Source organism: Procambarus clarkii, chromosome 18, assembly GCF_040958095.1.
Source record: "Procambarus clarkii isolate CNS0578487 chromosome 18, FALCON_Pclarkii_2.0, whole genome shotgun sequence".
NCBI lineage: Eukaryota > Metazoa > Arthropoda > Malacostraca > Decapoda > Cambaridae > Procambarus > Procambarus clarkii.
Genome location: NC_091167.1, coordinates 18,000,902 through 18,072,990, shown reverse-complemented (window position 1 = coordinate 18,072,990; position 72,089 = coordinate 18,000,902). Strand labels below are relative to the sequence as shown.

Genomic DNA, 72,089 nt, shown 5'->3' with positions numbered 1-72,089 from the left:
CCACCTACCACGTCTGCAGTTACCACCAACACCTTGCTACCGGTACTTCTACACCTCGGCGACAAATTGGAGGGCAAAGACGTCAACCTATACGTCCACACCATCAACTGGCTGCTCACCGCAAATGGGCTACCGATGGTGACGGTACCAGGCGACCTTCTCCCAGCTCCTCCAGCTGCTGCCGGGCCAGCGTCCAACCCCACAACCAGTCCGGTAACTGGGACGCCACCCACCCCGGCTGCCCGTGCCATCGAAGACATGACATACGACGACGGACCTCCCGAAACCCCCACAACCAACACCAGGAGGCTCTCCAGAGCCACCACCGACGACGAAGACAAAAGTACTTGCCATGTGCTCTTCATTCCGCCCAGCGAGTTAAATGGCAACGCTCACACCAGACGACAACTGTCCCTCAAATGTAACAATATAATCAGCCAGAACACATACCCGCACCCCGTGTATGTCCACGCCAACACCATGAACTCCTACACTGACCTCACAATACTGAAGAAGAAATACCGCGACCCAGAATTCCACCGCAAATTCCAAGACGGACAAATGGATTTCCTCGAAAAAGACGACGATCCTGATGGTACCAAACGACCGACGTGGCTCTGTTTAGATATAAAGCGTCGCCTTGTACATTATGCTGCAACCTGGCGAGCAAACCTCCTGCGGGCCTTGAACTGTGAACGGCCATGAAGACCTCATCCATCCACAGAGATCCAGTATCAGCTATTAGTACTTTTAGTGAACAAATCCACAATGACCCTCATGGGTGTTCGAACAATTGACGGCCCTTGTTCATTTGTTCATTTGATGTATCGCGCTATTGTGATTTCTGTGTGTACTTGTAATGGCTCCAAAAAGCTCTTACGGGCTGTTCATGCCCGTGCCTCCTCTTGAGTGGCTTAATCTTTATCAATCAATCAATCAGACTCATTGACTGGGTAATTACTCACCTCATCCTGAATGATACTGTCAAACTTGCTAAGTATTAATTTTCTTCCTATACCTATAAAGATGCTGACGAGAGCTTCAACGAAGCACATTCATTAGCGACATACGCGTCGGATCAAGTAAAATTGTAAAATAAACGTTGCAGAGTTAATAGTTCAACTTCCTCCCAAGTGAAGAACATAAAGGAAAAAATAGTTTCTGAATAATTGATCAAAGTCACTGGTTTCCAAATTGTGGCCATGGCCCCATGAGGGACCTTTTTGGAATAAGAAGCGGGCCACAGGTTGAGGCAGTGTACAGTATGATACCAGAGGGTAGAGGTTTGGGGGGGGGGGTAACCATCTCACAGGTTGGTAATAAAAGTTAATACTTAGTGTAGGGGACATTAATAAAGACGCTATATGAAAAAAGGTTAATGACTGTAAAGAGTTTGGGAACTACTGATCTAAGTACTGTATTGTGGTCATGTCTACAAAAAAAATTGCTTCCAAAGTAAGCTTCTACATATGTATACATAATTCTGTGAATCTCTGGACAAATTTTAAAATAGAATTATTAACGTGTATCAGGGCTCAAATGCTGAATGCCAAGAGGGAAGATGGCTTACTTTAAGAAATTTAAGACTCACTGGAACGTCAGCTGGGTAGTGAAGTTGGTGAGGGAGAGAGCGACGTTGATGGAGTAGGCCTTCCGGTGCTTGTAGAGGAGGTCGTGGTAGGTCTCCAGCGGCTCGATCAGCAGTCCAGACCAGCCCAGCTCTCTCTCCAGGAACAGTGTGTTGCTTAAGTACTCTCCGTTGACAGCGCCAACCTCCACGAAGAACCCTCCGGTCTGTGGTGCAGCGGCACTGATTACAGAGGCACGGGACATTCTGATTGATGGGATTTCAGCAAAATTTGTCAACGTAAAGAGTGTATACAACCTGTAAAACAGCAACTTATGCTAGAAGTTTGCAAGGCAGGACGGCCCTTCTATGGACTCGTGTTGTCTTTTGGTTATGTATTTAATGGTTTATAGGTGTTTCACTGGTCTCATTATTCTCGCTATAACCTTGCATGGTATATATATATATATGGCAGTGACTCTTGTCTGAAGTTTGGCGTCTCTTGTCTATCGTCTGTCCTATAAATTGGTACTACACTTGCTGTTTTCCACCTATTTGGCAGCTCTCCGATCTCAACTGATGCATTATTTTATCCCCGTGTATTTTGGTTGCGATGTATTTGTCCTCGCTTCTGTGGACTTCAGGATTACAAGCTCTGTGCTGACGTGTTCCTTAATTCATTCTTCCACTGTATTTCCCCATAAAAATAATACAAGTATCTATAACGCACATATCCAGTGCCCCTTCCTGTATGCAAGTCTCCAGACACCATAATTGTGTTGTTCTCTGTTATTGATCACTATTGTGTAGTCAAGCGCCCACACACAGCAGCCGCTGGTTCCAAGAGGTATCTCATTTCTTATGCTCTTGATGACTGCCGCCTTGTGAAGATAAGGTCTAGCCAGCAGGTAGGTCTTCTCCCTTAAATCTCGATACTTCTTTCTCGCGTTGTGTCAGAAAATTCCTATCTGCTGTTTCCACTAGTTTTGCTCCCTATGACTTGATTCCTCCACAGTGGACACCTCAATTTATCTCCCCATGATTAGGAGCTTTCTTATCATCTAGTAAACCATTTCTGCAGCTTCTAGCATAATTTCCAAGTAGGTCCTGTTATTGTCACGATACTTTTCCCCTAGGCCTTCAGAGGACCTGCCTAGGGGAGTTGCAGACAGCTACCATCACTATTCTTGTTCCTCCTGCTGTAACTTTTCCTGTGAGGAAATTTTCGAATTCATTAACTCCTGCAGTATCACTACCCACAAAGAGTCATTAATTTATGTGATTAATATGTCCACTCACTCCATCTAACTTTTCCCTGATGATAGTATATTCTGGTAGCCGCTGAGGAACGCTATATCAGAGATTATTTCTGCAAAGATTTGTTTCCATAACTGTTATATCAGAGTCTGCTTCATTTGTCTTTCCATTCATTTCACTCCCTTTGTTAGATATTCTATCTGCATTTGTGTATCATATCTCGAAGTTTTCGTCCAAAAGCCTTTATTCCTGTTTTCTTTGTTACTAATGTAGAATGAGGGTGTGCAAATTTCTATAACTTCATGGTATAATTAGTTTATATTAGTTCTCTTTCAAAGTGTCTTCACATAATCCCAATATTATGCTAAATATTACTCTATGCCAAAAAGTAAGTTTGATTTAGACTGCTGCACACCTGTTTAATCCAGTCAGCATTGTAATGTTTGTATAGTTGCTACGGATTATGTTTCTAGTTTTAATTCCTTTGCATTGTTGGTGGCAGGGAGATGATAGTCAAAAGAGGTGTGTGTAATTACTTAAGTGTAGTTACAGGATGAGAGCTACGCTCGTAGTGTCCCGTCTTCCCAGTACTTTTTGTCATATAACGCTTTGAAACTACTGACGGTCTTGGCCTCCACCACCTTCTCACTTAACTTGTTCCAACCGTCTACCACTCTGTTAAGGAAAACTTTCTAATATTTTCTCAGCACCTTTGTTTCCTTAGCTTGAATCTTTGTCGTCTTCTTTGTGAAGTTGCAGGAATTCCTCTTTGTCAATTTGGTCGATTCCTGTTAGTATTTTGTAAGTGATCATACCACCTCTTTTTCTTTTATCTTCTAGTTTGGTATGTTTAACGCCTCTTGTCTCTTCTTGTAACTCGTTTTTAAGTTTCAGAAGCCATTTTGTAGCATGCCTTTGCGCCTTTTTCAGTTTCTATATGTGTTTCTTGAGATTTGGGCACCATACAACTGCTACATATTTCAATTTTGGTCTCACAAAAGTCATAAACAGTTTTAGTATTTCACCAGCCATATAATTCAAAGCAAGTCTGAAGTTGGAAAGCGACGCAGACGCTCCTCTCACAATGTTCTTTATGCGAACCTCTGGCAACAGTTTACTATACAAAACCACCCCCAGGTCTCCTTTTTTATTAGAGTTCTGTAATTCCTTTCTACATAATTTGTAAGTTGTGTGTGGTCTATTTTCTCCGATTCCACATTCCATAACATGGCATTTATTCACATTGACTTTCATTTGCCACTTGATGCTCCAAAGCACTTCATGCTTTGGAGTTCCAGATAGATTTGAAGGGCATTACAATCGCCTGCGTCTCCTGTCTTCCCCAGTATCCTAGCATCATTTGCAAACATGTTCATATAATTCTGTATTCCTTCTGGTAGGTCGTTTATGTAGACGATGAACATTACTGGTGCAAGAACTGAACCCTGTGGTACTCCGCTGGTAACACTAACGGATACATGTCAGGTACACTGTCTCTGGTTACCGCCCTCATTTGTCTGTCTGTCGGTTAAAAAAAAATCATCCATGTCAGAAGTCTTCCTGTCACTCCTCCAGCATATTTTAGTTTCCAGAACAGCCTCTTGTATAGGACTCTGTCAAAAGCCTTTTTTTAGGTCCAGATAGACACAGTTAATCCAACCATCTCTTTCCAGTATTATCTCTGTGGCTCTATCATAAAAACTAAGAAGAGTTGTTACACAGGATCTTCCTGTTCGAAAACCTTACTGTCTGTCCGTTATTATGTCATTACTCTCTAGGTGTTCAACCCATTTGGCTTTATTTGTTGCTAGTGTTTTGACTACCACGCTTGTTAATGATACAGGCCTATAATTTAGAGGTTCCTCTCGACTTCCATTTTTATAGATTGGTGCTATGATTGCCCTTTTCCATATATCTGCTAAGATTCCTGTGCACAAGGATGTCTGGAATATTAATTGGGATGCAATGCTCAGCTCAGTTGCACATTCTCGCAGCACCCAAGGTGAAACTCCATCAAGTCCAACTGTTTTATTTATCTGTTTTGCATTTGCTATACCTTTTCCAAAGTTCCATGCTGCCTCTCTCCTCAATGCTGCGTAATTGGGTCTTGCTTGTTTGTAGTGCTTGTGTGTTTGTGGGTTAGACCTCTTCCTATATTGTACCCATTTTCTTGTATTTTCCTCTCTGGCCCTCTCACAATTTCTGTTGAACCAATCCTGTTTTCTAGTCCTGCATCTCTGTTTTGGTATTAATGTTTGAGTCTTCATCGTATATTTCGCCCAAATTTGGCGTACATTTCATTTACTTCCTTGCCTAGCAACAATGCCGAATTAAATTAATTAAAGAATTTTCTAAGTTCCCCCATAGTGTCCTCTCTTGAAGTCGAATTTATTAACAGTTACAATGTCCCCATTCTCTTCTAGATTATATCGCAAGGCATAATTAACTTCCAACAGGATATGATCACTCTTTCCCAAGGGAGGAAGATACTGGACGTCAAATATCTCTCCTTCTTTCCTGGTGTGTGTGTGTGTGTGTGTGTGTGTGTGTGTGTGTGTGTGTGTGTGTGTGTGTGTGTGTGTGTGTGTGTGTGTGTGTCCGTGAGCGAGTGCACGCACATGCACACGCACACCAGGAAAGAAGAAGGGATATTTGACGTTTGATATCTGCAGAATCTCCCACCCAACCACTTTGGCTGGAGGGTAGAGCGAAGGTCTCGCTTCATGCAAGTCAGGGTTTAATCCTCCGTCCGTCCAAGTGGTTGGGCTCCATTCCTCCCTCCCCCCCCCCCGCCCCATCCCAAATCCTGGTCCCGATCCCTTCCCAGTGCTATGTAGTCTAATGGCCTGGCGCTTTCCCCTGATAATTCCCTTCCCTACACACACACACACACACACACACACACACACACACACACACACACACACACACACACACACACACACACACACACACACACACACACTCACACTCTCTCTCTCTCTCCCATATTAATGTTAATGTCCTATATTATTTATCACATTTATCTCCACATTTTCTATCCCTGAATTGGACATGGAATTAACGTTTCCTCAGTTAAGGGAGGAACGCCCAGGAACAACTCTCATATGAAGGCGGTCTAGACCAAGTTGACTCATATCATAACAGTACCTAATTCCCTCTAAGTGTGACCCAGTCTTAATTAACCTGATTACTCTTTCAAGTCTTTACAGGAGATGCTTGTCAGTGATACTGGTCTAGCTAAATGCCTCTTCCCTATCTCCTTTCTTGAAAATTAGCAGCACATTTGCTTTCTTCTAGCACCTGTGTGTGTACTCACCTAGTTGTGTTTGTAGGGGTTGAGCTCTGGCTCTTTGATCCCGCCTCTCAACTGTCAAGGGGCCTGTGTGTGCGTGTGCGCGTACACACACACGCACATTTAAGTTTAAGTGCTTAGAAAATCAAATGAGAAAAGCCTGAAGTGAGTGTTGCTTCACTGCCAACACACTCACCATGTTACGAAGGATGACGTTGTTAGCGTACTGGCTCTGGCCGTACTGAGAGAAGTGTGTGACCTGTGGACGGGAGAGGTTGTAGGGCAAGGTGGAGGGCGCCACTAAGAGGTGCTGCCGGATGTAAGTCACCAGTGCCGGGTCATCCTGGTGAGCCCCAAGGAACGTCTCTTCCGTCAACACTCCGTTTCCAACCTTTCTGTCCTCTAATACTGCAGGGGAAGAGAACACTAATAAGATAAGATTAGATGATATTGTAATTAAATCATGCCAAAGGCGGTAAGAATATCGGGGATGTAGTTATTATGAGTCTCAGACAGTGGCGTGCTCATCATAACTACCGGTAAGTGCGCAGTCAACCGAGTTAAAAGGTGTAATTGTAACTCAAATTCGGAGGCACAACGGGCTCACCATAGCCCGTGCTACTTGGAACTCTGTTCCAGGTAGCGAATCTTTTAACAACAACAACTCAAATTTTAACAACAACAACTCAAATTCGGGGAGAGAGAAGCTGTTATGGATATCAAGGTCCTCGCAGCTATCTTCTGATCTTTCATATAATTCACAACACTCGTTTAACTTCAAGTTACATATTTACTGTTAGGTTTGAGGCCTGGTCGAGGACCGGGCCGCGGGGACGTTCAGCCCGAAACCGTCGCAAGGTAAGGAAGGTGAACAGAGGCATTAGGTGGAGTGCCAGTGTCGTATACTCGTGTCCAGTGTTGCCAATGTTGTATACTTGTGTCCAGTGTTGCCAATGTTGAATACTCTTGTCCAGTGTTGCCAATGTTGAATACTCTTGTCCAGTGTTGCCAATGTTGAATACTCGTGTCCAGTGTTGCCAATGTTGAATATGCTCGTGTCCAGTGTTGCCAATGTTGTATACTTGTGTCCAGTGTTGCCAATGTTGAATACTCTTGTCCAGTGTTGCCAATGTTGAATATACTCATGTCCAGTGTTGCCAATGTTGAATACTCTTGTCCAGTGTTGCCAATGTTGAATATGCTCGTGTCCAGTGTTGCCAATGTTGAATACTCGTGTCCAGTGTTGCCAATGTTGAATACTCGTGTCCAGTGTTGCCAATGTTGAATATACTCATGTCCAGTGTTGCCAATGTTGAATACTCGTGTCCAGTGTTGCCAATGTTGAATACTCATGTCCAGTGTTGCCAATGTTGAATACTCTTGTCCAGTGTTTCCAATGTTGAATACGCGTGTCCAGTGTTGCCAATGTTGAATACTCTTGTTCAGTGTTGCCAATGTTGAATACTCTTGTCCAGTGTTGCCAATGTTGAATACTCTTGTCCAGTGTTGCCAATGTTGAACACTCGTCCAGTGTTGCCAATGTTGAATACTCTCGTCCAGTGTTGCCAATGTTGTGTACTCGTGTCCAGTGTTGCCAATGTTGAATACTCGTGTCCAGTGTTGCCAATGTTGAACACTCGTCCAGTGTTGCCAATGTTGAATACTCTCGTCCAGTGTTGCCAATGTTGTGTACTCGTGTCCAGTGTTGCCAATGTTGTGTACTCGTGTCCAGTGTTGCCAATGTCGTATACTCGTGTCCAGTGTTGCCAATGTTGTAAACTCGTGTCCAGTGTTGCCAATTTTGTGTATTCGTGTCCAGTGTTGCCAATGTCGTATACTCGTGTCCAGTGTTGCCAAAGTATCATTATCTCACCGGGGTTGATGATGACGGTGATGATGACGTGGGAAGTGACACAGACGAAGGTGAAGGCAGCGAGCATCATGGGACACGTCACCTTGGCACTCCTCCTCCGCCGCTCCAGACTGTTGCTGCTCATCCTGAGGAGAACAATTCCGGCTTTATTGTTCACTTTCCTATGTTTTCCCTCCTCTAATCCCATTATATCCTCGGAGGAGGATTCCATCCCGTCAGTGCTGGTAACACATGGGTTCAAATGGAGATCTGACAGTCCAAATAGTTCCTCAAGATTGAAATCTGAGAGGCGGAAGGTAATTATATTAAATACAAGTTGTGAAAAAGAGGGAGACGACCCAAAATGAACTCTGGCAAGTGCACACAAGGTAGCCTGGAGTGGCAGTGCTCTACAAGACGCACACGAAGGTGTACACAGTCGTTCACGACACCACAGTTATCTCACATCCTGAGAACAGTGCCAGAGTCTGTTTCTGTATTGTATCTACTGAGCTGGCCTGTCAAGATTGTCTTTACTATACACAGAGACACACGGGTATTGAACCATACTCAGACATGCGTGCAAAATGACCTGCATTTACCTTATAAAGCTACGCAGAGCCGTACATGTGTGTGTGTGTGTGTGTGTGTGTGTGTGTGTGTGTGTGTGTACTCACCTAGTCACCTAATTGTGCTTGCGAGGGTTCAGCTCTGGCTCTTTAGTCCCGCCTCTCAACCGTCAATCAACTGGTGTACAGGTTCCTGAGCCTACTGGGCTCTATCACATCTACACTTGAAACTGTGTATGGAGTCATCCTCCACCACATCACTTCCTAAGGCATTCCATTTGTCAACCACTCTGACACTTAAAAAGTTCTTTCTAATATCTCTGTGGCTCATTTGGGCACTCAGTTTCCACCTGTGTCCTCTTGTGCGTGTGCCCCTTGTGTTAAATAGCCTGTCTTTATCTACTTTTATCGATTCCCTTGAGAATCTTGAATGCGGTGATCATGTCCCTCCTAACTCTTCTGTCTTCCAACGAAGTGAGGTTTAATTCCCATAGTCTCTCCTCGTAGCTCATACCTCTCAGTTCGGGTACTAGTCTGGTGGCAAACCTTTGAACCTTTTCCAGTTTTGTCTTATGCTTGATTAGATATGGACTCCATGCTGGAGCCGCATACTCCAGGATTGTTCTGACATATGTGGTATATAATGTTCTGAAAGATTCCTTACACAAGTTTCTAAAGGCCGTTCTTATGTTAGCCAACCTGGCATTTGCTGCTGCTGTTATCCTCTTGATATGAGCTTCAGGGGACAGGTCTGGCGTGATATCAACCCCCAGGTTTTTTTCTCTCTCTGACTCTTGAAGTATCTCATCTCCCAAATGATACCTTGTATCTGGTCTCCTGCTTCCTACCCCTATCTTCATTACATTACATTTGCTTGGGTTAAACTCTAACAACCATTTGTTCGACCATTCCTGCAGCTTGTCCAGGTCTTCTTCTTTTGTGTGTATGTGTGTGTGTGTGCGCGCGCGCCCGCCACGTGTGTACACACCAGACTCCCAACCTGCCACTTGCTACCTGTTGAACATGGTATATATCGATGATAAATCTAAACTATTCTTCCGAAAATGAAGCTGAAGAGACAAATAATATAACAGAAATATGTTGTTGTTAAAGATTCGCTACCTGGAACAAAAAGTTCCATGTAACACAGGCTATGGTGAGCCCATAGAAATAAGATGTATTGCGTCTTCAGCCAGGTTACTGCGGCATTACCGGCTTCATTTATCAATGAGCTCCTCCTTCAAGGTGCCCTTATGGTTCACCTCCGCCAGAAGGAGCTGCTGGCTGCCTTGGAGGAGTATCGTCCCTTAGACAAGTACTTTCTCATAAGGTGATTATCTGATAAAATGCTATTTTGTTTTATCATTAGTATAGTGTTTCTAGCTCCTCCAGGGGATGTCAACACCCAGCTCTGCCCTTCTGACATGAACATATTTGAGTGCATACCGGTCCTCGCGGCTGAGAGCTCAGAGTTTATAGAGTCGAAGTCAAATGTACCCGGGTTCAGTTCCCAGTCTGTGACAAAAGCAAATTGAGTTTCGTTCGCCTGATGCCTCTGTTCACCTAGCAGGAGCTAGGTACCTGGAGGTTAGACAGCTGTCGGGGGCTGCATCTTGGGGATGTGTGTGTGTGCGAACGGGAGTGAGAAATATATAGTAGACATGTTATAGAAAAAAGGTTGGAAGTCAGTACATTAGACAATCAACGGTTAGATAGGCGGAGTCCGAGAGCTAATACCTCGGTCCTGCAGGCACAAATCTGTGAATATACACACACATTATAAAACAACTCTCTACTCTCTGCCTCCCTCTCTCTCTCTCTCTGTCTCTCTATGTATGTGTTTCTCTCTCCCTCTCTCTGTCTCTATGTCTGTCTCTTTATCTCTCTATCTCTGTATGTCTGTCTTTCTCTGTCTCAATCGGTCTGTCTGTCTGCCTGTCTCTCTCTTTCTCTCTGCGGAAGTAATCCAATATTAAAACCTACCATGCAGTCGCTGCTCACCCAACATCAACACACACACGTGCGTGCATCTGAGTGCTGTTCGTCTCAAGATGGTCACTCAGAGCACCATAACTACCCGTCCCTCAGACCACCAACGCTGACCAGGTCGTTCTTGAGCAGTCTCCCCCTCACTAGGACACGCCAAGACCCTATGCTTACACCTTGAGCAGAATATCCCATACACAGACAAGAATTCATAATGAACTGTATTTCTCCATACCAGAACACGCATTTGAAGTGAGCCGAATTGACCATGCGTAGACACGCATAAGAAATGGTCGGTATTTACCTTGTAGATCTTCTCCAAGAGCAGAGCTTCACCCACAAGTACGCAGTAGACTCAGAGAATTCTGAATATGATGACTATGGGCGGAAATTTTGGCATCATATCATTTTGGGATATTTTTCCTCCTTCTTATTACACACGTATACAGAGGGACCTCGAGGCTGTATGTACTTCGCTCTGGGGTCGTGTATCCTAATAGTCCGGGTCTGATGGAAACAAATGGACCAAGTTTTTTTTAACGATGATGGCCTGTTCACCTAGTAGTTAATAGGTACCTGGGAGTTAAACTGCTGCTACGGGCTGCTTCTTGGTGTGTGTGTGTGTATACTCGCTTAGTTGTGCTTGCGGGGGTTGAGCTCTGGCTCTTTGGTCCCGCCTCTCAACTGTCAATCAACTGGTGTACAGGTTCTTGAGCCTACTGGGCTCTATCATATCTACACTTGAAACTGTGTATGGAGTCAGCCTCCACCACATCACTGCCAAATGCATTCCACCTGTTAACTACTCTGACATTGAACAAATTCTTTCTAACGTCTCTGTGTCCCTTTGTGCGTGTGCCACCCGTGTTAAATAATCCATCCTTGTCTACCCAATCAATTCCCCTGATAATTTTGCATATGGTGATCATGTCTCCCCGAGCTTTTCTGTCTTCAGCGACGTAAGGTGCATTTCCCGCAGCCTTTCCTCATAACTCATGCCTCTTAGTTCTGGGACTAGCCTAGTGGTATACCTCTGAACTTTTTCCAGCTTCGTCTTGTGCTTGACAAGGTACGGGCTCCATGCTGGGGCCGCATACTCCAGGATTGGCCTTACATATGTGGTATACAAGGTTCTAATGGATTCCTTACACAGGCTTCTGAAAGCAGTTCTGATGTTAGCCAGCCTCGCATAGGCCGCTGATGTTATTCTTTTGATGTGGGCTTCAGGAGACTGGTTTGGTGTGATATCAACTCCTAGATCTTTCTCTCTGTTCGTTTCGTGAAGGACTTCATCTCCCATTCGGTATCCAGTGTCTGGCCTCCGGTGTGTGTGTGTGTGTGTGTGTGTGTGTGTGTGTGTGTGTGTGTGTGTATAATTACCTAAGTAATTACCTAAGTGTATCCAGTGTCTGGCCTCCGGTGTGTGTGTGTGTGTGTGTGTGTGTGTGTGTGTGTGTGTGTGTGTGTATAATTACCTAAGTGTAATTACAGGATGAGAGCTACGCTCGTGGTGTCCCGTCTTCCCAGCACTCTTTGTCATATAACGCTTTGAAACTACTGACGGTCTTGGCCTCCACCAACTTCTCACTTAACTTGTTCCAACCGTCTACCACTCTGTTTACGAAAGTGAATTTTCTTATATTTCTTCGGCATCTGTGTTTAGTTAGTTTAAATCAATGACCTCTTGTTCTTGAAGTTCCAGGTCTCAGGAAATCTTCCCTATCAATTTTATCAATTTCTGTTACTATTTTGTACGTAGTGATCATATCACCTTTTTTTCTTCTGTCTTCTAGTTTTGGCATATTTAATGCCTCTAACCTCTCCTCGTAGCTCTTGCCCTTCAGTTCTGGGAGCCACTTAGTAGCATGTCTTTGCACCTTTTCCAGTTTCTTTAGTATATCTAAATAGAATCTAGTATATCTAAAACAACAATTTCTTTAGTATATCGCCATCCATGTATTTAAAAGCAGTTCTGAAGTTAGAAAGCGTGGCATAGGCTCCTCGCACAATATTCTTTATGTGGTCCTCAGGTGACAGTTTTCTGTCTAGAACCACCCCTAGATCTCTTTCTTTATCAGAATTCTTTAAAGATTTCTCACATAATATGTAGGTTGTGTGGTGTCTATGTTCTCCTATTTCACATTCCATAACATGGCATTTATTAACATTAAATTCCATTTGCCAAGTGGTGCTCCATATACTTATTTTGTCCAGATTGTCATGCCCTTGAAGGGCATGACAATCATCTAAGTTTCTTATCTTCCCTATTATCTTAGCATCATCAGCAAACATGTTCATATAATTCTGTATTCCATTTGGCAGATCATTTATATAGACAATGAACATCAAGGGTGCAAGAACTGAACCCTGTGGTACTCCACTGTGTGTGTGTTAGAGATCAATATTATGTAGTAGGTATAATAGAGGAAAAATAGATCGGTTAGAAAGGCGGGGTTCAAGAGCTAAAAGCTCGACTCTTTACTCCCAAATAGTAAATACATTCAGCTGGGCCTCTCACCCAAACCTAACCTTCCACTGTATTTCCATGTTATTGTTATTTTATATCTAGAACTTTTTTAATTGCTCCAAATTATCATTATTCTATTCTATTTATTATTATTCTATTCTAAGGAACTTATTTTTTATTTTTCATTTTTTTACTCTTTACATTGCATCATAAATTGTACCTTTGCCATTTTTACCATCAAATAGCCTTCTTATGCAACCTTGTACAGACCCAGAACTAAACCTCTTATCAAATATCGATGGCAATCATCACTTTAAAGATCAAAATGCAGGTATTTTGCAGCAAATGATGTAAACAATATATTACCTCACAATCATAATGTTTCTGTAATTAACCTCAATGTAAGATCTCAATGTTTGATGATGTCAGTGTCCTAATTCAAATAATTGACAACAAATTCACCTTTATTATACTTAGTAAAACGTGGTTGAAAGACGATTCACCACAACTCTTTAACATACCAAACTATTTGACAATTCACAACTGCAGTAGGAAATGTATATGTTTATCTCTCAGAATGTTTAGTAACATGGTGTTTGTTTGTGATGTGTGTCTATGTATGTACTAACACGTTGTACTGAACGGGGTGAGAATAGCTTGAGCTACCTCATCCCTTTGTGTGTATTTTACCTCAATAAACTTATTTCAATTTCAACTGTCGACCAATTCAGAGAGGTGGTGGTACTGCTCTATACTTCCACCAAGAACTGACATGCTTAAAAGTAATTGGAATTAGAGACTCCTGTATTAATTGGCTGTTGATTGCTGGATTGATTGCCAGCAATCAGCAGCCAATTAATACACAACTATATTCTACCCACTTCAAGATCCCGAACCAATATGGAAGCAGCAAGAGGAAGTATGGGCCAATAGGCCTTCTGCAGTTACTTCCATTCTTATGTTCTCATAACCAAGCAATACCCATTGTTTCGTATTCTGTCTTGTGTTTGTCATAAGTTTGTTCACCTAACCCAAAATTTTTGTACCATATCACCTCACCCAAAATGTGCATAAGTTCGATGAATTTGAGTGTTAATTAAATCTTTGAAAATGCAATAAGCCATTACGAAATGCGTTCAGGCGTCAGACCATTAATTAAAAATGAATTTTGGAGAATTGATATTTTTATTACCACCGACAGTGAAGAAAAACATAAGAAATATTGAGAAAATTCGTGTTAGAATTATTAATCTTACCTTTTCGGTCATATATATATATATATATATATATATATATATATATATATATATATATATACATATATATATATATATATATATATATATATATATATATATATATATATATATAATATATATATATATATATATATATATATATATATAATATATATATATATATATATATATATATATATATATATTATATATATATATATATATATATATATATATATATATATATATATATATATATATATATAATATTGTCCACATTTGGAATCTCGTACTATTTTCTTGCAGTTTTCCTCGTGCTATTATGTTCGTTCGTCGACTATTCTGTTCTTCACTCTCCAGTGACGGGACAGTATTGGACATATTCTGCCCGAAACGCTGCGCGTACTAGTGGCTTTACAAGAATGTAAACACAATGTTATGTACTCTCACAAACCCAATGTACCTTCTTGTATATAAATAAATAAATATTGGGTTTATACCATTAAGGGCGTCAGGAACTTAATACAAATAGGTGAGGAGTACGGCGTAAAGGGTTGAAGAATAGGGCATAAATGGGGAACGAATGGGGGACATAAATGGTGACGAATAAAGGGGTGAAAGTGAGGAATTATATAGATTAATCAGGTGTAGTGGGCGAGGCGTGTTGAGCAGTGTGGTCTATGTTGGCATCTTCATGTTCCAGTCTTGCTCTTACTCTCATGGTGGGTAGAGTGTTCTTACTCTCATGGTGGGTAGAGTGTTCTTACTCTCATGGTGGGTAGAGTGTTCTTACTCTCATGGTGGGTAGAGTGTTCTTACTCTCATGGTGGGTAGAGTGTTCTTACTCTCATGGTGGGTAGAGTGTTCTTACTCTCATGGTGGGTAGAGTGTTCTTACTCTCATGGTGGGTAGAGTGTTCTTACTCTCATGGTGGGTAGTGTTCTTACTCTCATGGTGGGTAGAGTGTTCTTACTCTCATGGTGGGTAGAGTGTTCTTACTCTCATGGTGGGTAGAGTGTTCTTACTCTCATGGTGGGTAGAGTGTTCTTACTCTCATGGTGGGTAGAGTGTTCTCACTCTCATGGTGGGTAGAGTGTTCTCACTCTCATGGTGGGTAGAGTGTTCTCACTCTCATGGTGGGTAGAGTGTTCTCACTCTCATGGTGGGTAGAGTGAATAGTTCCGTTATTTGGGTATGCAAAAGTTTACATGTGAGAGCTCACTTCCTCGGGCAGGTCGTTCACATAAACTAGGAACAGCAGTGGTGCCAGGACGGAGCCTTGTGGGACCCCACTTGCTACACTCCTCCAGCCTGATGCCTCCTCTCTCACTGTGACTCTTTGCTTCCTGTCCTTCAGGGACTCCCTGACCCAGTCCAGTGTTGTCCCAGCCTGCTTCTTCATTATGTCTTTTATGGGGAATATCGTCAAACTTTTTTTGACAGTTTAGACAAATACAGTCTGTCCAGCCTTCCATTTCCTGTCTTATTTTGGTAACCTTGTCATAAAACTCAATCACGTTTGATTGACTGCCTGAAACGCTTTGCGTAATAGTGGCTTTAGGCATTGTATGCCTCTATCTATAAAGTTCTATATCTATAAAGTTCTCATCTATAAAGACTAGTTCTATCTATAAATCCATTCTATAAAATGTTTGTATCACACCTTATATGTATGTACTTTACCTGAATAAACACTTGAATTTGCATTTGAATTTTGAATTTGTTTGTGAGGCACGACTTTCCATTTCTAAATTCCTGCTGATACTTTGTCACAGTCAATCCTCTCAAGGTGCTCCACTCTCGCTGCCTCACTGTGCTGCTGTGTAGGGAGCGTCTGCGTTAGTCTCCTCGGAGACCGAAAAAGAATCGTATATATATCATGTAGACCTGACCAAATGTAAACTGTGTCAACAAAATTATTCGCACACCCTCCGTCACTATGTGATGGAGAGCGAAAAGATACGTGAATGCAGAGACAATTCTATAACCAATGTTCCAGCGATGTGTCAATATTTCATTCAAAATGATCTGCTACCAGAAATTTTAGCCAAATATCCCCACTTTGCAAACTGTAGGTAGTAACTGAGTGATTGTAACCTATCCACCGCTGCCCACTGGATGGGGGGCGGTGTGCAGGACAAACATATCAATTGTGACACTAGCTCTCCACATACAATACAATACAATACAATTTTATTTAGGTAAGGTACATACATACAATAAATATTTACAAGGATTGGTTGACTTATAGGTAGAGCTAGTACATACAATGCCTAAAGCCACTATTACGCAAAGCGTTTCGGGCATAAACTGACATATGTCAGTTGCTTAATTTAGAACCTGTACTTAAGGTCGATCTCGAACCCATTGTTGATGTGATGACTTATATTGAATTTTGTAACTAGCTCATCAAGATTGTAACTTGCTTAGCTAAATGAATTGTGGGGTTCAGTCCCTGAGCCCATTATGTGCCTCTGTAACCCTTTCCACTACCGCCCACAAGATGGGTATGGGGTGCATAATAAATGAACTAAACTAAACTAACTAACGTTTATATATTCATTAGGCTTATATCAAGGTCGCCTTAAGGTCAAACTGTACTGACCTTCCGCAGGATGCAGCCCCACAACACTTGACTAACTCCTAGGTACCTATTTACTGCTAGGTGAACAGAGGCATTAGGTGAAATGAACCGTGGGAGTCCCGACTGTGAGTTAAGAACGAACTGAACAGAAGTCCTTTGCAAGTAAATTTTTGTCTTTAACATTGATGTTAATAATTCTATCAGGAAGCAAGTATCTTTCACTATATCCTCGTGTTATTTGAGGGGAAATTTCGTATAGGGGGATGCATTCCTAGTGTGAGAGGAATGTCTAGATGAAGATGCTGATGAAGATGGTGTAGATTTCCGAGAAAGACGTAAATCCTTCTTGCTACGTGGGTGTTCCTCTTGTGTGATGGAGGAGTGGTCCCGTCAGGTGGTAACTTGTGTTTGGAGTGAAGAGTAGAGGCCGGTGGTGGGGGCTAAAAACTACCTGTTAAACTACCATTCAAGCTGTCATTGCAATCATTCTGAGCTACCTATGTGCTTTAATATACCTACAATTTTTCTCTCATCTTTTATTTTTTCCATGCTATGTAACTATACAGTCTATACAGTCTCCGTGGTGTAGTGGTAAGACACTCGCCTGGAGTTCCGCGAGCGCTATGTCATGGGTTCGTATCCTGGCCGGGGAGGATTTACTGGGCGCAATTCCTTAACTGTAGCCTCTGTTTAACGCAACAGTAAAATGTGTACTTGGATGAAAAAACGATTCTTCGCGGCAGGGGATCGTATTCCAGGGACCATAGGATTAAGGACTTGCCCGAAACGCTACTCGTACTAGTGGCTGTACAAGAATGTAACAACTCTTGTATATATCTCAAAAAAAAAAAAAAAACTTATAATTTTTATAAATTTTGTAAAGTATTTACCTACTTATAAGTTTCTTAGATTAAGGACCTGCCCGAAACACCGCGCGTACTAGTGGCTTTACAAGATTGTAATTACTATACTATGTATCCTCACAATCCCAATGAGCCTTCTAGTATATATATAAATAAATAAATAAAAGCACGTGGAGTTTGTTATAGTTTAGGGTTAGTTGTGAGTGTCTTGCGCGTTTTCTGTGGTGGCTGGCGAGGCTCTGGCCGCTGTTGTGGGGGAGACTATGAAGGATGGATTGGAACGCGAGAATTGATGGAGAAATATCACATACGGGATAAGTTGTGATTTGTCCTGAGAGTGATAGTGCGATGGTGAAGGTTGGAAGTGCATTGTGAGAAGGGATCATTTAGACTTTAGAGCATTCCTGCTAAAACAGGTTTGTTACATCGTGTCATAGTTGTGGCTACATGGACACAGGTTGTGACTTTGAGAAAAATAATATCCTAGTTTAGGTTGTGAGCTGATTGTTGAGAGGTTGGTGCTTGAGGGTGAACATGACAGGTAGGGAGGGGTTGTTATCTGGACAGTGGTGAGTGTTGTGTAGGCCAGCAGGGGCCAGATTCACGAAAGCACTTACGCAAGCATTGACGAACTTTTACATCTTTCCTCAATCTTTGACGGCTTTGGTTACATTTATTAAACAGTTTACAAGCATGAAAACTTCCCATTGAACTGTTGTTATTGTTATAAACAGCCTCCTGGTGCTTCGGAGCTCATTAACTGTTTAATAATTGTAAACAAAGCCGCCAAAGATTAAGAAAAAATGGACAGGTTCGTGAGTGCTTGCGTAACTGCTTCGTGAATCTGGCCCCAGGTCTTGACCCGCTTCCTTCACGAGGTAAACACCTCGGCCCTCGAGGCTACAACCCAACACTGTGGTTGTCTCACACCATCACAGCTGTCACAGCAGATCGGCGTGTAATTAGAGGATATAAATTGTTAGAAAGACGAGACAAAGAGTACATCTTGAGCCATGGCGCATCCACAAAAGGTTCTCTGCCAGCTTCGCACCTGAAGCCATTCTGCCTCTTTAAGTGTAGCTGATCACCTAGTGCAGTTCCTTTCAGTGTATATAGTGCCTTCTTGAAAAGGGTACCTTCACTTGCTGTGTTTTACAGCCGCCGACCTGTAGGTGGTCCTGTAGGTCACTGGTCCACAGTAGCCGTTTTGGTTCGAGCAATGGTCCTTCTTACAGCTTGGGGAAGAGTAATATGGTGCGAAATAGCCTTCCCGGCTTGGTGCATTCGTTTGATAATTACTTGAGAAGAGTAAGCCTGTGACTAATTAACGACAAAAGCTTAACGTGTATGAATACACTCTGGCTGCCTGTCCCCCCGACACAGTGAATTATAATTATTATTAATTAAAAAAAATATGATGAACTCGCAGACAATCTGGCGGAGGGCTATTATGGCCTGTCGACCTCTGGAGGATTATTAAGGCCTGTCGACCTCTGGGGGCAGAGGAGGCCTAGTCGACGACCGGGCCGCGGGGACGCTAAGCCCCGGAAGCACCTCAAGGTAACCTCAAGGTAACCTCAAGGTATTAAGACCTGTCGATCTCTGGAGGCTTATTAAGGTCTGTCTTAAGGCCTGTCGATCTCTGGACATCTTACTGACCTCAGAAGACCTTAATGAACAAACAGCAAGTATACTTCAGTTGTAAACAGAGTTCATGACGAAAGTAAACTTCCAATTATCCTGGGAATATGATAATCTTGGGTATACCTAACTGTTGTGGGTCGCATCCTGGGGTGACGCCTCCTAATTAGTAACAAGTATCTCTGGCAGGTCTGCTGGGCTTCAAGTATCTCTGGCAGGTCTGCTGGGGCTACCAGTATCTCTGGCAGGTCTGCTGGGGCTACAAGTATCTCAGGCAGGTCTGCTGGGGCTACAAGTATCTCTGGCAGGTCTGCTGGGGCTACCAGTATCTCTGGCAGGTCTGCTGGGGCTACAAGTATCTCTTGCAGGTCTGCTGGGGCTACAAGTATCTCTTGCAGGTCTGCTGGGGCTACAAGTATCTCTGGCAGGTCTGCTGGGGCTACAAGTATCTCTGGCAGGTCTGCTGGGGCTACCAGTATCTCTGGCAGGTCTGCTGGGGCTACAAGTATCACTGGCAGGTCTGCTGGGGCTACAAGTATCTCTGGCAGGTCTGCTGGGGCTACCAGTATCTCTGGCAGGTCTGCTGGGGCTACCAGTATCTCTGGCAGGTCTGCTGGGGCTACCAGTATCTCTGGCAGGTCTGCTGGGGCTACAAGTATCTCTGGCAGGTCTGCTGGGGCTACAAGTATCAATGGCAGGTCTGCTGGGGCTACAAGTATCACTGGCAGGTCTGCTGGGGCTACAAGTATCTCTGGCAGGTCTGCTGGGGCTACCAGTATCTCTGGCAGGTCTGCTGGGGCTACAAGTATCTCTGGCAGGTCTGCTGGGGCTACAAGTATCTCTGGCAGGTCTGCTGGGGCTACCAGTATCTCTGGCAGGTCTGCTGGGGCTACCAGTATCTCTGGCAGGTCTGCTGGGGCTACAAGTATCTCTGGCAGGTCTGCTGGGGCTACAAGTATCACTGGCAGGTCTGCTGGGGCTACAAGTATCACTGGCAGGTCTGCTGGGGCTACCAGTATCTCTGGCAGGTCTGCTGGGGCTACAAGTATCACTGGCAGGTCTGCTGGGGCTACAAGTATCACTGGCAGGTCTGCTGGGGCTACCAGTATCTCTGGCAGGTCTGCTGGGGCTACAAGTATCACTGGCAGGTCTGCTGGGGCTACAAGTATCTCTGGCAGGTCTGCTGGGGCTACCAGTATCTCTGGCAGGTCTGCTGGGGCTACCAGTATCTCTGGCAGGTCTGCTGGGGCTACAAGTATCTCTGGCAGGTCTGCTGGGGCTACAAGTATCACTGGCAGGTCTGCTGGGGCTACAAGTATCACTGGCAGGTCTGCTGGGGCTACCAGTATCTCTGGCAGGTCTGCTGGGGCTACCAGTATCTCTGGCAGGTCTGCTGGGGCTACCAGTATCTCTGGCAGGTCTGCTGGGGCTACAAGTATCTCTGGCAGGTCTGCTGGGGCTACAAGTATCTCTGGCAGGTCTGCTGGGGCTACCAGTATCTCTGGCAGGTCTGCTGGGGCTACCAGTATCTCTGGCAGGTCTGCTGGGGCTACAAGTATCTCTGGCAGGTCTGCTGGGGCTACAAGTATCACTGGCAGGTCTGCTGGGGCTACAAGTATCACTGGCAGGTCTGCTGGGGCTACAAGTATCTCTGGCAGGTCTGCTGGGGCTACCAGTATCTCTGGCAGGTCTGCTGGGGCTACAAGTATCTCTGGCAGGTCTGCTGGGGCTACAAGTATCTCTGGCAGGTCTGCTGGGGCTACAAGTATCACTGGCAGGTCTGCTGGGGCTACAAATATCTCTGACAGGTCTGCTTAATAACAAGTATCTGTGGCAGGTCTGCTGGGGCTACAAGTATCTCTGGCATTTACTTTACATCAGGTAAAAGTGTAAAGTGTGTGGACAGGCCCCTACTAAACCATTACATTACTTTGTGTACAAAGTGATCTATTTAGAAATAAATCAAAGCTCAAGCTGCATTGAATGGTAAACTATTTTATTTCAAATGATATAATATCTAAACTCCTTGTACTGTATCCATGTTTCGCTTCAGGTAGATAAATGATATACGAGATTAAGGAACAAACTGAGTAGTGTGAAAACAAATAGCATCAAACAGGAGTTTTTCAGAGTCTATAATATCCTCATATCTAAAATAGTTTACCAGTTAGTAAAAAAAGATCTCCCATCAGTGTAAAATAATTTATGTAAATGCATTGATGTTGTAATGAGGTTTTGTAATTGGTTGACATTATTATTATTAGGAGTGGAGTTAGGATAAATTGTTAATGTAAAAATCTCATCCTAGGAGTGTATAAGATGTTTTGTGACCTCTGTGGTCCTTTTTACGCTACTATCAGGATGAGTTTAGGGTGCGCAATACCTACCGCTCATAGGATGAGAGTGGGGTGCTCACTTCTGTTCTCAGGATGAGTATAGGGTGCATAATACCGCTCACAGGATGAATATGGGGTGCACAATACTTCCCATAGGATGAGTATGGGGGTGCACAATACTTCCCACAAAATGAGTATGGGGTGCACAATACCGCTCACAGGATAAGTATGGGGTGCACAATACCTACCGCTCACAGGATGAGTATGGGGTGCACAATACCGCTCACAGAATGAGTATGGGGTGCACAATACCGCTTACAGGATAAGTATGGGGTGCACAATACCACTTACAGGATAAGTATGGGGTGCACAATACTGCTCTCAGGATAAGTATGGGGTGCACAATAAACTAGCAGCCTCCGGGGTGACAATCAATTACTCTCGTCTGAGTTCAGGATAAAAAATAATTAAAAACACACATTTTATGGTTTATTATTCAACAACAAAAATTAATTTACATATTGTATTAAAATTTAAGTAGATCAGCACAGAAGACAACAAATAAATAAATAAAACAAATAAAATACAACTCATTGAACAACAATTTACAAAAGTGATAATTACATCGCGAATTTTTTATGTTCAAACATACACAAGTTACAGGATTTTCCTGTAAAAATTCTCCACCAATGAACGCCGTTGGTTCTAGATAAGTGAGTGCTGATTGGCTCTTCTTGGCCAATTGGTTTATTTGTTTGGACATGGGTATAATATATATATATATATATATATATATATATATATATATATATATATATATATATATATATATATATATATATATATATATATATATATATATATGCGCAGAAATAACCACAAACTCTTCACTGGTCACATACGGAGATTTATATTAAAATTTAACTGTTTAAAAACAATTTTAAAAACAAATTGTTTTTATATAAACAAATTTAGTTGTTTAAAAAAATATACAAAACCGACTTTAATACAAAATCGTGGTAATCTAACTTTCAATTTTTGAACTGCATGATTATATATAAAAAATCTCATTCTCTTACCCACACACAGGTGATTATACTCACAGACCTAGTTAATTACACACCCACACACAGGTGATTATACACACAGACCTAGTTAATTACACACACACACACACACACACACACTGGCTCTATGTTACCAAAGAGCCAGAGCTCAACCCCTGCAAGCACAACTAAGTGAGTACACACACACACATAGAATTAAGATACACACACACACATAGAATTAAGATACACACACACACACACATAGAATTAAGATACACACACATTTCCAAACAGAATGGTGGAGGGTTGGAACAAGTTAAGTGAGAAGGTGGTAGAGGCCAAAAGCCGTCAGTAGTTTCAAGGCGTTATACGACAGAGTACTGGGAAGACGGGACACCACGAGCGTAGTTCTCATCCTGTAACTACCTTATGATGCTTTCGGGGCTCAACGTCCCCGCGGCCCGGTCCTTCACCACAAGCCGGCCTGTAATGATTACTCGTTCATGCCGGCGCGACTCAACTAATAAGCAATGTGAGAGATGTGATTGGTTCCACCGATGTAACCAATCAGTTTTCAGCGTTTGTCAACGTGCTGTAAACACACACAACCATGTGAGATGCTTCTGTGTGGAACAAGCCCCTCTGGTGGTAGGGAGCGGGACTAGATGACCAACGATAGCTGCTGACAGATGATTACAATAGCCAGTAGCCGCTGCATACAGATGGTTACAGTAGCCGGTTGCACAGCTGGTATTTATATGTGATGGTTACAATAGCTGTGCTATAATCGAACAATTCAACCACACTTGGACCAGCACCACAACTTAAACCGCTACCATAACTACCACTACACCTACACCCTACCACTACACCTACACCCTACCACTACAGCCACACCCTACCACTACACCCACACCCTACCACTACACCTACACCCTACCACTACAGCCACACCCTACCACTACACCTACACCCTACCACTACACCTACACCCTACCACTACAGCCACACCCTACCACTACACCTACACCTTACCACTACAGCCACACCCTACCACTACACCTACACCCTACCACTACAGTCACACCCTACCACTACACCTACACCCTACCACTACACCTACACCCTACCACTACACCCTGCCACTACACCTACACCCTACCACTACAGCCACACCCTACCACTACACCTACACCCTACCACTACACCTACACCCTACCACTACACCTACACCCTACCACTACAGCCACACCCTACCACTACACCTACACCCTACCACTACACCTACACCCTACCACTACAGCCACACCCTACCACTACACCTACACCCTACCACTACACCTACACCCTACCACTACACCTACACCCTACCACTACAGCCACACCCTACCACTACACCTACACCCTACCACTACACCTACACCCTACCACTACAGCCACACCCTACCACTACACCCTACCACAACACCTACACCCTACAAGTCAGCTAACCATTCATACCGTAACCAATACAACTCAATGTCAACATAAATAATAACGCAAACCATTCAGAACATTTATGGAGTTGAATGCTGCATGCACTGGCTTAGTGCCAGAGAGAGAGAGAGAGAGAGAGAGAGAGAGAGAGAGAGAGAGAGAGAGGAACGACTCCTAGCCATTGGGGATCAAACAACGACCATGCAAAAAGCGAGGTCGTCGCTCTACTGACCAGTGAAAGTATTTGGGTTTCAGAGGAACATTGTTAGTTTCCATTTATCATTAGGGGCAAGAGGTTAAAGGTTCTAAAGCATTGTAAATTATATGTGTGAGATGGCGGGCAACTAGCCTCAAGTTCTACCTTCTATTACTTGCTAGTGCGAGACTGCTACATACAGCATAACTTGCTATTTATACCAAAATACGCTATAAAAAAGCGAAAATATTGCGGAATTATCCTGTTTAACAGCACGAAAATTTGTAGCTGAAGCCACGTTATAATAAATTTAATTACTGCTAAATCTTCTTCCTATATACGAAAAGAAAGATGAAATACATAAATGTAAGACATATTTACATATAACACAACACCAACAATAAGACTAGATGACATACATACACACATACCACCCCAACACACACACAAACATACACACATACCACCCCAAAAAACACACAAACATACACACATACCACCCCAAAAAACACACAGACATACACACATACCACCCCAAAACACACACACACACACACACCACTCCACAAACACACACACACTACACCGGAAATACAAGCATACAACAAGGGCTCCCCTTAACACAATACATCTCCCACAGTCAAACGCACATACCCCCCAAACACACGCAAACACTACCACCCCAAACACACACTACTGTACATCGTCCCATCCCTCAAACAAATGCAAAAACACCACACCATTATTTCACAAACACACACACACACATACACCAAAACACACACGGTGGGTCTCAGTTCGGCACGAAATACGACTAGAACAAGTGATGATCCAAATAAACGTATGGCTTCAGAACCCAGTTATTGCATGTCTTTTGGTACTTATATATATATATATATATATATATATATATATATATATATATATATATATATATATATATATATATATATATATATATATATTATATATATATATATATATATATATATATATATATATATATTATATATATATATATATATATATATATATATATATATATATATATATATATATATATATATATATATATATAATCTTGTACCTAATAGCCAGAATGCACTACTTGGCCTACCATGCAAAGCCCACTTTGCCTAATAAGCCGAGTTTTCCTGAAGTTAAATGTCTTAATTTGTTTCTTATGAAATGATAAAACTTTACATTAGATATGATTAATTGTTCTTTTTAATTTGAGTTAAAACTAACATAGAAATACAAGCTAACCTAGAATAACATAACTAAGTCAGGAATTCATGTTCTTAATGTAATATAAAAATATTAATTAAAATAAACAAATTCGAAAACTTTTTGGGGAAAATATTGAAAATCACTCGGCCTATTAGAAAAATTGGGCCTTGCATACTAAGGCAAGTAGTGCATTCTGGCTATTAGGTACGATATTATATATATATATATATATATATATATATATATATATATATATATATATATATAAATATATAAGATGAAGTCTGTTGATTTATTATGTTTTAGTATATATCTCTGAGTATAGGATGCGGATGACGTATAGACAGGGCAGGATGCCCGGTGACCCCATAGGATACCCCTAGTCACCCACACCCAGGGTAATAGGATCCCAGCTCCTGTGCCCACAAGAACAAGGACCCATCAACCCCCATTCACACACTAACAGCGTTCTTATACTAAATCAGCATAGGACCCCATCATGCCCAACCGAACACAGGGCGACTAGAGGTGGGCAACACTCGATGAGGCCCTACATATGGCAACAATGAATTCAGGGATATTTTCCATAATAAATAAACCTTAAATTACGGGGTAGAATCAAGTCGTATACAAGACGATTCGGTACAGCTCGTTTTCTGTAAGTTAAAACCGTATATGGTTGGGTTAGGTGAGGTTGGGCAAGGTTAGGTTAGTTTTAAAATATGTTGGCAAACCGTCTTGTACATGACCTTATTTGTATAGCAAATTAACAATGTAAACTATGCTAATATGACACAAATTGCTGGCATATACACTAAACAGCATTTATATAATTATCACCATTAAATAAGTTACCAAACGAAACAAAGAAATATTATTTTCAACCAGATAAGAGTATTACAGTTAATATTTGTTTGACACAATTAAAATTGAGCCTGAGAGCTTTATACAATTATTGAGAAGCTGAAAAATGTGTGAAAACAGTTAATAAAAAATATCTGAATATTATTAAAATACAATTTAAAGACGTAATATTATAACTTACAAAAGCGACATTGCACAATTCATCTTTTTAAAAAATAATATGTTGACAACAATATTGCATATCAATATAAGAAAATTGTTACGAAAAATTCATAAAGTTACAAAGGCATTAGAAATAATATCTTGGTAGTATGTAAGCTGTGGGCTTACACCGATGTTCTCCCTGTTTAGAGAACCGTTTTGAAGACTGCGATAACAGAAGAGTGATAACTGTTACATTTAATACCTAAGTTCAATGTCATTAAGAGGTGAGCATGTCCAGCACCTCATCAACAGTCATGTTATTTTTGTGATACTCTTCCATCGTGTCCTTGGGGATTGTCCACTTCAGAAGGAGCAGGACGTTCTTGCGTAGTTCGTCCAGCCGTGAGAGCGACTTGTCGTTGATGGGAACATGACCGGAGGACTCCAACGACAGCTTTAGCACTTCGTCCACCAGTCGTTGGCCGAAGCCGAACTTGCGTCGCCGCTCTTCAGAGGAGATGCGGTAAAGGAGAACTGCAAGGCGGTTACGGAGCCGCGCCAGGGCGGACTCCTCCACCATCTCCTCGGCTTCCTGTTCAGCTGTCTTGTCCATGCCGTGGACCGTACGCTCGTGCCCGTCCAACTCGTTCTGCGTCTGGAAGAACTCTTTGCAGATGGTGCAGAGGTATGGCTTCGCGGCATTGTGAACGCATTTCATGTGCTTCTTCAGGTGCGGGAGTTGTGAGAACGAGGTCGAACACAACACACACTGGAATGGCTTCTCTCCGGTGTGAGACCGCATGTGGATTTTGCAAGCAGAGGAATGTGCAAATGCTGCACCACAAATTTGGCATTTGTATGGTCTCTCGCCGGTGTGGATCCTCATGTGGACAGTTAACTGTGAGTTTTGAGTGAATGTAGCACCACATGTCGAGCACTCGAAGGGACGAACGCCAAGGTGAAGCCGCATATGTTGCTGCAGGTGACCTTTGAAGGCCTTGCCGCACAGGTTACAATAGTAGGGGCGAGAGCCGCGATGGACTGTGCGTATGTGTTTGTATAACCCCTCCACCCGGATGAACTTCTTGCCGCAGGCGCCACACTGAAACTCCTTGACACCGCGATGAGCATTCAAGTGGCCCCTGAGTGTGTGATAGGAGGCGAAACGAGCTCCACACTCGGCACACTCATAAGCCTTCTCTCCAGTATGAACTCTTGAGTGTTGGGTGACTTGGCTGCGTCGAGCAAAGGTCTGGTCACACTGATCGCATTTGTGAGGTTTTTCTCCCGTGTGGACTCTCATGTGAAGCCTCAAGCGATCTTTCAAGGCAAAGCTCTTGTTGCATATGTCACATCTAAATGGTTTTTCTCCAGTATGGATAGTTTCATGTCCCCGAAGAGCAGTAATCTGGACGAAGGTTGAACTGCAGACCTTGCATTTGAATGGCCTCTCTCCAGTATGTATTCGTATGTGCTTCAGAAGGTCCGCCTTGGCTGATGAAAACTTGCCACAAATCCCGCACTTGAACCTGGGGCGTTTGGATTTATTAAATGTTTCGTACTTATCACTGGCGCCTCCTTCGGCTTCCTTAAGGACAATGATGTGCTCTTCGTTCGGATCTTTGATAGTTTCATTTCTGGAGTCTTTGCTGTCTGAGGATCCATCATCACTGTCCAAGTCGTCGATATCTATCTCCATGCCATCGTCTGTGCTCTCTCCATCTTGATCCTTGGCTGTGTTATCAGTGCCACCAGGTTTCTTCCCTTGCGGTGTGTTTACTTTCTCTGTTGTCTTCTTCTCTGGCGAGTCTGGAGTCTTGTCATCAGCCTCAGAGTTCTTGTTAGAGTTTTGACTTTCTTGTTTCTTGCAGTTATCGCCCTCTGCTGCCTTCTTGGATACTCTGGGAGTTTTCTTTGTGTCTCTCTTCAAAACTGATATTTTTTTAGAGTCTTTAGTCTTGTTGGTTACTGCCAAGTTCGAATTTTCTCCAGCCTTGTCTGGGGTTTTGCTCTTCGATGGGGAGCTTGCTGCTGAGGTCTTCTGTCCAGCCTTTTCTTTGGTTGGGCTTGAAGTGATGACAATTTTATCAGACCTCTTATGCCTAGTCGGACTAGAAACTTCGTTATCTGGTGTTAGTTTCCCTTTCCCAGTATCTGAAGTTATCGTAATCTTGCCTGCCATTTTTCCTTTTTTGGGAGTAGAATTTTTAGCTCTTACTCTAGACTTCGTCGGGCTGGACAATGTCGGTTTAGCGCCGTGACTTGATTTTTTATTGATGCTCACCCCATTCTCAGCTTTTATTTTCCCCGTTTCGTGTCTGTTGAAGACCTGGTCTGTTGCGTGTTCTGTGGCCATGGCTTTCTCTAGTGGTTTATATCTATTGGGATTCAGAAGTGTGGCCATACCATCCTTTTCCGTTTGTGCTCCGTCATCTTTACTACCAACTAGTTCAGGTATTATGGTCACATCGCCTTCGCTCGTGTCTATCAGAGGCACTTCGCTTCCAAGGGAGTCCGGGGACATCACCTCAATGGCATCAATCATTAGACTTTTACCGTCGCCGCTCTTCAGGAAGCCTTTAGTAGATGCCTGCTTCTTATTCTTGCCTTTTGATATAGTTTTATCAAACAGCTTATTTTTCTGCTGAGACTTTAAGTTCTGTTTGGCTCGCATTTTGGTTCGAAGTCGCCCCTCGGGAGTTATGTGAGCATGTGCGATGAGAGTGATAAACTATATACAGATGTTTTTCACAGATGTGTTGAAGGTGGTGAAGGGTCGTGGTGAGTGAGAGTTAGTTCTGAAGGAAGGTTAAGACACCCGCCACCATCAGACTAGTGTGATAGCACCTGCAAAAGAAAGAGAGAGAGACCACAACCGCTATAAGCATGATGTACTCACTACAGGTATCGGGCGACTAGTTCCTGCACTCTTTATATAAACCACAACCAAAGTATAGGCATTCTTTAGACTACTGATCTACAGCGTGAAGGACCCACAACCATTAAATATAAATATATATATTAAAGTTGCTTATGTATACAGGCGATGAGTCACAATAACGTGGCTAAAGTATGTTGATCAGACCACACACTAGAAGGTGAAGGGACGACGACGTTTCGGTCCGTCCTGGACCATTCTCAAGTCACAATCGACTCGAGAATGGTCCAGGACGGACCGAAACCTCGTCATCCCTTCACCTTCTAGTGTGTGGTCTGGTCAACTTGCTTATGTATACAATAGTTTGAAACCTGGAAAGAGAACCACCACCATATTATTGCCATTCTTATGCTAGCCTAGATTCTACTAGCCTAGATTCCCTCCTCTCTTATCAATTCATTCCGAAATAAGTAAATTTGAAAAACCTGCTAAATATAAGAAAAACAGTAAGATTATAAATGGATTATTGACGGGCAAATTTTGACATGCATTGCTGGTTAAAACGTGTTCATAATACTAGAGTTAGGCCAAGCATGCCCTTGATAACGTTGATAACGTTGATAACGTTGACATGCATTGCTGGTTAAAACGTGTTCATAATACTAGAGTTAGGCCAAGCATGCCCTTGATAACGTTGATAACGTTGACATGCATTGCTGGTTAAAACGTGTTCATAATACTAAGAGCTAGGCCAAGCATGCCCTTGATAACGTTGATAACGTTGATAACGTTGACATGCATTGCTGGTGAAAGCTTATGTACAACATGGTTAAAGTCATGCGTGGCCCTAAACCTGGCGCCAGATTCACGAAAGCACTTACGCAAACACTTACGAACCTGTACATCTTTTCTCAATCTTTGGCGGCTTTGTTTCCAATTATTAAACAGTCATTGAGCTCGGAAGCACCAGGAGGCTGTTTATAACAATAACAACAGTTGATTGGGAAGTTTTAATGTTTGTAAACTGTTTAATAAATGTAACCAAAGTCGTCAAAGATTGAGGAAAGATGTACACGTTCGTAAGTACTTGCGTAAGTGCTTTCGTGAATCTGGCCCCTGGACCCTTCCTCTCATGCACTTATCATGTGACCCTAAGACGCATACGCCTAGTGCTCTGAACTCTTAAAATACAGATTTATGTTAAGGCTTCTAGGATTCCCAGGCGTAATCTAGTACTCTACACAATGCTCACAGATCAGCGGCATAAAGCCCTATAAACCATGCATTCACTAAGGTACAATTAACTTAAAAATCACAATTCCTACAAGTCGTATAGAATTTGAAATAACATTGCTGGGGGGGGGGCGGGTTAGCCGGCACTTCCTGAATCTGTTTGTCTATCTTCTCTCTCATTATTTATCTATCTATCCCCCTCTCCCTTCCCTCCCTCTCACAGTGAATTATCATGGGAAAGCGCCAAGCCATTAAGACTATATAGCACTTGGAATGGATCAGGATAAGGATTAGGGGATCAGGGTAAGGACAGGGGGGGGGGGAAGGAATAGTGCCCAACCACTTGGACGGTCGGGGATTGAGTTCCGACCTATTATTATTATTTAGAACCACTGAAACAACTGTATGGGTCTAAAAAATTATATAATGACAAAAACTGTTTATAATTGTTAACATTTCTTAAAGCATTTAACTTTGGCCTACCCCGACCAGCCTATGTCCATCCCTTACCCCAGACCGTTCCCCTTGCAAAACTGAGTCAGGCTAGCTCCGTGCGCGTGGCCTCCAGCTTTGGACAGCCAAACATACATTCTTATATTACAAGGTATATCATATAAGGTACACTAGGGGAGGCACTCGACTTCGATCAGATCGGTCTGTCTTTATCTATTCATCTATATCCACCCATCCACGAGAAGAGCTAAAGTTTTAGTTGGGCAGCAGATAGATGCGTCTGGGATCCTCTAGGACGGTGTTAGTGGCTCACTAGGTAGAGCAGCTGGCTACTATCTCTGTGGTCGCGGGTTCGAGGCTACCATTACCCAGGTGAATGTAAACAAATATATATATATATATATATATATATATATATATATATATATATATATATATATATATATATATATATATATATGACAATGTCAGACCACGGAGGAAAATGAAACAGGAATTTCCTTAAGTACTTTCGTATATTAAATACATCTTCAGAAGGAAGATGTATTTAACTCTCTCTCATTCCTTCTGAAGATGTATTTAATATACGAAAGTACTTAAGGAAATTCCTGTTTCATTTTCCTCCGTGGTCTGATATTGTCATATATATATATATATATATATATATATATATATATATATATATATATATATATATATATATAAACTACTATTATTAATATGTTTAAATGTACAGGTATGCAAGATTAGGTTAATTGAAGGAGGTAAGTTGGACTAGTGATGACCGAGAGGCAGAACACTACACCGTGCGTGTTGACTACTGTGTACCAGGAGGTGTAGGAGTACTGTGAGTGTGAAGGGTCAGGGTTAATATTATGGTGAACCTTTACCCTGTGGAGTGTGTGTCTTTGTCTCTGTGTCACTGTCTCTGTCTCTCTCTCTCTCTCTCTCTCTCTCTCTCTCTCTCTCTCTCTCTCTCTCTCTCTCTCTCTCTCTCTCTCTCTCTCTCTCTCTCTCTCTCTGTCTCTGTCTGTCTCTGTCTCTGTCTCTGTCTCTGTCTCTCTGTCTGTCTCTCTGTCTCTCTCTCTCTCTCTCTCTCCCTCTCTCTCTCTCTCTCTCTCTCTCTCTCTCTCTCTCTCTCTCTCTCTATCTCTCTCTCTCTCTCTCTCTCTCTCTCTCTCTCTCTCTCTCTATCTCTCTCTCTCTCTCTCTCTCTCTCTCTCTCTCTCTCTCTCTCTCTCTCTCTCTCTCTCTCTCTCTCTCTCTCTCTCTCTCTCTCTCTCTCTGTCCAATGATCTTCCCTTTCCATTCCTACTGTTGTCCAAATATGTAAGTTTCAGATGTCCTGGTAAATATGAGGACCGTGTACCAGTTATAAGAACAGTGTACAAGGGGTTAACACCACAACTCTGGTATATACAATACCAGGCAAGTAGACTAAGGGTACTCGGCCTCCTACTCTACATTTCCGCAGTGGAGGAGCAGTGGTTGGGCACGCTCCTGCTCTTAACTCTTCCCAACTTGCTAGGTACTTAATGTAACCCACTTACTGTTGCGCACTGACACAGTCCCCACCCACTGACACAGCCCCCACCCACTGACACAGACCCCACCCACTGACACAGCCCCCACCCACTGACACAGCCCCCCCACCCACTGACACAGTCCCCCACCCACTGACACAGTCCCCACCCACTGACACAGCCCCCACTCACTGACACAGCCCCCACCCACTGACACAGTCCCCACCCACTGACACAGTCCCCACCCACTGACACAGCCCCCACCTACTGACACAGTCCCCACCCACTGACACAGCCCCCACCCACTGACACAGTCCCCACCCACTGACACAGCCCCCACCCACTGACACAGCCCCCACCCACTGACACAGTCCCCCACCCACTGACACAGTCCCCACCCACTGACACAGTCCCCACCCACTGACACAGCCCCCACCCACTGACACAGCCCCCACCCACTGACACAGTCCCCACCCACTGACACAGTCCCCACCCACTGACAAAGCCCCCACCCACTGACACAGCCCCCACCCACTGACACAGTCCCCCACCCACTGACACAGTCCCCCACCCACTGACACAGTCCCCCACCCACTGACACAGCCCCCCACCCACTGACACAGCCCCCACCCACTGACACAGTCCCCCACCCACTGACACAGCCCCCACCCACTGACACAGTCCCCCACCCACTGACACAATCCCCACCCACTGACACAGCCCCCACCCACTGACACAGCCCCCACCCACTGACACAGTCCCCCACCCACTGACACAGCCCCCACCCACTGACACAGTCCCCCACCCACTGACACAGTCCCCACCCACTGACACAGTCCCCACCCACTGACACAGCCCCCACCCACTGACACAGCCCCCACCCACTGACACAGTCCCCCACCCACTGACACAGCCCCCACCCACTGACACAGCCCCCACCCACTGACACAGCCCCCACCCACTGACACAGCCCCCACCCACTGACACAGTCCCCACCCACTGACACAGCCCCCACCTACTGACACAGTCCCACCCACCGACACAGTCCCCCACCCACTGACACAGTCCCCACCCACTGACACAGTCCCCCACCCACTGACACAGCCCCACCCACTGACACAGCCCCACCCACTGACACAGTCCCCACCCACTGACACAGCCCCACCCACTGACACAGCCCCCCACCCACTGACACAGTCCCCACCCACTGACACAGCCCCCACCCACTGACACAGCCCCACCCACTGACACAGTCCCCACCCACTGACACAGTCCCCACCCACTGACACAGTCCCCACCCACTGACACAGTCCCCCACCCACTGACACAGCCCCACCCACTGACACAATAACACCCACTGACACAGTCCCCACCCACTGACACAGCCCCACCCACTGACACAGCCCCCACCCACTGACACAGTCCCCCACCCACTGACACAGTCCCCACCCACTGACACAGCCCCCCACCCACTGACACAGCCCCAGCCACTGACACAGCCCCCACCCACTGACACAGCCCCCACCCACTGACACAGCCCCCACCCACTTACACAGCCCCACCCACTGACACAGCCCCCACCCACTGACACAGTCCCCACCCACTGACACAGTCCCCCACCCACTGACACAGCCCCACCCACTGACACAGTCCCCACCCACTGACACAGCCCCACCCACTGACACAGCCCCCCACCCACTGACACAGTCCCCACCCACTGACACAGCCCCCACCCACTGACACAGCCCCACCCACTGACACAGTCCCCACCCACTGACACAGTCCCCACCCACTGACACAGTCCCCACCCACTGACACAGTCCCCCACCCACTGACACAGCCCCACCCACTGACACAGTAACACCCACTGACACAGTCCCCACCCACTGACACAGCCCCCCACCCACTGACACAGCCCCCCACCCACTGACACAGTCCCCCACCCACTGACACAGTCCCCACCCACTGACACAGCCCCCCACCCACTGACACAGCCCCAGCCACTGACACAGCCCCCACCCACTGACACAGCCCCCACCCACTGACACAGCCCCCACCCACTTACACAGCCCCACCCACTGACACAGCCCCCACCCACTGACACAGCCCCACCCACTGACACAGTCCCCCACCCACTGACACAGCCCCCACCCACTGACACAGCCCCACCCACTGACACAGCCCCACCCACTGACAGCCCCCCACCCACTGACACAGTCCCCACCCACTGACACAGCCCCCACCCACTGACACAGCCCCACCTACTGACACAGTCCCCCACCCACTGACACAGCCCCACCCACTGACATAGTCACCACCCACTTACACAGCCCCACCCACTGACACAGCCCCCACCCACTGACACAGCCCCACCCACTGACATAGTCACCACCCACTTACACAGCCCCCACCCACTGACACAGCCCCCACCCACTGACACAGCCCCACCTACTGACACAGTCCCCCACCCACTGACACAGCCCCACCCACTGACATAGTCACCACCCACTTACACAGCCCCACCCACTGACACAGCCCCCACCCACTGACACAGCCCCACCCACTGACATAGTCACCACCCACTTACACAGCCCCCACCCACTGACACAGCCCCCACCCACTGACACAGCCCCCACCCACTGACACAGCCCCCACCCACTGACACAGCCCCCACCCACTGACGTGTAACACTCTCTGGTACAGAAAGGGATCAGAGATGGAGAAGAGGTCACAGGGCGACGGTGTTGGTGTTAGAGAAGTGCGTTGGAGATGAAGTATAGATGTTGGAGTAAACTTAAGACCTCCGAAGGACTACCTACAGAAGACCTAAGCCAGTGTTGGAGAACCTGCAGTGTTGGAGAAGGCATCATACAATGATATTGATCCACGTGTCAGAAGAGGAACTAAGGACTCCACGGTACCTTCTGGCTCCTCCACCTGGCTCCTCCACACACCCCTCCCTCCACCTGGCTCCTCCACACACCCCCTCCCTCCACCTGGCTCCTCCACACACCCCTCCCTCCACCTGGCTCCTCCACACCCCCTCCCTCCACCTGGCTCCTCCACACCACCCTCCCTCCACCTGGCTCCTCCACACACCCCTCCCTCCACCTGGCTCCTCCACACTACCCTCCCTCCACCTGGCTCCTCCACACACCCCTCCCTCCACCTGGCTCCTCCACACCCCCTCCCTCCACCTGGCTCCTCCACACCACCCTCCCTCCACCTGGCTCCTCCACACACCCCTCCCTCCACCTGGCTCCTCCACACACCCCCTCCCTCCACCTGGCTCCTCCACACCACCCTCCCTCCACCTGGCTCCTCCACACACCCCTCCCTCCACCTGGCTCCTCCACACTACCCTCCCTCCACCTGGCTCCTCCACACACCCCCTCCCTCCACCTGGCTCCTCCACACACCCCTCCCTCCACCTGGCTCCTCCACACCACCCTCCCTCCACCTGGCTCCTCCACACACACCCCCTCCCTCCACCTGGCTCCTCCACACCCCCCCCCTCCCTCCACCTGGCTCCTCCACACATCCCCTCCCTCCACCTGGCTCCTCCACACACCCCTCCCTCCACCTGGCTCCTCCACACTACCCTCCCTCCACCTGGCTCTTCCACACACCCCCCCTCCCTCCACCTGGCTCCTCCACACACCCCCCCTCATTCCACCTGGCTCCTCCACACCCCTCCCTCCACCTGGCTCCTCCACACACCCCCCCCCCTCATTCCACCTGGCTCCTCCACACCCCTCCCTCCACCTGGCTCCTCCACACCCCTCCCTCCACCTGGCTCCTCCACACCCCCCTCCCTCCAACTGGCTCCTCCACACCCCTCCCTCCACCTGGCTCCTCCACACCCCCCTCCCTCCACCTGGCTCCTCCACACCCCCCTCCCTCCAACTGGCTCCTCCACACCCCTCCCTCCACCTGGCTCCTCCACACCCCTCCCTCCACCTGGCTCCTCCACACCCCTCCCTCCACCTGGCTCCTCCACACCCCCCTCCCTCCAACTGGCTCCTCCACACCCCCCTCCCTCCAACTGGCTCCTCCACACCCCTCCCTCCACCTGGCTCCTCCACACACACCCTCCACCTGGCTCCTCCACACACACCCTCCACCTGGCTCCTCCATAAAATGCTGTACAAAATTTTGAGCACAGAGTTCCTTCCACAACGTTCAACGAACAACGCTCCCCAACAATCACCCCACAACGCTCCCCAACAATCACACTACAACGCTCCCCAACAATCACCCCACAACGCTCCCCAACAATCACACCACAACGCTCCCCAACAATCACCACAATGTTCCCCAACAATCGCAACAACGCTCCCCAACAATCACAACGCTCCCCAACAATCACCACAACGCTCCCCAACAATCACCACCACAACGCTCCCCAACAATCACACCACAACGCTACCCAACAATCACCACAACGCCCCAACAATCACCACCACAACGCTCCCCAACAATCACCACCACAATGCCCCCCAACAATCACCACAACGCCCCAACAGTCACCACAACGCCCCAACAATCACCACAACGCCCCAACAATCACCACCACAACGCTACCCAACAATCACCACCACAACGCTCCCCAACAATCACCACCACAACGCTAACCAACAATCACCACCACAACGCTCCCCAACAATCACCACCACAACGCTACCCAACAATCACCACCACAACGCTCCCCAACAATCACTACCACAACGCTACCCAACAATCACCACCACAACGCTACCCAACAATCACCACCACAACGCTCCCCAACAATCACCACCACAACGCTACCCAACAATCACCACCACAACGCTACCCAACAATCACCACCACAACGCTACCCAACAATCACCACCACAACGCTACCCAACAATCACCACCACAACGCTACCCAACAATCACCACCACAACGCTACCCAACAATCACCACCACAACGCTCCCCAACAATCACCACCACAACGCTACCCAACAATCACCACCACAATGCTCCCCAACAATCACCACCACAACGCTCCCCAACAATCACCACCACAACGCTACCCAACAATCACCACCACAATGCTCCCCAACAATCACCACCACAATGCTCCCCAACAATCACCACCACAACGCTCCCCAACAATCACCACCACAACATAAGAGAAGTATCTACCTCTTACCTCACATGAGAGAAGTATCTACCTCTTACCTCACAACCTGAGAGAAGTATCTACCTCTTACCTCACAACCTGAGAGAAGTATCTACCTCTTACCTCACAACCTGAGAGAAGTATCTACCTCTTACCTCACAACCTGAGAGAAGTATCTACCTCTTACCTCACAACCTGAGAGAAGTATCTACCTCTTACCTCACAACATGAGAGAAGTATCTACCTCTTACCTCACAACATGAGAGAAGTATCTACCTCTTTACCTTAAAACTTTCTAAACAAACCTAACCTGACCTTACCTAACTTAACTTAACTAAAGATCCTAACTTAACTAAGGATCCTTACCTAACTTAACTAAGGATCCTTACCTAACTTAACTAAGGATCCTTACCTAACTTAACTAAGGACCCTTACCTAACTTAACTAAGGATCCTTACCTAACTTAACTAAGGATCCTTACCTAACTTAACTAAGGATCCTTACCTAACTTAACTAAGGATCCTTACCTAACTTAACTAAGGATCCTTACCTAACTTAACTAAGGATCCTTACCTAACTTAACTAAGGATCCTTACCTAACTTAACTAAGGATCCTTACCTAACTTAACTAAGGATCCTTACCTAACTTAACTAAGGATCCTTACCTAACTTAACTAAGGATCCTTACCTAACTTAACTAAGGATCCTTACCTAACTTAACTAAGGATCCTTACCTAACTTAACTAAGGATCCTTACCTAACTTAACTAAGGATCCTTACCTAACTTAACTAAGGATCCTTACCTAACTTAACTAAGGATCCTTACCTAACTTAACTAAGGATCCTTACCTAACTTAACTAAGGATCCTTACCTAACTTAACTAAGGGTCCTTACCTAACTTAACTTAAGACAAACAATGTAGTGTTTTATATATATGGTGTTGACCGTACTCACCTAATTGTGCTTGCGGGGGTTGAGCTCTGGCTCTTTGGTCCCGCCTCTCAACTGTCAATCTACTGGTGTACAGGTTCTGTACAAGAATATAAGAACTCTGGTATATATAAATATATAAAATTATTATTGGTTCAGGGTGCTATTATGTTAGTTCAGCGTACTGTTATGTTCACGGTACTGTTATGTTCACGGTACTGTTATGTTAGTTCACGGCACTTTTATGTTAGTTTACGGTACTGTTATGTTAGTTCAGCGTACTGTTATGTTCACGGTACTGTTATGTTCACGGTACTGTTATGTTCACGGTACTGTTATGTTCACGGTACTGTTATGTTCACGGTACTGTTATGTTCACGGTACTGTTATGTTAGTTCACGGCACTTTTATGTTAGTTTACGGTACTGTTATGTTAGTTTACGGTACTGTTATGTTCACGGTACTGTTATGTTAGTTCACGGTACTGTTATGTTCACGGTACTGTTATGTTAGTTCACGGTACTGTTATGTTAGTTTACGGTACTGTTATGTTCACGGTACTGTTATGTTAGTTCACGGTACTGTTATGTTAGTTTACGGTACTGTTATGTTCACGGTACTGTTATGTTAGTTCACGGTACTGTTATGTTAGTTTACGGTACTGTTATGTTAGTTCACGGTACTGTTATGTTAGTTCACGGTACTGTTATGTTAGTTCACGGTACTGTTATGTTAGTTTACGGTACTGTTATGTTCACGGTACTGTTATGTTAGTTCACGGTACTGTTATGTTCACGGTACTGTTATGTTAGTTTACGGTACTGTTATGTTCACGGTACTGTTATGTTAGTTTACGGTACTGTTATGTTCACGGTACTGTTATGTTAGTTCACGGTACTGTTATGTTAGTTCACGGTACTGTTATGTTAGTTCACGGTACTGTTATGTTAGTTTACGGTACTGTTATGTTCACGGTACTGTTATGTTAGTTTACGGTACTGTTATGTTAGTTTACGGTACTGTTATGTTAGTTCACGGTACTGTTATGTTCACGGTACTTTTATGGTAATTCATGGTAATATTATGCTAGTTCATGGTACTTTTATGTTAGTTTAGAGTACTATTATTGCACTTTAGCGAACTATACATGAACAAAGAAAAATTATTAGGCTACAAGCGTATAACGCCTTACAAGACACAGAACTATGGTCAGGTGTGTGTAGTGTAGCAGTGTACTGTGATTACCAGGTATGTGTAGTGTACTGTGATCACAACCAGGTGTGTGTAGTGTACTGTGATTACTACCATGTGTGTGTGTAGTGTATTGTGATTACTACCAGGTGTGTGTAGTGTACTGTGATCACAACCAGGTGTGTGTAGTGTACTGTGATTACTACCATGTGTGTGTGTAGTGTATTGTGATCACAACCAGGTGTGTGTAGTGTACTGTGATTACTACCATGTGTGTGTGTAGTGTATTGTGATCACTACCAGGTGTGTGTAGTGTACTGTGATTACTACCATGTGTGTGTGTAGTGTATTTTGATTACTACCATGTGTGTGTGTAGTGTATTGTGATCACAACCAGGTGTGTGTAGTGTACTGTGATTACTACCATGTGTGTGTAGTGTATTGTAATCACTACCAGGTGTGTGTAGTGTATTGTGATCACAACCAGGTGTGTGTAGTGTACTGTGATTACTACCATGTGTGTGTGTAGTGTATTGTGATCACTACCAGGTGTGTGTAGTGTACTGTGATTACTACCATGTGTGTGTGTAGTGTATTGTGATTACTACCATGTGTGTGTGTAGTGTATTGTGATCACTACCAGGTGTGTGTAGTGTACTGTGATTACTACCATGTGTGTGTAGTGTATTGTGATCACTACCAGGTGTGTGTAGTGTACTGTGATTACTACAAGGTGTGTGTAGTGTAGCAGTGTACTGTGATCACAACCAGGTGTGTGTAGTGTACTATGATCATTACCAGGTGTGTGTGTGTAGTGTACCTGTGTACTGTGATCACTACCAGGTGTGTACCTGTGTACTGTGATTACCACCAGGTGTGTGTAGTGTACCTGTGTACTGTGATCACTACCAGGTGTGTACCTGTGTACTGTGATCACTACCAGGTGTGTGTAGTGTACTGTGATCACTACCAGGTGTGTGTAGTGTACCTGTGTACTGTGATCACTACCAGATGTGTGTACCTGTGTACTGTGATTACCACCAGGTGTGTGTAGTGTACAGTGATCACTACCAGATGTGTGTAGTGTACTGTGATCATTACCAGGTGTGTGTGTGTGTGTGTAGTGTACCTGTGTACTGTGATCACTACCAGGTGTGTACCTGTGTACTGTGATCACTACCAGGTGTGTACCTGTGTACTGTGATTACCACCAGGTGTGTGTAGTGTACAGTGATCACTACCTAGTGTAGGCTCCAGAGCTGCTGCTGGAACCACACTTACTCTCATACCATCCTAAACTCAACTAAATCAATTCTGGTCTATTTAGTTTACTATGTGGGTTTACTAGGCTGTGTGGGTTTACTAGGCTATGTGGGTTTACTAGGCTGTATGGGTTTACTAGGCTGTATGGGTTTACTAGGCTGTATGGGTTTACTAGGCTGTATGGGTTTACTAGGCTGTATGGGTTTACTAGGCTGTATGGGTTTACTAGGTTGTATGGGTTTACTAGGCTGTATGGGTTTACTAGGCTGTATGGGTTTACTAGGCTGTATGGGTTTACTAGGCTGTATGGGTTTACTAGGCTGTATGGGTTTACTAGGCTGTATGGGTTTACTAGGCTGTATGGGTTTACTAGGCTGTATGGGTTTACTAGGCTGTATGGGTTTACTAGGCTGTATGGGTTTACTAGGCTGTATGGGTTTACTAGGCTGTGGGGGTTTACTAGGCTATGGGTTCGCGAGTCTATACAATAAGTTCCCCAGGAAGCAAGTTCTACGTGAAAAAGTTCAATATACAACAAGGTGGAACGTGGAACTTCAGAAGAAAGTTACGCGTGAAACAAGTTTCTCTAGAAGCCTATGCTTATACAAGGCAAGAGGCTATCGTGAATGCTTCATAAAACAGGCTATCGTGATGCTTCTCGAGCAAGCTATCGTGTATGTTCTTTAAATAAATACCAAAGTTCATCTATACACAAACTACCATACGTTACCTTTAAATTACCATGCATTGTTCTTAATTCAAACTACCATGCATCATCCTTAAACATTCAAACATTTTCCTTAAACTACCATACACTTGTCCTTAAACTACCCATGTACTGCCCTTAAACCACGATACACTATCCGTAAATTACTACCATGCATTGCCCATAAACTACCATGAATTGAGCATGAACTACTATACGTTGACTGTAAACTACCATGATACCATGAATGGTTTACACACACACTCAGGGAACTGTTTCAACGATACCTTAAGAGGTAACCTTTGCTAAAAGGGATTCTTTCAGTAACCTTGTAAGAATGAAGACCAGGAGCGGCCATGCAGAAATTACAGAACTACATTACAGTGGTACCCTCGCCGTGTAAGGTTACAAAGGTACATTGTATCTTGTTGCACCTTTGGTGGTGTCAGAACGCAACGTGTAGCGGTAAGTTGGGGCATTATTTCTTTTACATACGCATGCACGCACACACGCACGTACACACATATATGTTACATGTGGGTGTGATGGAGAGGCGTGGGAGGGAGTGAGGGAGAGTGAGACCTGCCAGCAGAGATTTGAGGAAAGCGATAGAAAATAGATGTGGGCGAGATGCCCTCTGGATGCACGAGAGAGGTAGAGAGAGGCGTGGGAGAGGCAGAGAGACGTGGGAGAGGTAGAGAGAGCCGTGGGAGAGGTAGAGAGAGACGTGGGAGAGGTAGAGAGAGCCGTGGGAGAGGTAGAGAGAGACGTGGGAGAGGCAAAGAGAGACGTGGGAGAGGTAGAGAGAGCCGTGGGAGAGGTAGTGAGAGACGTGGGAGAGGTAGAGAGAGACGTGGGAGAGGTAGAGAGAGGCGTGGGAGAGGTAGAGAGACGTGGGAGGTAGAGAGAGCCGTGGGAGAGGTAGAGAGAGGCGTGGGAGAGGTAGAGAGACGTGGGAGAGGTAGAGAGACGTGGGAGAGGTTGAGAGAGGCGTGGGAGAGGTAGAGAGAGGCGTGGGAGAGGTAGAGAGATGTGGGAGAGGTAGAGAGAGCCGTGGGAGAGGTAGAGAGAGACGTGGGAGAGGCAGAGAGACGTGGGAGAGGTGGAGAGAGCCGTGGGAGAGGTAGAGAGAGACGTGGGAGAGGTAGAGACGTGGTAGAGGTGGAGAGAGCCGTGGGAGAGGTAGAGAGAGAGCCGTGGGAGAGGCAGAGAGACTTGGGAGAGGTGGAGAGAGCCGTGGGAGAGGTAGAGGGAGAGGTAGTTATGTTACGTGGGAGAGGTAGAGAGAGACGTGGGAGAGGCAGAGAGACGTGGAGAGAGCCGTGGGAGAGGTAGAGACGTGGGAGAGGTGGAGAGAGCCGTGGGAGAGGTAGAGAGATGTGGGAGAGGTAGAGACGTGGGAGAGGTGGAGAGAGCCGTGGGAGAGGTAGAGAGAGATGTGGGAGAGGTAGAGACATGGGAGAGGTGGAGAGAGCCGTGGGAGAGGCAGAAAGGCGTGGGAGAGATCATTTGAAGTTGGCGGGTGAGAGTGGCACTGCGCGAGGCGTGGCGGCCACACCAGGCAGGAGGAGCCAAGGCACCGCCGCCACCACCTCCCTCACTCTCATCTATAAATACACGCCACCTCTCCCTCTTCCTCTCGCCTCTCCCACGCCCACACGCCCATCCACAACCCATCCTGAGATCCACCCTTCCTTCCCCTTGGTCTCGGCTCTGCCTCAGGGGGCGAGGCAGACGAGTTTATAAGGACTTCAATGCAACCCAAATAAACGTCAGTGAGCGGCAGCCACAGCCTCGCCGCCGCCACTCGTCCTCGCCACACTGCTCACTACACCTTCGTCGCCGCCGTCAGGCACCGTCGTCGGCACACAGGCACCAGCGGGAGGATATTTACCCGAAAGAGAATGGAAGAAAGCCGGCGGCAGCCTCACGTCCACCCGGTATTCACTGCCATCGCAGACTGAGCGCGTTCGCCTGCTATTGATCCAAACTTAGGCGTCGAGGTCTCTTGCCGAGCGCGGATGCCACATACTACTAACATCTCTCCCATTTTCCTCTCCCACGGCCATATCTCGTGTCTTCCCCTCTACCTCTATCTCATCTAACCGCTTCCTAGCATGCACTAACCACAGTGGCACGTAAGAAAGGGGGAAGTGGGACGAATGGGGGCATGTAAACAAAGATCAATTGGCATTGTTGCCTCCACGTGTTGCCTCTAGAAGTTAACATCTGGATGAGTTTCCATTCTAAATACTCACGCTCCGCTCTAGGGTATACTCTATGTTTCCCCTCTGTAAACTGTGCACGCAGCCGGGGTGCATTATGCTCACGTATACTTGTGTATACTTAGAGAGGGGAATTTCCTAAACAAGGCAAAATTGTGAAAGGAATTTGAATATATTCTAGATAATAATCAAAGAAAACAGCATTGAAATTACTCAATATATGGATCGTATTGAATTTATGTTAAAATCTTTATGATATACATTTATTAATATAAACTATAGGATAAGCAATAGTATATAAAAAATTTATTTATATAAATTCACAACAAACTTTTCAAAAGTCAAATTTAACTAGATTTCAAGTGCTCAGTAGAGTTCTTTATATAATTTTATTATGAAATAATATAAAATAAATATTAATGTATTAGATTTGAAGATATATGTTATATGTTAAATTAATGAAATCAACACTAAAGAATATTATAGCCCCTGGTATATGTAATGTTGAAGAAGGTTTTAGTAATTACTCTTTAAAGAGACTTCATATATATGAGTATAACTGAATAACAACAAAATAAATAACCGAAGGGAATAAATGATTGGCCTTAGGTAAATATTTATAATAGGTCAATTATTCAACCTAAAATAGAACACTAGTCGACGGATTCAAATGTAATAAGTTAAGATTCTGGAAAAACACAGATGAATATTACTATGGAAATGAGGTTTCGATTTACGGGACAAATAATCAGGTAGCATTATAAACTGTGAATCGTTGGGTTGTTTCTAACGCAGGTTAGACATACGTTGAACTGCTATACTATTTTATTTGCACAATCATATGTATGTATGTATATATATACATATATATATATATATATATATATATATATATATATATATATATATATATATATATATATATATATGTCGTACCTAGTAGCCAGAACTCACTTCTGAGCCTACTAAACAAGGCCCGATTTGCCTAATAAGCCAAGTTTTCATGAATTAATTGCTTTTCGACTACCTAACCTACCTAACCTAACCTAACCTAACTTTTTCGGCTACCTAACCAAACCTAACCTATAAAGATAGGTTAGGTTAGGTTAGGTTCGGTCATATATCTACGTTAATTTTAACTCCAATAAAAAAAAATTGACCTCATACATAATGAAATGGGTAGCTTTATCATTTCATAGGAAAAAAATTAGAAAAAATATATTAATTCAGGAAAACTTGGCTTATTAGGCAAATCGGGCCTTGAATAGTAGGCCAAAAAGTGAGTTCTGGCTACTAGGTACGACATATATATATATATATATATATATATATATATATATATATATATATATATATATATATATATATATATATATATATATATATATAATGTGTGTATTTTTCCTGCATTAATTATGTTGACAGTTTAATTGTTAAATTAACATGATCTAGTTTCCTCCTGTGAAGGCTAAAAGTGATTAGAAAACGGGAATAACTATAGAGAAAAACATAGAAAACGAAGATAGGAATAAGAATAAGGAGATAAGGATAACAGGGGAATGAGAATATTAGCTTAGCAATAGAATAAGGATAGAATGATAATGGTTCATGGATAAGAACAAAGGATAAACGAGAAAAAAATAGAGAAGATAGAAATGTTTAGAAAACTATTTGATAGATTCTACAATCACGGTATAGCTGACACTATATGGGGCAGGACAGTCACCCCTAGACACCTGGGGCCAGATTCACGAAGCAGTTACGCAAGTACTTACGAACCTGTACATCTTTTCTCAATCTTTGGCGGCTTTGTTTACAATTATTAAACAGTTAATGAGCTCCGAAGCACCAGGAGGCTGTTTATAACAATAACAACAGTTGATTGGCAAGTTTTCATGCTTGTAAACTGTTTAATAAATGTAACCAAACCCGTCAAAGATTGAGGAAAGATGTACACGTTCGTAAGTACATGCGTAACTGTTTGGTGAATCTGGCCCCTGGCTCTCAAATATGGCTGTCAGGCGACTGCTGACTATCCTGCTTGGCCGTCCTCGGCCAGAGTTGAGAACTGAATGGTCTGAGTGAGAACTGAATGGTCTGAGAACTGAATGGTCTGAGTTGAGAACTGAATGATCTTAGATGTGGATTTATTGGTTGGTGAGGTCATTTATTTTAGTCTAAACGGGAATTCATGAGTAAAAGAATTTTTTTTATCTGACGTGAGAATTTATTTAATCACATTGAGAATTTATTGATCTAAGCCAGAATTTATTGGCTTGATTGTTTGATTGTTCTAATTACTGAAGTAAAATGAAGCTATTACAGTAGACCTACTTGAAATTATATTGTAAGCTTGCCTAAAAAATATGCATTAGGTCTACCTGAAATTTGTTGCGAATTATTTTCTGTTTATATTTTTGAGTGAGAATTAGTTTATGTGATGTTTGGAGTATTAAGGTGATTAAATTACTAACCGGTTGATAAAACTAATTATACGTATTCAAGTATGTTTATTGAGACAAGAAAAAAATACATCTCGAAGGGATAGAGTAGTTTAGGCTATTTCTAGCCCCCATTTTTTGTTTACATATTTCGAATGATAGGATACTTGAAACAGCGTAGGCCTGAAGACTATAGGCCTATGGGTTTGGTCCTGAGAATAGATGTTAAATGTCTAATAAATTAGATGAAGCTCATGAAAGTCAAAATTCAAATTCAAAAAACTATATTTATAAATAAATGACGTATTTATAATCTTTGTTTTCAAAGTTTCAAGCTTAAGTTTGATAAATAAAATATTAAATGTAATTATAACCTAATTCATCCTTTAATGTATTGTCAGTATAGTTAACAATATTTTGAATTCTGTTCAACGAGCTGGTTAGTGTTCAGCTTGGAGAACATTGTGTCCTCTGAGCATTTAGAACATTGAATATTTGAATACCATGAACAAATCTACAAGGGTCGTGACGAGGATTGGAACCTACGTCCAAGAGGATCCCAGACGCTGCCTTAATCGACTGAGATTCTGGGATACTCTCAGACGTAGGTTCGAATCCTCGTCACGGCCCTTGTCGATATGTTCATTTGATCACGCTATTGTGACTTTTGTGTGTTTTGTATACTCTTCTGCTTGTTCTCTGACTAGGGAGCCGGTCGGCCGAGCGGACAGCACGCGGGACTTGTGATCCTGTGGTCCTGGGTTCGATCCCAGGCGCCGGCGAAACAATGGGCAGAGTTTCTTTCACCCTATGCCCCTGTTACCTAGCAGTAAATTAGGTACCTGGGTGTTAGTCAGCTGTCACGGGCTGCTTCCTGGGGGGTGGAGGCCTGGTCGAGGACCGGGCCGCGGGGACACTAAAGCCCCGAAATCATCTCAAGATAACCTCAAGATAGGCGTAGGTATACTTGTCTAGTTACTTGGAATATGTATTTTATCTTTTTATTCATAATAATAGCAATAATTGTATTATTATAAGTAAAGGGGTATATACACTGAGAGGTTACCTCTAGAAGTTGGTAGGTCTTAATAAGCCTCTAGAGGTTGATTGGCCTTAATAACCCTCCAGAGGTTGATAGGTCTTAATAACCCTCCAGAGGTTGATAGGCCTTAATAACCCTCTAGAGGTTGATAGGTCTTAATAACCCTCCAGAGGTTGATAGGCCTTAATAACCCTCCAGAGGTTGATAGGTCTTAATAACCCTCCAGAGGTTGATAGGCCTTAATAACCCTCCAGAGGTTGATAGGTCTTAATAACCCTCCAGAGATTGATAGGCCTTAATAACCCTCCAGGGGTTGATAGGCCTTAATAACCCTCCAGGTGTTGATAGTCCTTAATAACCCTCCAGGGGTTGATAGGCCTTAATAACCCTCCAGAGGTTGATAGGCCTTAATAACCCTCCAGAGGTTGATAGGTCTTAATAACCCTCCAGAGGTTGATAGGCCTTAATAACCCTCCAGAGGTTGATAGGTCTTAATAACCCTCCAGAGGTTGATAGGTCTTAATAACCCTCCAGAGATTGATAGGCCTTAATAACCCTCCAGGGGTTGATAGGCCTTAATAACCCTCCAGGTGTTGATAGTCCTTAATAACCCTCCAGGGGTTGATAGGCCTTAATAACCCTCCAGAGGTTGATAGGCCTTAATAACCCTCCAGGGGTTGATGAGCCTTAATAACCCTCCAGACGTTGATAGACCTTAATAACCCTCCGAGAGCTTGAACGGCCTTAATAACCCTCCAGAGGTTGATAGGCCTAAATAACCCTCCAGAGGTTGACAAGCCTTAATAACCCTCCAGAGGTTGACAGGCCTTAATAACCCTCCAGAGGTTGATAGGCCTTAATAACCCTCCAGGGGTTGATAGGCCTTAATAACCCTCCAGAGGTTGATAAGCCTTAATAACCCTCCAGAGGTTGATAGGCCTTAATAACCCTCCAGAGGTTGATAGGCCTTAATAACCCTCCAGAGGTTGATAGGCCTTAATAACCCTCCAGGGGTTGATAGGCTTTAATAACCCTCCAGAGGTTGACAGGCCTTAATAACCCTCCAGATGTTGATAGGCCTTAATAACCCTCCAGAGGTTGATAGGCCTTAATAACCCTCCAGAGGTTGATAGGCCTTAATAACCCTCCAGAGGTTGATAGGCCTTAATAACCCTCCAGAGGTTAATAGGCCTTAATAACCCTCCAGAGGTTGATAGGCCAACACCAACCCTATTACGAATAATAATGAAATAATATATAAAGATTCACTTTACAATTCCTAGTGACATCAATGCTAGGAAGATTCTGAGCTCACTCGCCATCATCGTATCTCTGGCACCAGCGCCCGACGCTGCCAGCGGGTGATCCCTCCATTCCTTAGATACCAGATATCAGTATCGGGTTCTAAATTAGAAACCAAAGTGGTTTACAGTTAGGGAGAGAACACTAGAAAACACCCAAAGATATACATTACCTCACAGCTATTTTATATATTATATAATTTATTTCGAAATGAGGCATTAGAGTCAATATTTAACAGATTTTCGAATAATTTTTTTCAATATTTTGTAGGTGTATTGATCACTGCGTAAAAAATACACTGTTTTGCCAAATCAGGAACGTACAAACCCAAACAACCCACCTAACCTATCGAGGCCCCCATGTATAAAAATCATTAAATTAGTTTAATATGGAGTAAAAAATTGTTCTAATAGTATTTGATTTTGAGCGGATTGATGGACGTTATTCAACATGGGAGAAGCCGCGAGCTGTGGGGCCCCGGCACTCACCTTACGAAACCTGTGCATCTTTCGTCAAATTTTGGCGGGTTTGTATTTGGTAAACAGTTTACGGAATTGAGGTATGTAAAGCTGCTTCAATTGGATATCCTTCTCTACTTCCTATCCATATCCCTCCCTGCTCTAGCTAGTGAGGTGTGAGAGAGACCTACCCATATCCCTCCCTGCTCCTGCTAGTGAGGTGTGAGAGAGACCTACCCATATCCCTCCCTACTCCTGCTTGTGAGGTGTGAGGGAGACCTACCCATATCCCTCCCTGCTCTAGCTAGTGAGGTGTGAGGGAGACCTACCCATATCCCTCCCTGCTCCTGCTAGTGAGGTGTGAGGGAGACCTACCCATATCCCTCCCTGCTCTAGCTAGTGAGGTGTGAGGGAGACCTACCCATATCCCTCCCTGCTCCTGCTAGTGAGGTGTGAGGGAGACCTACCCTACACCAGTCACCAGAGAGCCTCGGTGGGAGACTGGCTTTATCTAATCTCCGTAATCAGACACCCAGCGGCGCAGTACTCGGGAGACTCACCTCGCTGTGAACACCAGCCTGTCACCTCACTCTGTCCCCTCACTCTGTCCCCCCTCAGTGTCTCCTCACACACACACACGTAGTCAAACACAAAACGAAGTTAGAAAAAGTTCAGAGGCATTCCACCAGGCTAGTCCTCGAGCTGAGAGGTATGAGCTACGAGGAAAGATTGCTGGAACTAAACCTCACAACACAGGAAGATAGAATAGCTAGAGGAGACATGATCACCTCATACAAAATTCTCAGAGGAAATGACCGGGTAGATAAAGATGAACTATTTAACACAAGGGGCACACGCACTAGGGGACACAGGTGGAAACTGAGTACCCACATGAGCCACAGGGATGTTAGAAAGAACTTTTTCAGTGTCAAGAGTAGTTAACAGATAGAATGCATTAGGCAGTGATGTGGTAGAGGCTGACTCCATACACAGTTTATAATGTAGATATGATAGAGCCCAATAGGCTCAGGAACCTGTACACCTGTTGATTGACGGTTGAGAGGCAGGACCAAAGAGCCAGAGCTCAACCCCCGCAAGCACAACTAGGAGAGTACATACACAAACACATTACATATGTAGAACATATAAAAGAAGCCGTAAATGAATAACGGATATTGAGCTGGGGTGGCGCGCGCGTGTCCACCTGAGCAGTGCACCGGATCTCTGGGACATGATCATATGTGTTTATCATAATCCTCTACCTCATCCTGCCTCATACCCGTCTCCCTCTCATACCTCATCCTGCCTCATACCCGTCTCCCTCTCTCATACCTCATCCTGCCTCACTCACGCCCTGTCTGCGTCCTTCTAACCCTCTCACTCTCTCTCCTCACACAACGTATCGACGATATAAGACCAGAGAGAGAGATATATTACTCAAATTATTATAAATTCAATAACCATCAAATTGATAGAACTACTGCATAGCAATTAATTGTGATTTTAAGGCCTATTAGCCTCTGAGGATTTATGGAAGTAAACCCCAATGGTTTACTAAATATCCAGACACCAGGGTAAGTAAACTGACAGTGTAGATACACCGAAAAGTAGTGTATTTATCACTGTAAACTTAACATATTTAAAAATATATGGAATATTGTTACATTAGTACACACGGTACTGAGGACCAGCGGGGGTCCTCCGTCCTGAGGACCAGAGGAGTACATGGTACAGAAGACCAGGGGGGGGGGGGAGGGGGAACTTAATACCCACACCCCCACCTTCTTCCCCTCAACCCCACAGCTGACCCTCCCTCCCAAGGCTGACGATTCATCCCACACGCGCGTGACAATTCACTTCACCCACGGCTGACGTCAACCCCCACCACACCCCCAAGCTGCCGTGCCCCCAAGCTGCCGTGCCCCCAAGCTGCCGTGCCCGCAAACTGACGTGCCGTGCCCCTTTATGCAGCCGCTGACGTGGCACCCCCCTAAACCCCCCCGCGGCTGACGTAGCCTCGTTCAAATCAGCTGGTCAGCTGTTGCGATCGATAAACAGGACATCCGCTAAAACCGTCGCTCATTTGGGTCACTGAGGCCCCTGTGGCTCTGAGTGGTTGTTGCAGGCCCCGAGGCCGCAGTAGCCGGATAGTCAGAGTGGAGGACAGAGTAGTAGTAGTGGTGGATAGTGAGCCGGTAGTCCTGTGTGTGGAGGCAGGCGGCATCACCCCCCACCAACGGGCATGACATGAGTGCCTGCAGTTGCCACCTACTCCTGCTCCCATCCCTTAACTGAGCATTTCTACTTGATTTAAACTGTATTCTATGAATCAATTTAAGAATAAAATCTACATTTCAGAAAAATACACAACGCAAAACTCGCAAATGAATCACCAATTTCGTTCTACTAAACCAAGTAACATTATAAGACATCATTATTCTCCTTGATATACAAGTGAAACAAATAGCGTAACCGTGCCAAACAGCGTGGCCGGAAACACCAATTCTGGAGAAAATGTCAGAGCGGGTTAAGAAAGATTTAAACTACGTGGTAGCAAGGAAACCAGAGCGAGTGTAGCCCACACCGCCACCACCTCGCCCTCTACACTCTCTCACCTCCTACACTGAACGCTGCGTGATGATAATGGTATAACATTACATAGCGTTCACTATAGGAGCATAGTACGTGATGATTGTGTACTGTGATGTCCTTGGGACTTGGCCAATTGATGCTCTATAATTTTATGTAAACTTAAACAATTATAGAAGTATAGTGTAGTCATTTATAAATAATTTTATTTTATTTTAATTGATTTTATTTGACTGATACTCAAGCAGTACCTTGAAGGTACTGCTTGGTATTTATTTATTAATAAATGAACAACATAGGTTATCCTAACTTGAAAATCAATTATAATGAAAGTACATTGCTTTAGATATCCCATTGTGATACTTATCATAAATATACAAATCATTCGAGCAGTGTACAACAAGATATATATATATATATATATATATATATATATATATATATATATATATATATATATATATATATATATATATATATATATATAAAATATACACTGAGAGGTGTACCCCACACCTCGGTGTATGTAAACTAAGAGTTTACTTTAGTCCAGGATTATACGCAAGACTATAGTCAGCATTTGAAGTGTCCTTAACAACCCTGCAGAGGTTGACTGTAATGGCATTAACCCTCCAGAGGCTGATGGGCCTTAAGCTCAACACCAAGCCAAAGATCAACTCCTAAACACTTCACCACAATTTTATAACACGTAAATACATAAACTAAACCAAATAGAGTTGAACACCACTAAGCTGGCAATATCCCCCCATCATCAGTACTCACTCACCCAGCAGAGCGTGTTCCCGGCCCACAACAGGTGGTCATTCCCACTGACGAAGGTCTGCTGAACTTACTGTGTAGTTAAACTGGTTGATATGCGCTGTAACAGCCCTTACTTGCTTTTTATATGCACTATTTTCACTCCTGAGATAATGCAATGGTAAAGATTTTCCTTTGAAATAGGTATTGCCTATTAGTTTTCAACTTTATGGATGTATGTATAAGGCTTCACGATGACTTTAAAGCTGATCTAACGGTTTCAAAGAGACACTAGTCCACATATATATATATATATATATATATATATATATATATATATATATATATATATATATATATATATAGAGAGAGAGAGAGAGAGAGAGAGAGTGTGTTGCAGGTGTATGTAGACGGTGTTGAAGCTTGGATAAGATACCATTTATCTACTTCCCCTCTCCCCAAACTTCACATTCACCGATATATTTAAATTTACACATGATTACAAATTTATTTTTAAAGTTACCTCACCCCACCATGACTATCTTTGCCTTCTACGAACTTACACATATTTTACACAGTTCCTAATGCAGATAAACAGAGAGAGAGAGAGAGAGAGAGAGAGAGAGAGAGAGAGAGAGAGAGAGAGAGAGAGAGAGAGAGAGAGAGAGAGAGAGAGAGAGAGAGAGAGAGAGAAAGAAAGACCTTCACAGCGCACTCATTAACTTCTGCAGTGTTGCCATCATCAGTGCCACTCAGACCACGCTCACAGAGCCACAGTATCTCACTGAAAACTTCAATTCCCCCCCCCCCTCAGTGTCCTAGCACATAACACATAGTAAACTCTTACTGCACATGTGTTGTAGTGGGTACACAAGGACGAATTGCTTTCCTGTGTCCCCCTGAGAGCGTCGTCCCTCAACGCGCCTGTACACCCATCCCAGGATCCCCTTCCCGTGTTCCCTCCCGCCCCCACTGCGTAACTAGACCTTTTAACACCCCTTTATTGTACCTCTTCATCCATCCCCTTCACCCACCCACTTCCCCCACTAGTGACCCATGTACTCCCGCTTGGCCATGTATCCCTGAACGATGAGTACCCAATCATAAGGCCATGTACTCCTAGGGCTTATCATTCTACCTTCAGGGCGTGGACCTCTTTGATAAACATCGGGCTACATACACCCATGCCAAACACCAGGCTACATACACCCATGCCAAACATCAGGCTACATACACCCATGCCAAACATCAGGCTACATACACCCATGCCAAACACCGGGCTACATACACCCATGCCAAACACCACGCTACATACACCCATGCTAAACATCAGGCTACATACACCCATGCCAAACACCACGCTACATGCACCCATGCCAAACACCACGCTACATACACCCATGCCAAACATCAGGCTACATACACCCATGCCAAACACCACGCTACATGCACCCATGCCAAACACCGGGCTACATACACCCATGCCAAACATCAGGCTACATAAACCCATGCCAAACACCGGGCTACATACACCCATGCCAAACACCACGCTACATACACCCATGCCAAACTCCAGGCTACATACACCCATGCCAAACACCGGGCTACATACACCCATGCCAAACACCACGCTACATACACCCATGCCAAACTCCAGGCTACATACACCCATGCCAAACACCGGGCTACATACACCCATGCCAAACATAAGGCTACATGCACCCATGCCAAACACCGGGCTACATACACCCATGCCAAACACCACGCTACATACACCCATGCCAAACACCGGGCTACATACACCCATGCCAAACATCAGGCTACATACACCCATGCCAAACATCGGGCTACATACACCCATGCCAAACATCAGGCTACATACACCCATGCCAAACATCGGGCTACATACACCCATGCCAAACACCGGGCTACATACACCCATGCCAAACACCGGGCTACATACACCCATGCCAAACACCAGGCTACATACACCCATGCCAAACACCACGCTACATACGCCCATGCCAAACATCAGGCTACATACACCCATGCCAAACACCACGCTACATACACCCATGCCAAACATCAGGCTACATACACCCATGCCAAACACCACGCTACATACACCCATGCCAAACACCACGCTACATACACCCATGCCAAATCAGCCCGTCCTCCTGAGCTGCCACAACGGGTAAAAAAAGTGTACTAAAACGCGCTATCCTAACCTAACCGAATCACTCAACGAAAACATGGCGGCGTGTAGCATTTAGTACGTTGGAGATTTTCACGTCAAAGTGCGATATATTTTCTGACATTGTTGAGCAAACACCCACCTCCACCAAACCCCGTAGCCACAGTCCTCAGAGCCACCACACCAATGCTCAGGCCCGCCGGGCCAAAGGGACCTACCACCAGGCCATATACCTGCTTCTCATTTTAAGTGAAGAAAATGTTTTTTGCTTCGGGAAAAAATATCCGCTTTTAATAGGCATCTTTCCAGACTCAACTAGGAGAGGGGAACATGATGTTTTAATTATTTAAATTTTTTTGAAATGCTGAAATGGTTGGAAATATATCTTTGTAACCATATTTTGCGAGAGAGAGAGAGAGAGAGAGAGAGAGAGAGAGAGAGAGAGAGAGAGAGAGAGAGAGAGAGAGAGAGAGAGAGAGAGAGAGAGAGAGAGAGAGAGAGAGAGAGAGAGAGAGAGAGAGGGGTAGGGGTAGGGGGGTGTAAAGCCATGTACCCCACAGACTGACCATATGCTCACGGTACCTTACTCATTATCAGAGAGTTTCATAGCTACAAAGGAATTTTAGCAACATAGAATATTATTAACGAATTAGACATTTAACAAAAAATTATATTTTCAATTGTAACTAACTTGAAAATGGCATTTTATTGAGTATATTACAATAGCGGATTAGATAACCAGTGTGAGAGGAGCTGACCAACTAACAAATATATTATGGGTTTAAAGATAATGAAAAACTAAAACAAATTTTCATCGAAAATATACCGAAAAGCGAAGTGTGTACAGTATCAAGTTCAAGTATGTTGACTCCAAACGGATATAAAAGCTAAAGCAATTTATACAAACCTTCAGATAATCTAACTAATTCATCATAGAACTCAGTATAAACTACTGCAGACCTTCAGGTATAGTACTCTGGAAAATTAAAAGGGGATACACAACGTTGTATAATGTTATCGTAAACCTTTTAATATGCTATATGTGTAATATAATATTTAGGGCAGTTACGGGGTACCGGAGGTATAGTATACTGTTACTGCAGACCTTCTGGCGTGTTGTTTGGGTAAGAGAGAGAGAGGTATAGGGAGTGGTAATGCGAGAAGACGGGGTCTTACCAGACTCCAGTATCACAGCTTCAAGAAAGTATTCAGTATCGCGCAATCTATACTCATATAAAAACAACGAAACATTTCAAACATGTTTTACTCATTGAAGGTAAAGTAAATTGACTTATAGTTATATATATATATATATATATATATATATATATATATATATATATATATATATATATATATATATATATATATATATATATAATATATTATGTAGATAAATATATGCGCCTGTAATAATATAATTTCAAGCCAAGAAAATCAAAACATTAAATTATATTATCCAAAGAATTTGAATTTAATCTAAATACGCAGATGTGTACACCATTACAATAACTTCCCTCGTGATCATAGTCCAGGACTTAGGTAAACTCCCAAGTGTATATACACCGAGAAGCTGAGTATACTTCACAGTGTATTCTTGTGCAAGTCTAAGCCGACTGTTGAAATCATCAACAGGTTCACAGAAACCAATCCAACCACGCCCAGAACACGAGGCTATCCAGAGTGTGGTTGGGTGGTGTGGTGGGTACAGTGAGGGACAGGACGGGGCTGATGGGGGCGTAGGGCACGCCTCGGGGGCATAAGGGGACGGGAGGGTAGTGGTGAGAGAGGTTGTAACAGGATGTGGTGGGGCGCCACCATGATTTAAGTGGTGGCTGCCTCTAGTGGTGACACTGGAAGAGAGAGTGGAGGGTCGCTGTGGTAGTGGAGAGTGGTTGTCGTGGTGGTGGTAGGGAGAGGGTGGTTGTGGTGGTGCACCGGGGGAGGGTGGTGGTGGCTAGGGAAGAGGGGTGGTAGTGGTGGTGGCTGGGGGGGAGGGTGGTTGTGGCTAAGGGAGAGGGGTGGTTGTGGTAGTAGTGGTGGCTAGTGAGAGGGTGGTTGTGGTGGTGGTAGTGGTGGTGGCTGGGGGGGAGGGTGGTTGTGGTGGTGGCTAGGGGAGAGGGGTGGTTGTGGTGGTGGTAGTGGTGGTGGCTGGGGGGGAGGGTGGTTGTGGTGGTGGCTAGGGGAGAGGGGTGGTTGTGGTGGTGGTAGTGGTGGTGGCTGGGGGGGAGGGTGGTTGTGGTGGTGGCTAGGGGAGAGGGGTGGTTGTGGTGGTGGTAGTGGTGGTGGCTGGGGGAGAGGGGTGGTTGTGGTGGTGGCTAGGGGAGAGGGGTGGTTGTGGTAGTGGTGGTGGTGGTGGCTAGTGAGAGGGTGGTTGTGGTGTTGGTAGAGGGATGAGGTCCGTGTGGGGGGGGGGTGAGGTAGTAGTTGTAATGCTTATTATCTTCACAGAAGTTCAACAGAGCTGCTATTACCACGGTCATTATCGTAATTCCTAGAATAAGGAAATATATATATATATATATATATATATATATATATATATATATATATATATATATATATATATATATATATATATATATATATATATATATATATAATGTGACAGTGACAGACCACGAAGGAAGAATTGAAATTGGAATTTCCTTAAGTACTTTCGTATCTAATAATACATCTTGGTCCTTCTGAAGAGGTATTATTAATACAAAAATACTTAAGGAAATTCCTGTTTCAATTCTTCCTTTATGGTAATTTTCATCACATACATGAACATACATTTACACACATACATGAAGAGAGGAAGATACATATTATTAGTACAATACATAAAGCCACTAGTCTTGTACAATCTTCACGAATAACATTGTATAAGGCCACGGTATAAATCTGCGAGGCAATGACTCTGTGCTGATGCAACCAGTTCTCTCAATTTTGCCACTGCAAAAGATGCAACTGTTGCCTAACCATTACTGTATAAATTGTAACTGTTTGAATAACCTTGTTTTTATATATAAACTCATCCTATATGTTCATCTTTCCTACGATGAAGCGCGTTCTAACGTCTCCTGACTCATTTGTGTCTCTAGTTCCATCTAGTGTTCAAGAGAGAACTGGATAAGCACCTCCAAAGGATGCCTGATCAACCTGGCTGTGACTCATACGTCAGGCTGCGAGCAGCCGCGTCCAACAGCCTGGTTGATCAGTCCAACAACCAGGAGGCCTGGTCGACGACCGGGCCGCGGGGACGCTAAGCCCCTCAAGGTAAGGTAGTATTCCTTGCTCTGAATTTTTTTTATGGCAATATCACATGCAATATTTTATGTTCTTATCACATCGACTTGAGAATGGTCCAGGACGGACCGAAACGTCGTCGTCCCTTCAACTTCTAGTGTGTGGTCTGGTCAACAACTTCTTATCAAGTCCTCTGTATTCCTCCTCTTCTCTGGTGTAGTAACATCATATTCCTCACCTCAGAACCGGTATCACACGAAGCCATTTTTAAATCACTCGTCCCCTCCCATACTCCCCCTTCCTCATTATAACTCCCCCTCTGGTTGTGGCTGGGAGGGTTCCTGCCGTGTGATAACAACGGCTGATATTGATCCAACCGGACTCTGATTCCCGGCAGCTTTGTCTGCAGTCAGCTGTTGGAGCTGCGGTCCACAGGCGACGTATTGATCAGCCACTTTACATATAGATTTTTAGTGTCTTTAAATGAAGTATACGCGGTATGTATAGTATTATTGGTTTGCATATTGTGCTACGGTTCCTGCGTTTCACGGGTTTTATTTTTGCTTTTTAATTTAAAATTTTATATTTTGTTTGGTTTATAAGACAAGCTATATGTATGAATTAAGCAAGTTGATATCATTTTTGTATACATGTTGTTTATATAACTTTTTGAACGTATACGAGTGCACACCCGTACACCCACGTGCCCATACTCCCGTATACCCCTACAACCACGTGCCCGTACTCCCGTATACCCCTACAACCACGTGCCCGTACTCCCGTATACCCCTACAACCACGTGCCCGTACTCCTGTACACCCCTACAACCACGTGCCCGTACTCCCATACATCCCTACAACCACGTGCCCGTACTCCTGAACACCCCTACAACCACGTGCCCGTACTCCCGTACATCCTTACAACCACGTGCCCGTACTCCTGTACACCCCCACAACCACGTGCCCGTACTCCCGTACATCCTTACAACCACGTGCCCGTACTCCTGAACACCCCTACAACCACGTGCCCGTACTCCCATACACCCCTACAACCACGTGCCCGTACTCCCGTACATCCTTACATCCACGTGCCCGTACTCCCATACACCCCTACAACCACGTGCCCGTACTCCCATACACCCCTACAACCACGTGCCCGTACTCCCGTACACCCCTACAACCACGTGCCCGTACTCCCATACACCCCTACAACCACGTGCCCGTACTCCCATACACCCCTACAACCACGTGCCCGTACTCCCATACACCCCTACAACCACGTGCCCGTACTCCTGTACACCCCTACAACCACGTGCCCGTACTCCCATACACCCCTACAACCACGTGCCCGTACTCCCATACACCCCTACAACCACGTGCCCGTACTCCTGAACACCCCTACAACCACGTGCCCGTACTCCCGTACATCCTTACAACCACGTGCCCGTACTCCCATACACCCCTACAACCACGTGCCCGTGCTCCCATACACCCCTACAACCACGTGCCCGTACTCCTGTACACCCCTACAACCACGTGCCCGTACTCCCATACACCCCTACAACCACGTGCCCGTACTCCTGTATACCCTCAAAGCCACGTGTCCGTACACCTCCACATTCACGTGTCCGTACGTCAGCATGCCATCCACGTCACCAATAGGAAGGGAAAGGAACTAGAGGAGAAAGCGCCAAGCCATTACGACTATATTGCACAGGGACGGTGTCATCATAAGGATTTGGGATGTGACGGGGGGAAGGAATGGTCAACCACTTGGACGGTCGGGGATTGAACACCGACCTGCATGAAGAGAGACCGTCGCTCTACCGTCCACCCCAAGTGGCTGGGTTTTCGTGAATTCTACGTTGGACACACGTGCGCTGGATGCCTATTGAACGTTATATGTTCAATAGGCATGTGTCGGACGGCTAGGATGTATTATAGACAATGTGTCGTATGGCTAGGATGTATTATAGACAGTGTTGTATGGCTAGGATGTATTATAGACAGTGTGTCATACGGCTAGGATACATTATAGACTGTGTCGTATGGCTAGGATGTATTATAGACAGTGTATTGTATGGCTAGGATGTATTATAGACTGTGTGTCATACGACTAGGATACATTATTGACTGTGTCGTATGGCTAGGATGTATTATAGACAGTGTGTTGTATGGCTAGGATGTATTATAGACACAGTGTGTTGTATGGCTAGGATGTATTATAGGCACAGTGTGTTATATGGCTAGGATGTATTATAGACAGTGTGTCATACGGCTAGGATGTATTATAGACAGTGTGTCATACGGCTAGGATATATTATAGACTGTGTCGTATGGCTAGGATGTATTATAGACAGTATGTTGTATGGCTAGGATGTATTATAGACAGTGTTGTATGGCTAGGATGTATTATAGACTGTGTGTCATACGGCTAGGATGTATTATAGACAATGTGTTCTATGGCTAGGATGTATTATGGATAGGATGTCGTGCGATGTAGCGGATGAAAGAGTGACTATAATCTTGGGCTGAACTGAATGACTGGAGGGACGTTGAGCTCGGGAATAGATGCCGCCCCACGCTTGAGCCACCATGCCTCCTTACACCCTTCTTCTCTACATGCCTCCCTCCCACGCCTCTCCCAAGACCCCCTCCCACGTCTCTCTCTTGTGTCTCACTTCTAAGACTCTCTCTCACGCCTCTGATACCTTCCTTACGTCTCCTTCCCATGTCTCACTCCTCCCCCATTACCTTGTTGAGTTGAGGGCATCTGGGAGGGTAGAAATAGCCTAAGCTACTCTATCCCTTTGAGATGTATTTCTTTCTTGTCTCAATAAACATATATACAACATGTTTGAGTCTCGTCATGGACGTGGTGGCGAGCAGACGTGCTTTGATTCGCTCCGCTACTGGCGTCTGGTGGGTGGACGTGTTTGTCGTCGCTGTTGGCCGGCGTGTTGACGGATGGGCGGTTGAGGGCAGACTAGTGCAAATTACGGTTAAAACATACACACAGATTTGTAGGCTATTGGTGTATGTATACTCTGTTCAGCGGTATAGTTTCTGTTTGGTCAGCAGCTATTTTGTTGGCCTTAATAACCCTTTAGAGTTGATAGGTCAAATAAGTTTCCAGATCTCAATAGGTCTTAATAACTCTGCTGAGGTTGAGAGGTTTCAGTAACCCTCCAGAGGTTGATTTTAAGCTTATAAATTGACGTTACGGCCAATTAGAAAGCAGAATTTAGTGCTGCTGAATTTGGACAAACAGGAAAGGGTTTTGTATTTATGTTGCTAATAAAACCTCGCCGCCCTAGGCCTAATACACGCTATCTCAGGTCTAATATAGTACATATATCTGCTATACTAGGCCTAGGAATATATAATATTGCCATCTAACTCTATTTGTATTAAAGTGAATAGAACCCAACTATCTAATTGTCCATTACGTCAATATATATGCACAATGGTCCACACAGTCACAAAAAGTACTAACTTAACAGGAGGATGAATGTAATAATTATATGTATGATATTATAACAGGGAAAATATACACCATATAAGTATTCAACTTCTCAGTGTATGTACACTAGATGCATAACTTGGTATCAAAGATTAACGCCTTTTGACTGCCAGAATCGTTAAAGTCAAAGATAACTGCATATTTAATAGTCAACTGAACTCCAGTCTAAAACGCAGACCAAAGTAACTGTAAGTCCTCAGTGCTCATAGAGAAAGAAGCACACCTCTCGCCACCAGTACACAGCTCGCATCCTGGCGGACAAGATAACTGTTATCAGAAACCCCTGAGGCAGTGTGATTAGATAAGAGTCCCGGAGCTGCTCTCATACTACTTACACTCTCTGTCTATCCGTGTGTCTGTCTCTCTCTCTCTCCACTTAATAATTTGCGTCAATAAGTAGTGTATATACCAATGGTCCACTGAGGATATATACCCATGAACGATTGAGCATCCAGAGTAGACCTATGGTCCATTCAGAATTAGTTAAGCCAGAGTAGGCCTATAGGCAACTTAGCTTTAGCAAATGAAATATGGTAGGTATTCACTGTTGAGTTGAAATTTCTTCGTAAGGGACTCGTGATATATATATATATATATATATATATATATATATATATATATATATATATATATATATGTATATATATATATATATATATATATATATATATATATATATATATATATATATATATATATATATATATGTCGTACCTAGTAGCCAGAACGCACTTCTATGACTACTATGCAAGGCCCGATTTGCCTAATAAGCCAAGTTTTCATGAATTAATTGTTTTTCGACTACCTAACCTACCTAACCTAACCTAACCTAACCTTTTCGGCTACCTAACCTAACCTAACCTATAAAGATAGGTTAGGTTAGGTTAGGTAGGGTTGGTTAGGTTCGGTCATATATCTACGTTAATTTTAACTCCAATAAAAAAATATTGACCTCATACATAACGAAATGGGTAGCTTTATCATTTCATAAGAAAAAAAATAAAGGAAATATATTAATTCATGAAAACTTGGCTTATTAGGCAAATCGGTCCTTGCATAGTAGGCATAGAAGTGAGTTCTGGCTACTAGGTACGACATATATATATATATATATATATATATATATATATATATATATATATATATATATATATATATATATATATATATATATATATATATATATATATATATATATATATATATATATATATATATAATGACATTCAAAGGATCTGGGTTCGACCCCCGGGTGGGACAGAAGAGGTTTGGTACGTTTTCTTTCATGTAATACCTCTGTTCACCTAGCAATAAATAGGTACGCGGGAGGTTATCTTGAGATGATTTCGGGGCTTAGCGTCCCCGCGGCCCGGTCCTCGACCAGGCCTCCTTTTTGTTACACACCCCCAGGAAGCAGCCCGTAGCAGCCGTCTAACTCCCAGGTACCTATTCACTGCTAGGTAACAGGGGCATCAGGATGAAAGAAACATTTTGCTCATTTGTCTTTGCCTCCACCGGGGATCGAACCCGGAACCTCAGGACTACGAATCCAAAGCTGTCAGGCGCCCCCTGGGAGTTGGGCAACTGTTGTGGGGTTCCAACGTGGGAAGGTCAGTGGTTGACTTAAGGCAGGCGTGAGGGAACCTGCGACCTTCGAAAACAAATCTAAATTAATGAAACCAGATTTGAAAGTATGTTTTTCACATGTATGAATGTAAACAGTGAGTAATACACAGTGTACAATGTATACAGTGCGTAATACAGTGTATACAGCGAGTAATACAATGTATACAGCGTGTAATACAATGTATACAGCGCGTAATACAGTGTATACAGCGCGTAATACAATGAATACAGCGTGTAATACAATGTATACAGCGCGTAATACAATGTATACAGCGCATAATACAATGTATACAGCGCGTAAAACAATGTATACAGCGCGTAATACAATGTCTACAGCGCGTGATACAATGTATACAACGCGTAATACAATTAATACACTACGCAATTCAACATGCAGCCTTATGAAATCGTCGCTAAGTAAAATATGATTTTAGTATGACGTCCCCCCCCCCCGGGGCCATGCCTGGGGGCAGATACTGTTTAGGCCTAAGTACTTGACCCCTAACACCAGGAATTATATGATTATCTACGCTAACCTCTCTCACACAAACCTCGCTCGTATTTACTATAGTTTACCATTTAAGAATAATTTCAGCGTTTTCTGTCATTTTCAGTTGCATTTCACCTTTCAATGTGTTGTTCTACCACCAATGGTTCTCTAGTTTGCTTAGGTAATCACAACATTTTCTACTAATAACTCAAGCTAATTATTAATTGCATTTAGTTTGCGTTACTGCACAAGACAATAATTTAATGTATTCATTTTAGTCCATACAACACAACAAATTAATTGTGATTCGATGATATCTACTCACCAATTAATTATATTTAATTGGTTTTTAATGTTGAAATGGGCCAATGTCTCCCTCTCGAGTAAATTGTCACTGAGCTTCAATATTTTATAACTTGGCGCCATCAGTGACTTCAATAATGCCCAGAAAATTATCCTTCAGTTAAGAACCGGAGATCGTTGTTGTGGTCCATTATCTGAGTGTTTGTGAGTACCCATACCATGGATACCCGCCCATATGAGCCTTGTTGATGTAATCACTCAGTCGTGTTAACTTCAGGACCAACAACGAATAGAGCAGAAACCTATTTGAGAAGCAGAAACCTATTTATTTGAGAAGTAGAAACTTACTCGACAAGCAGAAACCTACTTGAGAAGCAGAAACCTATTTGAGAAGCAGAAACCTATTTGAGAAGCAGAAACCTACCTGAGAAGCAGAAACCTATTTGAGAAGTAGAAACCTATTTGAGAAGCAGAAACCTATTTGAGAAGCAGAAACCTATTTGAGAAGTAGAAACCTATTTGAGAAGCAGAAACCTATTTGAGAAGCAGAAACCTATTTGAGAAGCAGAAACCTATTTGAGAAGCAGAAATCTATTTGAGAAGCAGAAATCTATTTCAGAAGCAGAAATCTATTTCAGAAGCAGAAACCTACTTGAGAAACAGAAACCTATTTTTAGACTTGTTATTAACGCTATTGCGAAAGAAATTGTGTAGAGTTCCAGGTCAATCAAACTGTTATATCTATATCACCGTCGAGATAGCTAAGCTTAATTAAGGGCTATATCAGAGGGCAGTCCAGGACTAAGGTAAACTCCAGTGTATTTACAGCGAGAAGCTAAGTAAACTTTCCCCTGTATATGTTTCCTGTCTGGGTATACCGTTGTGCTTGATTTGCAGCCTAGTCTTTATTTTGGTGAAAATGCTGTGCCATGTATAAATATAATCTAACATTATTATTATTATTATTATTACTGCAGAACGTAAGTCAAAATAACGTGGCTGAAAGTTTAGACAGGAATCCACAAATTTCAATTAAAAAACAATGACGACATAATTATTATGACTAATTATTAAGTAATGGTAATATTTTCTCACAGACATAATAACATTGGATAAAAAACCACACTTGTGTATTTGTGAAATATATGTAAAGTTGTTGTTGTTTAAGATTCGCTACCTGGAACAAAAAGTTCCACGTAGCACGGGCTATGGTGATCCCGTAGTGAATTTTCACCGAGTATATCGCACTCTCCTGAGTACTTTGTCAGAGTGTGATTAAGATGACACTTAGACGTTGAGATGTAAGTCTCATCCTCACCACACACTCAGACCTGGACAAAGCACTCAGGAGAGTGCGAAAGGCTTGGTGTAAATTCTTTACATCAATTTCACTAATACACATGTGTGGGTTTTTATCTTACTTTAATTAGTCTTGAAACAATATTAATTACGTTTGTTCTTTGATTTTCTGTTTGTTTATTGTTTATAAATATATCAGTAATGTATCAGTGACGATAGTAATTTTTAAGATTTTTATGAAAGGTAAACAAACATTTAGTATTGTTTTAATTGCCGCCGAGGACGAGCGCCATTGCAACCTGTAATGGCGCGAGGGGGCAGAAGTAAGCCTAGGACGCCTCAAGGTTATGAGGGCTAAGCAGTATAGCAGACTTAGGAATAACCTCAAGAGTGACCGTTCAGAGCTTCATTTGGAAGTTTCTGAGGACGAAGATCAGCAGGTTGTAGTTAGATTGCAATTCAATATCTTGGTGATCAGGGATCACCTGTTCCTGTGTTGTTGGCTGGGCTGAGGCGCCAAGTGTCGGCGTCTTCGCAGCCTCTACGCGACGGCAAAAAGATAGCGTAGTCCTGGCCCACAGTAATCTACATCAGGGAATTGTTGTTTTAGATTCAGCTACTCGGAACAAAAAGTTCCTAGCATCACGGGCTATGTGAGCCCGTCGTAATTACCTGAGTAGGCTATGCGTACTAGTGGCTTTAGGTATTGTATGTACTAGCTCTATCTATAAATCAATCAAAATGTTTGTAACTGCATCTATGTATGTACTTTTCCTAAATAAAATATTATTATTATTATTATTAACTGCTGGCTAGCGAAGCCTAGTGTGTAATCTTTACTTTTCACTCCTCAGTTCTCAGGTGAGTTGAGTAATTTGTTTCCTTAGCGTTCCTGTTGTAACTGTTTGACAAACTGTTCTAAATAGCATGACGAGAAATAATAAACTTTGATAAATTATGCTCAAATAAATTAGCAGTAAATTCCAGTTTAGACTAATGCCAGGCAGTGTTGCCAGAAGGTGAGGTATGTCACCAGTGTTGCCAGCGCCCATACTTCATTCATGTAAATACATTCATGTAAATGACATAATACAAGTAAATACTTCATTCATTTACTTATGTCATTTGTATGTTGGTTATTAAATCTTTATACATTCTTTTATTTTGGTATTTCATGTTATCCATTCTCCATTTGCCGGCCATTGGCCGTGTTCAATCAAGCAGTCTCCGTGGTGTAGTGGTAAGACACTCGCCTGGCGTTCCGCGAGCGCTATGTCATGGGTTCGTATCCTGGCCGGGGAGGATTTACTGGGCGCAATTCCTTAACTGTAGCCTCTGTTTAACGCAACAGTAAAATGTGTACTTGGATGAAAAAACGATTCTTCGCGGCAGGGGATCGTATTCCAGGGACCATAGGATTAAGGACTTGCCCGAAACGCTACGCGTACTAGTGGCTGTACAAGAATGTAACAACTCTTGTATATATCTCAAAAAAAAAAAAAAAAGCTGAATACACACATTTACAGTGTGCTGAGACGCAACAACTGTGGTAGGTAAGTGATTACATTTATAGTGGGGATGAGGAACAACAGTGAGACTATTAGGGGGTACGCAGCCTACCCCCACAAGCATTTAGCGACTAAAGTAGTCTCCCAGATTTGTTGACCGTGTTTGCGAGGTTGTTGTTGTTGTTAAAGATTTAGCTACTCAGGACGAAGTGTCCATGCAGCACGGGCTATGGTGAGCCCGTAAGACGGGTAAGCGTGGGAGTTCATATATATACCCAGATAACATCGACTGCAGGTTTACGGGCTATTCATGCCCGTGCCACCTATTGGGTGGCTTAATCTTTATCAATCGACTGCAGTCGACCAGGCTATTTCCAGTGCAGTTGTGAGTGAGGCTCTCAGTCTGGGAGAAGAACAAGCTTCATTAAAGACTTCCAGCATCTGGAAGTTATATATATATATATATATATATATATATATATATATATATATATATATATATATATATATATATATATATATATATATATAACTTCCAGATGCTGGAAGTCTTTAATATATATATATATATATATATATATATATATATATATATATATATATATAATATATATATATATATATATATATATATATATATATATTTAATATATATATATATATATATATATATATATATATAATCAGTTAACGAAACGCACCATTAACTGGTGATGACCCATCTAGATAATGACCATGGATATGGGTGCTTAACCAAGTTATGAGGACATTATCGACAGTCAGCAAAAAATCGGAAAGTTCGTAATGATTGTGAACTGGAATTTAAGGTAGTTACCCCAGCAGAATTTTGCCTCAGTACTAATTTATCTAATCTTTTTCCGATATAAATCACGTAGTTTTACTAACGTTAAGTTACATTATAACAATAAGTACAAGAGACAATTTAGTGAGGTATAGAGAGCCAGAATTCACCCCTTGTCCGCGAAAGTTGTCGCTGTTAGGGAACATGGTTTTAGTACTCACTCCACCGCAGTACCAGACACGCCCACGGCAGCGCCACCGTCAGGGCACAACCTCGGGCCTTTGTTGTTGTTTATTTACCTCGTGTGGGCGGGATTATCAAGCCACTACGCAAACGATAAAGTGATATCGAGTGTATAAGCGCCTGAGGAAGACGCTGGGAGGAAAGTAAACACCGGAAGAGAGTGTAACGGTGCAGTATCGAGGTGGTAAAGTTGACAGTTGAGTGAGCCAGGTCACCCGGCCTCCCTGGGGGCAGACCTGACCCGGGGTTGTGTAAACACAGCTGCTTGATACAAGAGGGTAAACAGCGTTATTCCTCTAGTTCCCGCTACGAGTCTAAATTCCTCTAGTAGGCTACAGGAAGTCTACTCCGAGACTCATTGGCCGAAGAATTCACTCCTGATGTGCAAGGTAAGATTTAGATTTTGTATTCAGATAAAGGTACATTGAAGATGAGTTACAAACATAATTTTGAGATATATACAAGAGTTGTTACATTCTTGTAGAGCCACTAGTACGCGTAGCGTTTCTGGCAGGTCCCTGGAATACGATCCCCTGCCGCGAAGAATCGTTGTTACAACCAAGTACACATTTTACTGTTGAGTTAAACTGAGGCTACAGTTAAGGATTTGCGCCTAGTAAATCCTCCCCGGCCAGGATACGAACCCATGACATAGCGCTCGCGGAACGCCAGGCAAGTGTCTTACCACTACACCACGGAGACTGTCGTTGGATTTAAAGATAGAGCTAGTACATACAATACCTAAAGCCACAAATACGCACAGCGTTTCAGGCAATAACTGGTAAGGAACGAGTACCTCGTAGTTCGCCTTCCTAGCGTCCCCGTCCTCTCTACTGGTACATGGCATGTTGACGGGTAATCCCTTATGGATAAAAACTGACTTGAGGCTAAAAACTGGGGCTCGCAGAATTGACGTGATGTTCCGTTTTCTATTTGTGGGTTATCGGATAAGTTAGCTTCGGGCAGATTGATACATTGGTTTAGTGACGTTGTGAGCGCTCGAGAGGACGGGCTGGATAATTATCCTGACACGAGTATATGGGGGTCATAGAATTATTAAAAACTGCCCAAAGCCTCCTTAAAACAAAAGTAACAAGGAAAAAACTTGTTTACTTTTTACAAAAGTAAAAAGGAAAATAATATATTTGCTTACTATAATGTTTTTACTGATTGTAGAAGTTGAAAAACACATAATTATTCTCGGAAATAATATGATTTTATACTGAAGAAAAGTCAAAATTGGTGGTGGGTGGTGACATTAAAGTTGAGGATTCAAGGGCCTCGTCGGCTTTTATAGCAGTCACCCGTCACCAGTTTTGGTCTCATTTCGCAGCTCCAAAAATGGGGTGGTAAATGTAAGGAGACAAATAAGTGCAATTATGTACTATTCATAGCAGTTAGGAATTGTACTTATTTTCACTTAGTATTAAATCGTACTGTCAAATATGTTGTGAATATTTGAGTTTACCTCAAAAACTGAATAGAAAACCACAACCTCACCTAACCGTCTTAGTTTTTGAAGATAATAATTTTATTGCTTCTTAATTACAATTAGTACTTAACCTATAGCTATATTCATTTCGTTATATCACAGTAAACTGATTTTTTTGTGCGTTCATTTAACACGATTATAGGAAGCAAATACGCAACCTCTTACGTCATTTTAGGAGGCTTTTAGTAATTCTGTCGACCGCGAGTAGAGTCTAAGACCTTTTAAACATATCCACATCCCTGTGTCATTTTACTAACTAAACCTAATCCAACTTAACTCATCCTCTGCTAACCGAACCTAACGAAAATTATATAAAAAATTGTGTTTTATCTATGTATGGTGTGGGCGTGGTTTGTGACGTCACTATGACGTATTGTTCCTAAATTTACATAAGTGCCACTATCTCTCCAGTGGCCTCGACGAGAACAGGAAGCCAGCGGCTTGTCGGACCCTGATTCGTGATGATTTTGAAACTCGGCAGCGTTTTGGCCTTTACCGCTACGACGGGTAGGCGGTTCCAGGGGTTTATAACATTAAGTCAAAAGGTGTCTCCTGTTTCCTGTCACACATTGTGTCTTGTTGAGCTTGAACCGTTGCTCCTTGTTTGTGTTACATCCGACCTTTTGAAGAAGTGGTCTGTATCAATATCCTCCAAGTTGTTCAGGATTTTAATAATTTCAATGAGATTAGTCCTGTGTTGCACATTGCATCCCTGCGGCCCACAACCGTTCCTGGTACGAGAGTTGACTTAGTTCAGGAATGATTTTTGTTGCCCGGTGTTGATCTCTCTCCCATGACGCTATGTCCTGCTGAAGATGAGTTCAAGTTCAAGTATGTTTATTGAGATAAGCAAGAAATACATCTCAAAGGGATAGAGTAGCTTAGGCTATTTCTACCCCCCAATGAAGACGAGGTCTCCAGCTTGGACACAATAACACAAGTGGGAGCACAGGAGAGATTTATACAGTTATATAGCTTCCTTCCCTGCAAACACATACCGTAACTGACCCTATTTTCCGCTTGTTACAACTTGTAATAAAGTTGTTACATCTTGGCTTAACGTGTTTATGACGTATTAGAACGTTGTTACAACTTGTTATATTGGTTGTTATAACTGATTAGGAGGTGTTCTTGTTCGAACGTTGTACCAACGTCGTAGTTTCGCTGTGTGTTTGTCGGGATTAAGCTTAAAATCAAAATTTTGTTTGGCTGTTCCTAATGGTCTAGTTTGCGGTTTTAACTACAGCTTGAACTTGTTGTGCATCTTTCAGTGATTGCTGGAGTCTGAGTCCAAGGTTATTTTTTTTACCAATCTACTGCAAGCTAGGAGGGGGGGGAGCCGGTCGCCCGAGCGGACAGCGCACTGGATTCGTGATCCTGTGGTCCCGGATACAAGCCCGGGCGCCGGCGAGAAACAATGGGCAGAGTTTCTTTCACCCTGATGCCCCTGTTACCTAGCAGTAAAATAGGTACCTGGGTGTTAGTCAGCTGTCACGGGCTGCTTCCTGGGGGTGGAGGCCTGGTCGAGGACCGGGCCGCGGGGACACTAAAGCCCCGATATCATCTCAAGAATCTCAAGATAGCAGTGTGTAAGTACCTTTGAGTTAGATGGCTGTTGTGGTTGGCATCGTCGGGATGGACAGCCGCTTCCCTAGTAGATTGGTTCTAGACCGAAGCGAGTCTAGAACATGTTCAAGTGTTCTACATGTGTTTAGGTTATCTTGAGGTTATCTTGAGATGATTTCGGGGCTTTTTTTGGTGTCCCCGCGGCCCGGTCCTCGACCAGGCCTCCACAAAAAGTATTATTCCCATTGGGAATATATATGAGGTCAGTATATGAGGAGCACGTTGTAATGGGTCTGGCTGTGACACATGTTGTGAACACGTCAGAGCTGTTTTAATGTGTCATGCGGTAACTCAACACGTGTCATGAGGTAACACATGTGTCATGAGGTAACTCAACACACGTGTCATGAGGTAACACATGTGTCATGAGGTAACTCAACACACGTGTCATGAGGTAACTCAACACACGTGTCATGAGGTAACTCAACACGTGTCATGAGGTAACACACGTGTCATGAGGTAACTCAACACACGTGTCATGAGGTAACACAACACGTGTCATGAGGTAACTCAACACGTGTCATGAGGTAACACAACACGTGTCATGAGGTAACTCAACACACGTGTCATGAGGTAACTCAACACATGTGTCATGAGGTAACTCAACACATGTGTCATGAGGTAACTCAACACATGTGTCATGAGGTAACTCAACACATGTGTCATGAGGTAACTCAACACATGTGTCATGAGGTAACTCAACACGTGTCATGAGGTAACACATGTGTCATGAGGTAACTCAACACGTGTCATGAGGTAACTCAACACATGTGTCATGAGGTAACACATGTGTCATGAGGTAACTCAACACATGTGTCATGAGGTAACTCAACACACGTGTCATGAGGTAACTCAACACGTGTCATGAGGTAACACATGTCATGAGGTAACTCAACACATGTGTCATGAGGTAACTCAACACGTGTCATGAGGTAACACATGTGTCATGAGGTAACACATGTGTCATGAGGTAACTCAACACATGTGTCATGAG

General features: G+C 43.8%; 1 protein-coding gene and 1 long non-coding RNA gene across 2 annotated transcripts; both read right to left on the bottom strand.

Annotated features, from left to right (window-relative positions):
• Window positions 1–22,131: 22,131 nt before the first annotated feature.
• LOC138365812 (uncharacterized) lies at window positions 22,132–23,785 on the bottom strand. The gene is made up of 2 exons (XR_011229027.1): window positions 22,807–23,785; window positions 22,132–22,762 (listed from the first exon to the last, which is right to left on the bottom strand). It is a non-coding gene; the product is annotated as an uncharacterized lncRNA (long non-coding RNA).
• Window positions 23,786–25,398: 1,613 nt separating this feature from the next.
• Window positions 25,399–43,902, bottom strand: LOC123754525 (zinc finger protein 37). The gene is made up of 2 exons (XM_045737000.2): window positions 43,835–43,902; window positions 25,399–29,461 (listed from the first exon to the last, which is right to left on the bottom strand). The coding sequence occupies exon 2, from the start codon at window positions 29,286–29,288 to the stop codon at window positions 26,892–26,894; it is 2,397 nt and encodes a 798-aa protein (XP_045592956.2). The 5' UTR covers window positions 29,289–29,461; window positions 43,835–43,902; the 3' UTR covers window positions 25,399–26,891.
• Between the last annotated feature and the right edge of the window lie 28,187 nt (window positions 43,903–72,089).

Excerpts from the sequence above, each read along its gene's own strand:
- LOC123754525 (XM_045737000.2), bottom strand. The coding sequence starts at position 29,288 with ATGCGAGCCAAACAGAACTTAAAGTCTCAGCAGAAAAATAAGCTGTTT.